The sequence below is a fragment of the Elephas maximus genome, chromosome 9 (genome assembly GCF_024166365.1).
Source record: "Elephas maximus indicus isolate mEleMax1 chromosome 9, mEleMax1 primary haplotype, whole genome shotgun sequence".
In the NCBI taxonomy this organism is placed as follows: domain Eukaryota; kingdom Metazoa; phylum Chordata; class Mammalia; order Proboscidea; family Elephantidae; genus Elephas; species Elephas maximus.
The window spans coordinates 94,604,824-94,676,912 of NC_064827.1; the positions used below are offsets into that span (position 1 = coordinate 94,604,824).

Below are 72,089 nucleotides of genomic sequence, written 5' to 3' on the forward strand. Positions count from 1 at the left end.
AGCGGCTCTCAGGGATCAGCACTGCACTTGGCCTGAGATGGCAAGGCAACTGATGACCAAGTGTTGGGGCACTTTGTTTTCCTGCACGTATCCTAGACCTTAATCAAATCCAGGTCGTGGAATCACTATGTTTGGGATTTTAGCTCGGAGCTCTCTACCACATCGAGCATGTAGAAACATTAGTCCTTTGTCCTTGTACAGACCCCATGCCCTGCGTAATCTGTTCCCCCAAATGGGCGACTTTCTCATCTGTCCTCAGGGCTCAGGTCTCCCTCTGTGCCAGTGTAACTCACTTACGGATATGGGAAGAGGAACAGGAGAAACAAGAGTCCAGTCAGTTCTCTGTATTTGGCCCAAGCATTCTCTTGCCTGATTGTTGTCTGTATTTTTCCTAAGTATTGGTGAAGATGAATTCCTTTTTAGGAAAAGAAGGAGGAATCCCACAGCACAGACAAAATTCAAAATGGAATTTCAAAACAAGATACTTCTCTGTCGTCCAAAGCGCAGTGCTGCCTCAGACAGCTGGGCACTGAGACTGCAGCTCTGGACTAGAATTGCTGAGGGTGGGGGAGGGACAAAAGGGAAGGTGGACACTCAGCCCCTCCCGGACCCTCAAGCCTAGCAGACACCTGTGCATACCCATCCTGGGCCTAGGGGATCCTCCACCTTTCTCTTGACCTTCCCAATCCATTCTTTTATCCTATCAACTTTTACCTTAGTACAATTTTCTATTTATTCCACACACAGCCAGATTATGTCGGGGTCCAGCTTTACCCATTGGTGATCTCGCCTTTCTCTCCACCAGTTCCACAACCTTGCAAGCATAACATTTCTTGGGAATCTTTGCTAATTTCCAGGAGATTATAGTCTCAAAACCAATTCTGTCCTCAATGGCAGCTTCTCCATATAACCTTTTTTGGCCTTACATTAATCTAGGCAGAACTCTAGTCCCACTTCAGGTTTGCCCAAAAGGATTCACTTTTCACAAAGAAACATCCATGACCAAGTTCCTTTCCAGTGGTGTCTTATAATAGGGGAGAACAGACATGGAACACAGTCACACAGGGGAAAGACACTGTGTGAAGATAAATCTACAAGCCAAGTAGCACCAAGACACCCTGGGGCTACCAGAAACTGGAAATGGCAAGGAAGGATCTCCCAAACCCTGAATCCAGAACTGTGAGAGAATAAATTTCTGTCCTTAAAGCCACGTACTTTGTGGTATTTTGTATGGCAGCCCTAGGAAACTAAGACAGGGCCCCACATTTGCACTTTGCAATGGGCCCCATAAGTTATGAAGCTATGTTTGGACATTTCTCAGGTAAATTTAGAGCCATCGAGGTTGAAAACTTTGAGGTCATGCACCTTATCCTCCAATAAGCACGGGTCTTTTTTTTTTTTTTTTTTAACACAGGTGACTTAGGTTGAGTTCCCAGAAGCAGTCCCTGAAAGGAGAAACAAAACCCAGGAGACCTTAAACCAAAAATATCCCCATAGTCTTCTTAAAACTAAACAATTGCTTAACTAGTAAAGAATATCTGCCTTGAGCATTATGCTCTTTTAAGAACCATCTGTACGGGATCAAACTGACCACAAAACTGCAAAGGATTCGAACCATAGGGGGCAGTGAGTTTACGTTATTAGTGGAGGAACGACCCAGAAAAGGAGCATGAGAATGGTTGTACAACTTGAATGTAATCAGGGTCACCGAATTGTACACGTAGAAACTTTAAAAAAAAAAAAAAAAAACCCTATGGAGCACAGTTCTACTCTGACACACACTGGGTTGCCATGAATAGGAATCAGCTGAAAGACAACTTGTTTTTTTGCCTGCCTTTGAGGCTCTGCCACATACAACTGATGGTGGCTGCCTTCCTGTTACAGCAATCCCTGAATTAACAGCCTCTGTTTTTTTCTGAAAAAAAAAAAAAAAAAAAAGGAAAGAAAATCCAGGGGGATCTGGAATGAAAGGAAGCCAGGAAAAGGGTGTAATTTCAAGTAAAGTCCTTGGGAGGAGAATTTAGGCTGAATTGCAAGGGGGCTGTAGAAACATGGAGAAATCTATCTGGGAGCTAACCAATCAAGGGGGAGGCTGCTGAAGCCCTTACATCTTTGCCTGTCAGTTAGTTGTTGAAAGCTGGGGGGTAGGGAGGACAGAAATGACAGGACACTTCTGACTCTCCAGGCCCCAGCAGGGCTGAGAGCAGCCTAGCAACAAAGAGACACAGGGGCTGGTTGATGGGGGTACAAGCACCTTAGGAGCCAGAAAGCACAAAACATTATGTTCTTAGAAAACATGTACCATTAAACAAAAAGGCCAGGTCTTCACCACCACTCCAATCCTATTTCCCAGATATGAATAACCAGTAATAATAAATGCAATATTTATTCTTCCAGGTTATTTTCCGTGCACTTACAACATTCAATCCAAAAATTAAGTGTCCCCTGTATTAATGAGAGATGTGACAGATAAATAAGACAGATACGGTTTCTGTTCCCATAATCTCACATTATGGTGGGCATAGTACTATCCGTTTGTTCTGTAACTTGTCTGTTTCATTTTACAATATATCATGGGTATCTTCCTACATGAATATATGAAAATTTGCCACCCCCCCACCCAGCTTCTCTATTATTAACATCTTACATTATCATGGTACATTCATACATTATCATTAACTCAAGTCCATATTTATTCACATTTCCTTAGTTTATACTTAATGTCGTTTTCTGTTTCAGGATCCCATACGTGATGCCGCATACCATGAAGCTGTCCTGTCTCTAGGCTCCTTTGTGCTCCCATAGCTTCTCAAATTTTTCTTTTAATATTTATTCCCTTGACTGTTTTGAGGAGTATTGGTCAAGTATATTGTAGGATGACTATTGGAATTTGATGTTTTCTTCATGATTTCAGCCAACAAACCAGTTGCCGTAGACTCAATTCTAACGCAGAGTAGAACTGTGCTCCACAGGGTTTTCAATGGCTGATTTGGGGGGGAAATAGATGACCAGGCCTTTCTTCAGAAGCACGTCTGGGTGAACTCGAACCTCCAACCTTCCACTAAGCAGGATTGTTGGTTAACACTTTGCACCAGCCAGGGCCTTTCTCATGATTAGACCAGATTATTAGCAATCGCAATAATGTCCTGAATTCACGGAACACTTTACAGTGTGGTAGCAATCATATAAGATAGGTAAAAACTACAGAAATTAAGAATTGTTTGTAGAAATTAACACTGACATAAATGACTTAGCGGACGACAGAGCACACAGTCCCTAAGCTGTTCGTGCGTCCTCCTTGTTTGTTGATTGTACTCCGAGGCACTCCGGGCACTGCAAACACAAAGACCTAGCCGCCCCACCTCCTTACGACACGCCCCCTGCTAGGGGCGGGGCCTGCGTGCTGACGCACGGCCAGCGCGCTGACGTTTTTCGGGCGCAGACCGTGGCCGGCACTTGCCCGCCGGCTAAACTGCAGCCCCGCTAGCTGCCGACAGCCATGAGGCGGGCGCTAACGGCTGGGACCGCGGCGCGGGAGGCGGCGCGGGAGCGCGGCGTCCAGGGGCCCGCCTAGCCGGGCCGAGTTCCGCGTCTTCTGCCCGAGCGGCCGCTCCAGGGCCCGGCGTGGGGCCGCGGCCGGCGGGGCTGTGGACACCCGAGTGGAGCAGGCGGCCAGCCGGGGGCTCCCAGGGGGGGTGCGGGCGTCGTCTCCGCGGCGGGCGAACCCCCGAGCCTACCCGTCTCGCCATGATCGAGTCGGTGAAGCTGCGCCGCGACAGCGCGGCCGACTTCTACTCGCACTACGAGTACCTGTGCGCGCTGCAGGACTCGGTGCCGCTCGCCGCCGTGCGCGCCTGCCTCCGCGAGGGCGTGCTGGACTTCGACGCCGACCGCCTCCGCGTCGTGGACTGGGCGCCCCTCCTGAGCACCCTGAAGGTTAACAAAAACCTGCCCTTGATCTCTATAAAGAGTTTCTTCCAACCGTGGCTTGGAGAAACAGGTTTGTAGATCCCGCCTGCCGTGCCCCCGTGTCCGTGCTGTGTTGTCTTCTAGACCAGTCTCGAACTGTCCAGGATGGAGCCCTGTGCGCTCAGTGCCGGAGCCTGGGTGCAGTAGACCTGTTAGGCGGTCTTGGACACTTATCAGCAAGTCACTCTAGGTCTCTAAGCCTCAGTTTTCTTTTCTGTAATTTGGAATTAGTAACAGGACTCAAGAATTCAGCAGCTGAGTTAATAGTTGTACAGCGCTTCGCAGAGTTTGGGACATCCTTACAGCGTTAGACAACTGTTACAGATTTTATTGAGTGGTTTTGCCTAATGGAGAATAAAGCAGTTAGGAAATGAATACATGCCCACCTTGTTGTTGATTTTTATTGATCCAGGCAAATTAAAAAAAAAGATTTTAATTAGTAGCATAAGTGAAAAGGCACAAGTGTTGGAGACAGGCTGGAGTTAGAATTCCAGGACTTAGCCTTCAGTGACTTGAGGTAAAGTTACTTAATCTTTTTGAACTACAATCCCCACACTTATAAAAAGGCATTAAAAACAATTCTTTCCATGGGTTCTTAGGGCTAAAGGGAGTTAGCATGTAAAATATCCTGGCACTAGAACAAGTTCAGCCTTCCGCAAGCACTGTGTTGGAGACAAGTGAACACGTGCACCACGGTCAGTGTTGTGGTAGAAGTGAGCTCAGGAAATTGAAAATTGAAGAGAGAATTCAGGGAAGGCTTCCTGGAGGAGGTGCCAACTGAACTAAATTTTGAAGGCTGTGTAGAAGCTAGCTGATGGCAGGAGAGAGCAGCTTGTGTGAAAGCCTTGGACATAATGAAATAACATGGCAAAAATGAGGAGCTAGACTGTAACTTAGGGTTTGAGAAAGAACAGGAAATGTTGAGACTCAACACCTGTTGGTGGCCAAACAGGGAGGGTCCTTGTTTGTCCTGTTAAGGTGTTAGAATTTTATCCTGAAGGCTGTGGGGAATCATGGAAGGGTTTTTAAGCTGGGAAGCAATGAAATTTACTTTAAATTTGGGAGCTCTCTCTGACGTCCATATGGAGGGCAGCCGATTGGAAGGAGAGTGAATTCTGTAGGGTGTCACAAACGGTTAATGTGCTCGGCTGCTAACCAAAAGGTTGGAGATTCAAGTCCACCCAGAGGCACCTAGGAAGAAAGGCCTGGTGATCTATTTATGAAAAATCAGCCTTTAAAAACTGTGTGGAGTGCAGTTCTACTTTGACACACATGGGGTCACCATGAGTTGGAACCGACTTGACAACTAGTAAGGGTATGGTAAGGGCTCAAATTAAGATGTGGGAATTGAGAGGTGGGACTGGATTTCAGAAATCAAAGAGACAAATGCATGGGGCCTGGTAACCAGTTAGAAGAGGGAGGTCAGCAAGAGATAAGGCAAGAGAATTCCCAGGTTCCTTACTTGGGTGACAGTTTCTATTATTTCCCTGAGAAGCGGAGCACAGCAGGAACAGGTTGTGGTGGGAGAGAATCTTAGCTCATTTTTAAATGTGTTACTAGCTGTGGAGCATCTAAACATGTCTGCTGGCAGGCCTGGAGAGAAGACTGGGCCCAAGATATAGATTGGGACTTTACGAAGGCTTGGTGGTTGAAGGCACAGGAGGGACTGAGGTTACCAGAAGATCCAGAAAATTGTGGGTCTGAAAGATTTTCTTTTTTAAATGGATAGTCTTCAGTATGTTCATAAGCCGAGAAGAAGGAGCCAGCTGAGAGCGAGGGTGTGAAGATCTGGGAGAGAGAATGATTGTTGATTAGTCAACAAAAACAACACCTGTCACCTTTTCTGGGCATGGCACTGCAAAGACAGTTCAGCACATCTGCTGAAAAGAAGTCAGGTTATTCTCTGCATCTCAGGTGTAGGAACTGTTCTCTACCTGAGAAGGGACTTTTCTTAACCTAAGTAATAACTCAGAAATCAAAAGAAATTACAGGTGAGAGGGACCTTGTCTATAACTTCGGCCAACTCTTATTTTCAGATGAGGCAGCAGATGCATAGAATTGAGTGACTTGCTCAGAATCAACGACAAAATTAACAGCAAAGTTAATTCTTGTTAGAGTGAAAGCTAATGTATTTGATCTTGCCTAATATTTTATCCCGAATGTAGGAAAAGTGCATTACAGAGACCATTTCAGATTTCCTTAACTGAGCCTTTATTTCCTGTATGTGTTTAGGATGTAAGTTTTATCCTCCTAAGTACTGCTTGTTCATCCGCCGTTACTTTTTGACTGGACTATTGCAGAAGCTCCTTGCTGGCTTTCCTGCCCCTTAGCTCACCATTCATTACCTACCTCAGCCCAAGTGATCTTTCTAAAATGAAAAGCCAAATATGTTTAAAACAGCTGGTCCTCACTGGGACCAGCGCATTAGTTGCACAGCTTGTGTCCTGCACAAAGTCACCCAGCAGAAGAGGATGCAGGTGGGAGCTGAAGTCAAACTTGCGTTCTCCATGGGCTCTGTTGGCGCTGAGGAAGGGGTGCTTTTTTAAATTGATCTGCCTGCAATAGGTGCCTTTTCCTAATTGTTCCCCTCAGAAGGTTGTCTTTATTTAATTGGTATGCCAAGTATGTTTTTCTACCTGCCGGAGGCACCTTATGTGACAGTAGCAGCTCTGGTCTTCACTGCCTGTGAGACAAAACGCATACTCCCTCTCAGTCTAGTTTAGGCCGACTTCTCTATTTTAATTTCTGACTCTGTCTTGCACGCCTAGGTTTTAGTCATACCTGCCTGCGGTTTTTACAGTGCCTGACAGGTCTCAGGCTTGGATGCCTTTCCACCTGCCGGTCCCTCTAAAGATAATGCATCTCCCACACCTACCCCAAGAGGTCACACTCATCTCTCTTGATTGAGCGTCAGCATTATCTTGAAGCCTTCACTTGGATGTAACCGCTTTGCTTTAATAAGAACCTCTGTGTATATATCTCATATGGCTGAAGTTTTGAATTTACTCGTTTCCCTTCTTAAGGGGGACTCTCAGGGCATGAGTTGTTTCTGTGCCTAACACAGAGCAGATGCTTTCTAATGTTGGTTAAATGTGTGGATGAAATCACTAATTTTACAAAAACCTTTTGCTTTAGTTTCTGACAGAAGTAAAGTTTATAGAAGTCGGATTCCTGCGGTAAGATCCAGAGACATATCCTTCCAGCTGTGTAAAGCCCTGAAAGGCTGTTTAAGTGTATCAGGTGCTCTCAGGAACCTGGAGCTGAATGGGCTGGTTCTGAGAGAGAGAGATTTGACTGTTTTAACAAAGGTAAGCTTTCGGGAATGTGCCCGGTAAACATTTCATAGTTGCTTTTTGGGGAAAAAAAACTTCAATGTTATTAATTTTTAACTTTTTTCCCCTTTAAAGGGATTGAATAAATCATCTTCTTTGGTGCACCTGTCTCTTGCAAATTGTCCAATTGGAGATGGAGGTTTAGAAAGTGAGTTTAAATCCTGTGTAACTGGTGTCCCATCAGACTGGCCTCATGATTCCCTAAATGGCATGTTAATTCCTGTCTGCACCTTCTTCTTGCTACCATTTCTGCCTGGACTGCCTCCATTGCCTGTCCAATCTTTGGTCAAGTGTCACTTGTACCCTGAATATATAGTATTTGGTATTCTCTGATTTTTGTACATGTTCATCTTGTTAGGATCTCCTCCAAAAAATGTTTGTGGAAGGGGGGCAATAGGAAGATACAAAGAGAAATGCAAATGTACATAGGTGCAAGTACGATTATAATGCGCCGAAATAGGAAATGTATGCAAAGTGCTATGGGAGCACGCAGAAGGCCAGCAAACTTGATGGGAGAGTCACAGAAGGACTCACAGAGAAGGCGACCTTGGATTGAGATCCTTGAGAGTTGGTGTGTTCACTGAGTAGGGTAATGGTCTGGAGGGGTAAGGAAGTCTGCATTTCAATTTGAGGAAACAGAGTTTGACATCCTCTGTCTTATATTGCTTGAGCATACTGCTTAGCACCTAATAAAATTCTTGGTTTATAGTTAAATTATTGATTGATCATAGAGATTTAGATGTGTCGTCGGAAATGAAAGTAGGAAGAGTCTTGCTGTTTAGGGTTTTTTTTCTTTCATATGCTTCAAAAGGTCATCTATATTACTGGGCTAAATGGTGGAGAATAACATTTGCAGCATTCAGAGTATTCAGTTTTAGCTTCTAACTAGAATTACACTCTTACTGTAAACTGGAGTAACACTTTGTTACTGGCATGTTTTAGAATGCACCAATCCGTTAGTTGGTGCATTTTAAGAATATGGCTATGAACTAAATAATGTGAATTAATCAAGACTGACCAAGTTGTGTAGGCTCTTCATCTTATTGTGTGTATTTCCTTTTAGTTATTTGTCAAGGTATAAAGAACTTTATCACTCTAAAGACTGTAAACTTCACGGGGTGTAATCTGACATGGCAAGGAGCAGATCACATGGCCAAGATCTTAAAGGTGATTTTATGTTTATGCTTTCCTGAGAACTTATGTGATTGAAGCACATTAATATTTTGATACAAGATGGTAGTTATTTTTTGTTTCTTCATGCATATGGTGATTGGCAGCTTTAGTTTTCAGAAAGAATGACCAGTTTGAAATTTGGGGTCCTACCATTTAGTAAAGCTGGTAAACTTAATCTTAGAAATAAGAGGTTTGATATATAACACGTGATGAGTAATACTTTCATGTATTTTTAGTTACTGAAAATGTTTTCTGTGGCACTGGGAAGAAATATTTGTTATTACAGCCCTCACTTGACTGAAATGATTCAAATCTTTATTGTTAACGGTTGTAATTTATAAAGTAAGAAAAATCACGTTAAAGTTTTGTAAATAACTTTTAAAACATTGTTAGAAAAAATGTAGATGGATAATTTTAAACGATGCCTGAACAACTTTATAGTGATTATAACTATTATCTTAAGCCCTAAAGTTAGTTATTAATTTGACATGACACCTTTTTAGTAGTTTGTAGTACAAATCAGGTTATGACCAAACCTGATTCACTAACTGTTTTTTGGTCAGTAAAGTTTTTTGAAACATAGCCACACCCATTTGTTTACGTAGTCTCTGTGGCTGCTTTTTGCACTACAGCGGCAGAGTTGAATATTTGCAACAGAAACTGTATGTCCTACTAAGCTGAAAGTATTTCCTATCTGAGCCTTTATAGAGCAAGTCCACTGACCCCTGATATAGATAGTAATCAAGAGCGTGGATTCTGGAGCCAGATAACCTAGGTTCAAATGCCAGTTCTCTCACTTAATAGCTCGTGACCCTGAGTAAATTACTTAACATCTCTGTGCCTAAGTTTCTCAGCTGCAAAATGTATATAATAAAATCTACTTTATTGGTCATTATGAGCATTAAATGAACTAATTTGCATAAAGTAGAGCCTGGTGCATAATAAGCACTTTGCTGTTATTTCTGCTTGATGCTTTTATTTATTTTGTGATTTAGGTTAAAGCTTACAGAGCAAATCAGTTTCTCATTCAAAAATATACGCGCAAATTGTTTCATGGCATTGGCTGCAGTCTCACATTATGTCAGCACTTTCCGCCTTTCCCTTTCCACTCCGAGTTCACCATGTCCATTTGTCCATCCAGTTTTCCTGCCCCTTCACGCCTTCTCATCTTTGTTCCAGGGCAGGTGTTGCCCATTTGATTTCATATACTTGATTGAACTAAGAAGCACATTCCTCATATGTTTTATTGTTTGTCTTATAAACCAAAACCAAACCCATTGCTGTCGAGTCAATTCCAACTCATAGCAACCCTATAGAAGGGAGTAGAACTATCCCATAGGGTTTCCAAGGAGAGTTGGCAGATTCAAACTGCCGACCTTTTGGTTAGCAGCCCAGCTCTGAACCACTTGTGCCACCAGGCCTCATCTTTGGCTGAAAGGTGAACTTTGGGAGTGGCTTCACTTCTGAGTTAGAAGGGTGTCCAGGGGCCGGAGTCCTGGGGATTCCTCCAGTCTCTTGATGCTTTTATTCTTAATGGAAAAATGACAGTAAGGATTTTCCTTTTAGAATATCATAGGAGCTTTGAGTCTTTTGTTATTCAAGAAAGTAATGGATTTTTTTTCTTTTAAAGTCAGCGTTCCCTATTACGAAAGTTTACCTTACAAATGCTAAGAATTGATTATAGTTTATCTTTAAGGCATATATATGTTTAAAAATCAAACCAGAAGTTTTCTATGGCTTATTAGACTGACTTTGCATATAACCAAACCCAGTGCCATCGAGTCGATTCTGACTCATAGTGACACAACAGGACAGAGTAGAACTGCCCCATTGAGTTCCCAAGGAGTGCCTGGTGGATTCGAACTGCTGACCCTTTGGTTAGCAGCTGTAGCACTTAACCGGTATGCCACCAGGGTTTCCAAACAGACCTCTAAAATTGCTATGCATACCCTAAGAAATTGCAAGATCCATTGGGTTAGGATAACAAAATATTAGAACTGTTTATATTTTTGTCTCATTTCTATTTTAGTATCTGTTGTTCTTATGTAACTTACAATGTACATAAAATATTTGTATAGAATTTCATATGTATAATTTATTAATAAGTGAGATACATGTTCAAAAAATACTTATTTTTAGGTTGCCTGGTTAGAAATACTTGGAGACCACTGGAGGACAGAATGATATAATTTAGAGGCTCAGCAATTATAGGATTTAGAGCCATTTTCTGACTTGGCAAACAAGGAAAATACAACTCGTAAAAGTTAATTGAGTTGTCAAAGTTTAAACAATCTATCAGTGACAGGTCATGCAGTGGTGGGTTACACAACTCATCAGTGGTAGACTAGAACCTGGGTGATCTGACTCCTAAGCTGGAATGTATTGTTTGTTCTCTTACGTTAAATTTCCTGGCATCTATAGTTAGAATGTGTGTGTAAATTTCTGGCATAATAAGCCATATTTAGTAGGCATAAAACCCTATTGCGCACAGCTCTACTCTGAAAAACATGGGGTCTCCATGAGTCAGAATTGACTCAACGGCAACTGGTTAGGTTGGTTTGTTTTTGTTTTGGGGTTTAGTAGGCATACCCTCTTGCCATATTCAAGCATCTTAATCTTAATCTATTGAACCTTTGAAGTATCAGACCATGAGAAGACACGAAGAAACCTGGGCTGAGAGTCTTCGCTATAGGAGACCTGACCTTGACTGTATGGCTGGCTTAAGGCGTGTCACTTTCAACTGCAACACACTTGTTGGTGACCTAGGCGCAAGTGCATTTGCAGAATCTCTTAGTGAGGATCTATGGCTTAGAGGTATGTTAAATGAACTTCTAAAAATGGGAAATGTTCAATTTTTTGTATTAAATATGCTTGGCTTTTGGCACATTAGTGTTGTCGTAAGATATAAAAAGCCTCTTTTTCCCCAATAGCTTTTATTTTGCTTTTGCACTTCTGTAAAAGTACGTGTGTTCCTTTATGATCTCATCCATAATCTTAATATCCAGAGATAATCACTGTTCATTTTGGCATTACTTTTGGTCTTTTTTTTTTTCTATAAATATGTTTGTATACCTAGAAATTACAAAAATGGAATCACGGTATACTTACTATTGAATAATCCTGCTTCCTTCACCCACTTAATGTAGTGCTGCGTTATGTTGTTGTGTAATCACTTATCTGATCGGTACCCTGCTGTTAGATACAGAGACAGTTTGTACTTTTCCCCTATTGTGAACAGCTGTGTTGTAGACATCTTGTATATATGTTTCTGTGCCCATCTAGATTACTTCCTAGAATAATTCAAAGTATTACTCAGTAAAACGTGTTTTGAACCCTTTTGATGCGTATCGCCAAATCGTCTTCCAGAAATGCTCGGCCATTTTATCGTTAACACTAGCAGTAGATGCAAGACCGTCATCCTCACAAACATTGGGTTGTGTCACTTTTTAAAACTTTAAAAATTTTCAAAGATGATTCATAATCATTGTGGCAAATTAGAAAATACGATAAGCATCCATGATTTCACCATCCAGAAATAACTGGCCTCAACATTTTGGTCTGCTGTGGTGTATTTCCTTCCAGTTTTCACAGGAGGGGAAGATGCTGGGTTTTTTGTTTGTTTGTTTTTTAGTAAAAGTGGGATGACTGTCTAAATTTTATAGCTCTTTTTACTTCGTATAACGTGGACATCTTAAGTCAACAAACTTAACATCTCATGTCATTTTCAGTGACTGTTCAGGGTTTCATTACATGGGTATACTTAGTACATTTAGCTAATTTATTCTCGTTGGATATGTAAGATGTTTCCAGTTTTTCACTGTAATAAACAGTGTTTTGATACACATCCTTGCCCACACCTCTGTTTCTTTAATGTCTTAGAAGGAGATTTGCTGGATTAAAAGGCTGTGTACATTTTAAAGGTTTTTGTTATGTGACCTTGGCCTAATCTGCTGTGGAAACATTCATATTTCATTGCTGTAATTTATATTCACTTGATTTACTGGTGAGATTTACTAGCTATTTTTATTAATTTGACTAGTGTTTATTCTATCCTGTGCCCATTCTTCTGTGGTACGAGTTTGTAAGGGTTGCATCATATTTCATCAGATCCATATATCCGATTTATTATTTCTGTGTGTCATTTCTAGGGTTTTAAAAGATTTCATTTGTTTTAATGTACTAGTGTATATATGGTATTTTTAAAAAGGTTTATGATATTTTCCTGTGTTACAATCTTTTTTATACCTATGCTTTTGTGATGATCCCTTTAATTTAAATAAGTAGGTTGGTCAACTCAGTACTGTAGGATTTATGACCATTAGTTCTTTTCTTTGCCTGACCTTTTACCAAGAGATAGTTCTTCACCGTCATTCTTTTATTATAGATTTTTGACATATATTCTCTATTTACACACCCTTTGGGTTTGAATTATTTGCATCCTCTTAGACTCCTTTTTCTGTCATTTTTATTCTAAAACTGACAGTTCTTACATTTCTTTTGTTTTCTTTTCTATTTTTCAATGCGACTGAGCGTTACCTGGAGCTTACGATCACGATCAAAAGAATGCAGTGCAGTTTCTGAACGCCACCCAGTTTTTGCCAGTGAGATTTACACTGCCACGAGCATCTTTGCTGATGGCGGACAGAGCGTCATTCAGCGATGTTCAAAAGACCAGTGGGTTATGTGCATTTACCCTTTGACACTGTAATTGTAAAATATGTTGGTTTACTGGTACTCTAACGAGAGGATGGTCATGGCACATCCAAGAAGGGTTTTTTATTGGATTTTCAGTTACGTGTATGCATATGTTTTTCTGTTTTTATTTTTTCAATACCAAAGATTAAAAACCTGCCTTGACTAGTGTTGTGCAGGAATCTCTCTTGCATGTATAAGAGTTGTCTGTATGTTACAGCTGTATGGAGCTGGCTAGTGACCTTTTGTCTTTCATCGTAAGCACTCGACCTGCAGCAGTGTGGCCTCACCAATGAAGGAGCAGAAGCTTTTCTAAAGGCCCTTGAAACCAACAGAACTTTGGTCATTCTGGATATAAGAAAAAATCCACTCGTTGGTATGTCACCACATTTTTTTCATTGATTAACAAATAAAACAAGAAGAATTTGATATGAATTGGCAGTTTTTAAAAACTCAGTGTGATTATTTTCCTAATTTTATACTTTTTTAATCTTGCTCCTCCTTTTATGTTTTTAACAGCTGATTTACTGATTAAAATGGGTTATACTTGCAAATTGCTATTGGCTGCTAGTCTGAGTAGAGGTGAACCTAAATAATAAGCCTGTTCCCACCAAGAGCATTATTTCCTTTTTGTGAAACCTGAGTCCTTGGAAAGGGCATTTCATTCATATGTTAATTTGACAACATTTGTTTTTTTTTTTTTAACCTTCTCTGGGCTAGACACTGGTTTAGGCAGTAAGAGCATAGACAAAGTCTTGCCCTCATGGACCTTACATTCTAGTGGAGGAGTTCAGGTATAAACAAGTAAACAAAAAGTAATGTAATTTTAGATAGTAGAAGGTCCGAGAATACCATAAGGTAAGGAGACAGAAGGGAAACGAGTAGAACTGTTTAAGATAGGTTTTTCAGGGACTGCTTCACTGAAGAAGTGACATTTGAGCAGAAATGTGAGTGAAGGAAAGAAGTGGTGCATGGAAGGATCTGGAGGAACTTTCCAGGACCAGGAAGCAGTGAGCACACAGACAGTGAGGTGGCAGGGTGGGCAGGAGTATTTAAGGAAAAGCAAGGAGGCCGACTTGGCTAGAGCGCTGAGTGAGGGAGTGATGAGATCAGAGAGCTAGCCAGGGGCCTCCTCTGATAAGGCCTTAACAGCTGAGAGAGCTCAAAGCGACAGGAGCGTTTTGAGCTAGAAAATGGCATGATCCCAGTAGTGTTTCAGAATGATCACCCTGGTATAATAAACTATAGGTGGAGGCAAGAAGGAAAATAAACCAGTTAGGAGACTACCATGTGAGGTGGTCCAGGTGAGAGAAGGTTGTGGCTTAGACTAGGGTGGGAGGTTGAAGATAGTGAAAAGTAGTTTAATTCAGGTTATGTTTTAAGGATGTAGCTGACAGGACTTGCACATTGATTAGGTGTGTGGTATAAAGAAAAGAATAATTTTCTAAAAACTCCTAGAGTGAGCTTCTTGGCTCAAGTAGACACATGAAACTATGTGGGCAGCTTCTGTCTGGAGGGGAGATGAGAAGGCGGAGGGAGACAGGAGCTGGTTGAATGGACACGGGAAATACAGGGTGGAGAGAAAGAGTGTGCTGTCTCAGTAGGGGAGGAGCAGCTAGGGGTACATAGCGAGGTGTATATAAGTATTTGTGTAAGAGACTGACTTGATTCGTAAACTTACACTTAAAGCACAATAAATAAAAAAATAAAGTCCAAATAATAATGTGTGCAACTGGGTAGTACCATTACTGAGGGGGAACGCTGGGGGAGGCACAACTTTGAGGGGGTATCAAGACTTAAGTTTGGCTGTATTAAGTTTAAGATGCCCATTAAGTATCTGAGTGCCTGGATAATGCCCAAGCTCTTGGCTGTCTAGCCAGCTGTACCTGAAGCTACTTTAGATCCAAAGTGTACAGATTTGGTCTTTGCTGCCACCAAAATGGTAGCAATATGCATGGTGGCATGCTTTTATCTTATGTTTTTGAGGAAGAAGTTAGGATACTCAAGGGGGAAGTGGGTATGTAATTGCAGTAATCCAAATTTGATGTTTAATTTTATAGGACAAGCAATAATTAGTTGACTTTTTTTTTAACGGAATAGTCACTGGAACACAATTACTGTAATTTCCATTTTCATTTTACTTTAGATCATTCAGTGATGAAAGCAGTTATCAAAAAAGTTATCCAGAATGGAACGAGTGCTAAGTCAGAGGTATAACATGTTTTAATCTCCTAGGAAAAATTTCTCTTTAATTGCTTGTTTTTCTTCTCTGTTTAATAAAATAAAATTGTTAAGGCACTTGTCTGCCATCTTAAATTTTCAGTCAAATCAATTTGCTTTTCTGGTTTTGAAAATATTGTATGATTCTTTAATTTGGGGTCCCAGAAATGCAGATCGCAAACCTTTTAACCACTTAAAGTATCCAAGTAAGGTCACGTCCTCATAAATTGCCTGTTAGTGAAATGGAATATTTATCATCTCTCTTCCAGTACCAGTGGATAACATCTCCATCGGTAAAGGAACCATCTAAAACTGCTAGACAGAAAAAGAGAACTATAATTCTGGGAAGTGGACGAAAAGGAAAAGCTACTATTCGAATTGGTAACCCTTTCTATCTTGGCTTTTTAATGTTATTAGAACTTGTACCCCTCATGTGTTCCAGTTCGCTAAAATTAGAAATCTCTTCTCATTGTGCGATATTGAAGGTAACAGCCAGTGTTGACTGCATGCATATTATGAGCACTATAATTGTTCTAACACAAATTATGGGAATTTATGGAATGAGAAACAGTAAATGAATTGTTATGAAAAGAACGCTAATATTTTCTTTTTAATTATTAACCAACTTTTTTGTTTTTGATCACAAAAAGTTTACTTTGAGTAAGTTTCCCGGTTGATGATTACTTCTAACATTTTGCATTTAAAACTTGGTGTGTGCTTTAATGACAATTCATTTTAGCAGCTGTGCTTTTGAGTGATTTTTTTTTAAATGAAGAATTATCCTTCCATGCTATAGGAAACAAAACTTCTTCTCAGTTCCATTTTTTCTCTTGCTCATTTTTCTTCTTTGCAGATTCGTACCTACAGTTACTGAGTCAGGTACTGCTCTGCTGCTTTCAAAGATGATAAAAATTTAAAATATATATAATCCTTATAAAAGAATGCTGTAAACAAGTTTATTAACCCTAGATGGAACATTTTAGAAAAATGTTCTCTAGCTGTTTGCTATAGTATATATTTGATCTTCCAAATAATAATCCAGAATTTTTAAACCAAGCCTATAATTTTGTGGTCAGGTGTAATGGGAAAAAAAAAAAAAAATCTTGTATTTCAAACCCTTTACCAACCAGCAGCATAAATTTCACAATCACCTGAATATATAAATTTTGTATCCCTAATTCTGCTGATACTTTTTTGTATTGTTTCTGAAGAGATCTTAAATTTTATTTTCTAAAACGCATTATCTTTAGTCTCACAAATCAGCTTTTTTACATGATAAGAATGAATGGCATAGTGGACTAAGTTAAGCCAAATGTCATATGAAACTGACCCTTTCTTGTGAGTAACTTTAAAGTTTTAAACAGTAGAATTATAAGGAATAATATAAACCAAACTAAACCCATTGCCGTCGAGTCAATTCCAACTCATAGCGACCCTATAGGACAGGATAGAACTGCCCCATAGGGTTTCCAAGACTGTACTCTTTCTCCCGAGGAGTGGCTAAATGGGTTCCAACTGCTGACCTTTTGGTTGTCAGCCAGGCACTTAACCTGCGCCACCAGCGCTCCTAAGGAGTAATATAGAGGAAACAAAATATATTTGTATATGTTGTAATCTGCTAATTTCCCACAAAAAAGTTTGCAGGAAGTGTAGTTATATAACAAGATCACTGAACAATTAACAACAAGTAATCTTTCGTTTGGAAGCTACCTGAAATTTTAAAAAATATGTTCTTCGAAAATTTTTATTTAGGTTGAAAAAAGGTATTAACAATAACAATGGAATAAAAATAGAATATAACTTTATTTCCTTTTTTTTGTTGTACAAGGAAAGGAGCAGTCAGGGCTGCTGCCTCCAGGACTGTTCGCTGGGGGAGGTGGGCTTTTGCAGAGAGAAGACAAGGAAATGTAAATTCATTGTGAATATTCAGGGTTGACCTTCTGTCCAGCGGCTTAGGGTTTGGGAGTGATTATGCATTTTCTCTAGACAAGGGCTCTGTTCTCCGGTGGGATGTTTATATGTATTTTGCACTTAATGAGCTAATAGGTCACTCGAAGTGTTGAGATAGCATAGAAAGCCTGCTAACACCGGTTGGGGCCCACTATGGCTGTTCTGTGGTTATCTTGTCAAGGGCAGTTTCAGAAGAATATGTAGCCTATTTTGCCCAGTGTAGGAGGATAAGCCAAAGCAGGTATCTCTTAAAAGTGCTGAGCTCTGAGGCTGCCTGTCTCAGATTGACACAGTGGCTACAATAGTAGGCTCAAGCATCATAATGATTGTGAGGATGACACAGGACCCAGTGGTGTTTTGTTCTGTTGTACATGGGGTTGCTGTGAGTTGGAACTGACTCAATGGTACCTAACAACATCGCCTCACCTAGTACCCAGCAAGGTTCAGTCTTGTACCTTTGGCAGTTTTTACAGAGAAAAATCAGTCTTAAATTGAAGTTTTGGTCTAATCTAGATGGCTCTGTTTGGCAGGAGTCAGGGGCTATATCTGTGTTTGTCTGACCTTGAGACTCTTAAATGCCAAAGATTTAATAAACTCCAGAATATATCTGCATGATACGTGATGAGAAGTATGTATAGTCTTGCTTTCTTTAAGTTGTGTATTTACCAGTACATATTCTGCACATCTCGTGTACTCAGCTTATAATTTAGTTAAAATGATAGCTTGTCACTTTAGAAACCTTATGTTCTCAAACTGTATACATTTTTATAAAATGATCCTGTTTTTGATAACCTTGGCATCATTGTCAAGTACACGTTTGTACTGTTGTAAGAGTGTGCACACGTGATAATTGCTCTTTAGACCTTCTGTGCATCTTCTTTTTTTTTTTTAATGCTTCCTCAAATATAGGATTGGCTACAAAAAAACCTGTAAACAATGGAAGAAAACACACCCTTGGTAAAGAACATTATGCCCCTGAACCTCTACCACCTGGTGTGTCAGGTTTCCTGCCCTGGCGTACTGCAGAACGAGCAAAGAGGAACAGGTAGAGGGTTTTTATTTGGATTTCTTTATTTTGGGACCTCCATTTTGTGGGAGGTCTCTGTGTGACTTTTTCTGTAGGAGAAAAAGGATGACTCAGTCATAGCTTCTCTCTAATGAACCCCTTAAGGAAGATAAACAACAACAAAAAAAACCATCATAATTGGGAGTTTCAAGTAGTTTCCTAAATGTCCCAGCAGTTGTAATCCTGTGGGAGTCTAAAGCAGACTGAAATTATCCCCACTTGGGCAGATGAGAAAAGCTTTCCTTAAAGGCATGTGTACTTGAGCCAAGCCCTATAGAATAGAAGTAGAAATTTGGATAGGTAGGAACAAGAAAAAAAGACATTTTAGGCATAAGGAATAGTACAAAATAGATGAGAAGTATGTGTTAGACTTAATCTAACTTGGTCAGCTGGCCTCCAAGTTTCAACAAACCAAACCAGTTACTAGATTTAATTATTTTTAACTGATTGTTTACCCAAGAGATAACTCTTCACAGTACTTTTTGTCAGAGTAAAACTTTTTTAAGATTGTTCAGAGTAAAAGTTTTTTAAGATTGTTGATGTATAATTTTAGAATTGTTAAGTGAATCACATTCTGTAGACTTTGAAATGACTTACTTGATAGTATTTAAGAAAATGGAGATGAACAGGTACTTTAAGAAAACAAAGAGAATGCATTTTACATAGGAATTGAAATAAGTACTGTGTAAAATATCTGTTCAGCTGCTCACATTGATAAGCGTAATCGTCATTGGGCAACTAACTACTGTACTGTTTTGTAAATGGTAATATCAGTTATAGTGCTGAGACTCAAATCTTAGAGAAGTTGGACTGGAAACCGCAACCATCTTGAACATAGGAACTGGAGGTGCCTCTCAGCAGTTCACGGAATCCTCACAAAACCAATCTGCCAAATTCCATTCCGTTTTCTCCGTAGCAGAGTAGTCCAGGCCCTTATATTGAGCTTATTTATTTTTATACACAGGTCTATATGGATGTTGTACAAAATACTAACAAGTTTGTTCACTGGTTTTTAAGTACTTAACAGGAAGCAGCAAACTAAAAACAACAAAGCCGTTGACTACGAAGGCAGCATCAGGAAAACTAAAAGGAGAGTCATTAAATCTTAAAGAATAGGGGCGTTTCTAGGGGCTTTTATTGAAAGAACAACCCACTTTAATACTTGGAAGCCCATGAAGCTTCTTGTGTACACTCTTGTGTAAAAATCGATGTTCTTAATTGTGACTAAGTGGATAAGAGAGTAGTAATACCTTCTATTTCAGAAGGTAAAATTCCTACTCAGAATAAGAATTTTGATACTTTTAAAGGTATAAAATTATAGGTATCTGGAAATTCTTTTTTGTGGCAGCTCATGAGTACTGGTCTTACAGGAATTCACTGTATTTACATCAAAGTTTAACTTAATTTATTGATATCTCTTTAGGGGTTTTCCATTAATCAAAACTCGTGATGTCTATAACCATTTGCAGGTACGTTATTACCATATTTGTAACAGTGGTGTATCGGGGTAGAGTAGGTAGAAGGTCATTTTCTTTCTTCTTTTTAAAGTGAACAGAGCTTTTTGAGAAACATTTTTCTCCCTGAAGTAGATCACCCAAAAATTTTCCAGGTTGCTCTCCCAGTGCCAGTGTCCATGTAGATAGGACACACACTGGGGCCTTGTGACATGTCAAGCTGTCCTACTCGAGAATGTCCTCATTCTTGCAGGAAATGTAGTTTTGGGACCATCTATATAAATTCCAGATTCTGACCCCAAAACAAAGCGACAAATCCCAAAGCATGCTTTCTCAGGGCCTTCTCCCTCCCTGACCAGGGAGGCGTGAATTAAATGCGAAAGACACATTCCCTGGCATATTGCTTCATGGTCTTGGAACAAGTTAACCCTGTTTATTACAGTATCAGCTTCTGCTTCCCAGTTGTCTTGGAGAACCGTGGAGGATATTTGTCTGTAAAAGATACCACCACTGATAGGAGCACCTTGTGTGTCAGTACCGCTCCCTGCATCCCCCAGATTGGGGAGCAGGCACACCTAATTCTACCGTTTAGGATTTTCATATACTGCAGTTTGCTGCTTGTGGTAGAAATTACATCTCAGTAACCAGTCATCTGTATAATTATGTAATCCTAGCACTCTTCTTTTTGATTTGTAGAATTTTTATGGGGTTATGACCACGTTATTTGTGAATGTTTAGAAACATCATATTGAATAACACTCCAGTGGGGGTTATACTTGATAGTAGAATTGTATTGTTATTACACTAATTTTGGCTTAAGAAGATGAGAAGTTTTTAATTGGTTGGTTTTAGCTTTATGTGTTTACGATATTTATTAATACAGAAAATTCTCTTGTTATTCACAGCTTAGATAGTTTGACTTGTCTCATTATTCTTATAATTTTTCTTTGTCAGTCCCTGATGATGGAATTTCTTCCTAAAAATTACGTTTTCTTCCAGACTCTGTCTCTGATGGTAGAAAATAAATGTCTGTATTATAAAGTCGATGTGAGAAAAAAATGTTTACTTTGGCTACTCACTTGCTTTATGTCAAAGAAATTTAGGAAAATAATTTGGGTAATTCCAAATTTTTAATCACAGCCCTGCAAGAAAGAATTCTGAACAAAAGCACAACAAGAATGAGATACTGTCCTTTTACTTTGTTTTTGTTTTAGGCTAAGGAGTAGTGAAAGACATTTATAGATAATGACTTGATACGTCAGAAAAATCACTTTTGATTAGATGCCCTTTACTATTTGGTATTTGTTTACATTATTATTTACACAAACTTGGCCTCTTTCTTTAAGCAATCGGATTTTCCTGTGACTGTGACGGTAGAAAGTGCTTCATCCTCAGAAATCGAAGAGGTTGACGATTCTTCAGGAAGTGTTCACGAAGTGCCTGAGAAAACTAGTGTGAAACAAGAAGCGCTACAGGTACAAAGTTATCATCTTAAAGACACAGAGAGGATGGTTTTAAACTGTAGTTGGTATCTGGCAGGAAGTTTGGTTATGAAACACTGGACGACTTGCATGAGGATCCTGTTTTCCCACCTTTCAACCTCCTACCCCATGAATGGTTCCTTAGCTTAGACCAAGGTGAAAGAAGGGCATTTGGACTCTAAGAAATAAAAATCAGAACTCAGAATGGGTAAATAAAATGTGGTATGTCTATATAATGGAGTATTATTCAGCCATAAAGAAAAATAAAATTCTGATGCATACTCTGACATGGATGAAACTTGAAATATTATGCAGAGTGAAATAAGTCAGACACAAAAAGATAAATATTATATGAAATATCCAGAAGAGGCAAATGGATAGAAACCAAAGTTTATTAATGGCTACCAGGGGTATGTAGGAAGGAAAAATAAGGTATATTACCTAAGGGGTATCGAGTTTCTGTTTGGAGTGATAGAAAGGTTTTGGAAGTGGGTAGTGGTGGTGGTTACACAACGTGAAGAATGTAATTAATGTAACTAAATTGTTAGTGTTGTTGAAATAAGAAATGCATAGTTATATATATTTCACTACAATTAAAAAAAATTTTGTTAGTAATTATTTTCCTTTTCTTAGAAATTAGATATTAGATATAGGGAGAACCCGAAAGACCATAAGATAAATTCAGATGTATTGAGCACTGAATCTATGTAATCAGGTGGTTGAGGTCTCTGGTAGTACAGCTAGGGAATGTATGGTTCTAGCTGAACTCCCTTTTTGTAAGAGGAAGATATGACCTCGCTTTCGTAAAAACAAAGTTGAAAAAAATAATCTTAACTTTTACAAATGGTATTCTTTTACAAAATAAAAACTTTCAAGAAGCTAGATTATGTTTGTTAATAAACTGTAAAATACTTGACATTTGATGTCATTCTACTGTGTTTTTATGAACAAAAAAGAAAAATGGATTTTTGTAACAAAAATTTTTGCATCTCCAAAGTACTGACAGTTTTAGTCCTACTTTAGAGCTCATAATTTGTAGTAAATAAGGGAAATGGTGTGGGGAGGGGGCGTCTTGTCTTTTTTTGTGTTAAAAGGTCACATCTAATTTTAAGAAATCACCTAATATGATTTGTTTTAGTATGAAACTTGAACAGATTTAGAAATACTTATCCCATTATTATAACCGATTGCTGTCAAGTCAGTCTCGACTTACAGCAACCCTACAGGATGGAGTAGAACTGCCCCGCGGGGTTTCCAGGGCTGTAATCTTTACGGAAGCAGACTGCCACATCTGTCTCCCGAGGAGTGACTGGTGGGTCCCGACTTACAGCAACCCTACAGGATGGAGTAGAACTGCCTCGCAGGGTTTCCAAGGCTGCAGTCTTTACGGAAGCAGACTGCCACATCTGTCTCCCGAGGAGTGACTGGTGGGTCCCGACTTACAGCAACCCTACAGGATGGAGTCAGACTGCCCCACGGGGTTTCCAAGGCTGTAATCTTTACGGAAGCAGACTGCCACATCTCTCTCCCGAGGAGTGACTGGTGACTTACAGCAACCCTACGGGATGGAGTCAGACTGCCCCGCGGGGTTTCCAAGGCTGCAGTCTTTACGGAAGCAGACTGCCACATCTGTCTCCTGAGGAGTGACTGGTGGGTTCCGACTTACAGCAAACCTACAGGATGGAGTCAGACTGCCCCACGGGGTTTCCAAGGCTGTAATCTTTACGGAAGCAGACTGCCACTTCTCTCTCCCGAGGAGTGACTGGTGGGTTCCGACCACCAGCATTGCATTTAGCAGACAAGTACTTAACCGCTTGGGCCACCTTCCCACTGTTACAGGACTGTGGAAATTACAGTGTGAATTTTTAAGAAGAAAGTTAAATTTTCATTTTTTTAATTAAAATTAACAAAATAAAATTTATATAGAGAAATTTTAAGAGAAGTACTTATAAAATTACGGGGTGCTGTGAGGACTTAGTAGACCTGGTAGCCCCCCCCCATCTTATAAATGAAGTGTTCCTATAGTTGGTCCTTTTACGTGGTTTATTAACCGAATAAGTTGCACGATAAAGATGAGACCCCAGATGTGTCTGTTCCACATTTATTGTCGTTTTATACATGCTGTAGTCATTTCCTTCACCAAGAGGCTAGTGAAAAACGGTTATAGCCATCGGGGAAGATCAAGACCGTTGGGGAGGGTTAGAGACTAACTAGGGAATTTTCGATTTGAAACACGTTGAGCATCCTTTCCACCTTTCTCTGTTTTGAAAATCCACTAAAATGATGATTATCAGAATTTTTTTAAATATGTAAACACACAATACAGAAAATCTAAGAGATTTCAACATAATTTTGAAAGACAGAAAATGAGTGTGAAACCAAACTAGTAGAAAAGAGAAAAACCGTCACCTCGAGTAGGTATGTGGCAGCCTGCAGCGGATCAGTTATGGACGTAGGTGTCCATGTAGGAGAGAGGGAGAGGGTTAGAAATGTGACTCAAGTAAAATTCACTGGAGGTTTGTATATTGAATGGTTGGCCCCCAACCCCACCCTCTCCTGAAATGGGATGGTTTGATTCAGAGAAATTTATTTTTTTTAATTAAACTATCTGGGAGAACTGAACAAGCTAATATGGATTTTTGCACCTTAGAAAGGGCACTTGAGGATATCCCATTGTAACTGGCTATCCACTCTGCATGCATAAGAAAAGCTAGTCATTTGGCATGATTGACCCACACAGACTAGAGCTTTCAGTGAGCGTTCTACTATCTCATTCTTAAATAGAAAATAACAACCATGGTTCACCTAATAGTTAAGTAAAGTTTACAGCATGTTAGGAAAAATAAAGATAAAAAAAATCCTGGTAGAACCATAGATAATTTAGGAACATAAAATACTTAACGAAAAATCCCTAATTAGTATCCTCAGAGAGATTTAAAAAGACAGCACCCATAATGTAAGAATAGGGTATAACTCAAAAAGGAACGATTAGAAAGCAAGAAAATTCTCTTGAAAATTAAAATGATTGCTGAAGTAAATTCAGGTGGAGTTAAGGAAACTTCTCAGTATATAGAGCAGAAATCCAGAAATGGAAAGTATGACTGAAATGAGGAGGTCCCACATGTCACTATTAGAGATTCTGTAGAGGAGAGAAAAAAAATAGAAGGAAATCATTTAAAAAAAATAATTAGGCAAGAAAATTTCCCATAGCTGGCAGTAAGCATGAAGCCTCAAATGGAAAAGGGCTATCCATGTATTGGACGTCCCTGGGTGGTGCAGAAAGTTACGTGCTCAGCTGGTAACTGAGAGGTTGGCAGTTTGAGTTTCCCCAGAGGCTCCTCAGAAGAAAAGCCTGGTGATGTTCCAAAGATCGTGACCACTGGAATCCGTGGGAGCACAGCTCTGCTCTGGCATGTACGGGGTCTCGGTGAGTCAGATGCAACTCAGTGGCAGCTGGTGGTTTGGTTTACCCGCACGTTGAGCAAGATGAATGAGGATGGATGCACAGAACTAGGCGTCCTTCATTGTGAAATTTCAAATTAGCAAGAAAAATTATAAAAATTCAGAAAAAACCTGGTCATCTATAAAAGAATAAAAACTAAATCTCACCAGATTTTTCATCTGCCATCCTGGTAGTTGTGAGTCAGAATCAACTTGACGGCAGTGGTTTTTTTTTTTTTTTTTTTGGTTATCCTGGATCCTGGAAGACATTAGAAAATACCTTTAAAGTTTTGAACTTTCAATCTAGGGTTTCATATCCAGCCAAACTTCTAGTCATAAGTGGGGGCTGAACCCCATATTTTGTACGTAAACAAATGTGAAAAATGTATTTCCTGTTTTGGAAAGCAGTCTGGAAACGGATATCTCAGAGCCTTTAAAACGTTCATTTACTTTGATCTAAAATCCTTTTTTATTGATTTATTCTAAGAAAAATTACATATTTTAAATATGGGGGAACTTTCCTACATAAGAATGGTTTTTAAATCTTACAATATTGAAAACTTGGAAATAATCTCAATGTTTAACTGTAAAAGAACAATAAAGTAAACCAATAAACCCACTCAGTGGACTATTTTGTAGTCCACTGAAAAATCAAGGTGATGTGTCCACTGATGATATGAGAAATGACTGACTCAATGTCACATGGAAGAAAGTTGAACAGGGAATTGGGTGTACAGTATCATGACAGCAGTGTGCCAGAACAGCTAGCCAGTCCAGAGGAGGGAGGTGAAAGCAGACAACAAGGAGGAAAATTACTCCACAAGCATATCTTTCATTGTATTCAGGGAGTGGGATATGAAGCAAATTTACTTCTTAATTTTTGGCTTCCATATTTCTTTAAGAAGCATGAATTACTTTGTAATGAGAGCGGGAATACTTTTTCCTTAAAATTTAACATGTGTTCTGTCTAATTCCCGCCACTAGAGGGAGAAGCTATTTCATGTAATTGCACTTTGATGTGCTATTTAGGAACAGTCATGAATGGAGTATTTTAGTTTCCTTTGTCCAGTTGTGGCTATGGTTTGTTTGATCAGAATATCTATGAAATAAGTTTCAGATGTTAAAACTGTGATATGAATAGGTAAGAACAGGAATTTTGAGTCCCCCCCACCACCCGAAACTTGGTTTGCTTTAGCTGGTTGTTGTTAGTTGCCATCAAGCCGATTCCAACTCATTGGGATGCCTTGTGTATAGAGAAGAACTGCTCCATAGGATTTTCAAGGCTGTGATGTTTCAGACGCAGATGGCACCTCTGGATGGGTTCCAGCCGCCAAACTCTCAGCTAGTATTTGAGCACTTAACCATTTATGCCACCCAGGGAACAGAAAAGGATATGAAACTATTAGCGTAGTCATTATTCTCTTCAAACATAAGTTTGTGATCAGAATATAAAAATATAAATAAATCGAGGGAATTTTTTAAAACAATGAAAAACTTACAAAAGAAAGTAAAAGCCACCTCTGTGCATGCACACACACCTGGAAACTTTTGATCTGCCCCTTTGTCTTAGAAAGTTATCAGAAATATTTGGGCATGTCATTAAATCCTCTTCTACATTAGAGAATCCGATTAAGCCTACGCACCATCTCCCGAGAACAATGCACCACTGTATACATTTTGAATAGAGAACTCCTGAAGCCTCGTCACTGACTCTGATTCAGACCCCTTGTTTTAGTGGCTGCATACAGCATTCCTTGAGATGGAGGTGCTGTATTATTCCTTTATCTGAACTGATTTCTCCACATGACTCTTGGTAACTTTTCTGTGAGAATATTAAATGTTTCAAAAACTTGGACTTTCTACATTATCCACAGTTGGCTTATGTGTTACTCTTTAAAATAGCACTGTCCAATAGAACTTGCTGCTGTGGTAAAATGTTCTATAGAGCTCTGTCCAGCATGGTAGCCATTGACCACGTATGGCATGGGCACTTAAAATGTGGTGGCTGCGTCTGAGGAACTGAGTTTCAAGTTTTATGCAGTTATCTTAATTTCAATAGCCACATGTAGCTAGTGGCCACCATATTTGACAGTACAGCAGTTTGAAGAACTGTGTTAACAACTTGCATTAAACATTTATTTTGGAAGTTGGTGAAGGATTTCTTGAACCATGACTATCTTACTTAAAAATAAGTAGAAGGAATGCTTAGGACTATCTACTTATGTATTAAATTATGCAGGAACTGGTTTGTACTTGTGTTTGAAGTTGATCCTGAGGTGTTTTTGTCCTTATTGGTTAAAAACAAAAGATCTTACAAATTTCTTGAGCATATTACTTAATATCCCCAATAAAACAGTCATACCCATTTTACAGGGGCTTTATGGAAACCCTGGTGGTGCAGTGGTTAAGAGCTACAGCTGCTAACCGAAAGATTGTTAGTTCGAATCCACCAGGCGCTCCTTGGAAACCCCGTGGGACAGTTCTACTCTGTCCTTTAGGGTCGCTGTGAGTCAGAATCAACTCAACAGCAGTGAGTTTGGGTTTTTATGAGAATTACACGCTATACTGTCTGTAACCCACTTAGCACAGTCCCAACTTACATAACTCCTTAAATGGTAGCAGTTACTTTTATTATCAGCTGTTATGTGAAAATGAATTACAACTCAAGCTTAATAAATAGGAGTTGCATAGGAAGAACCTCAACCGAAATATGACCAGAAAGAGCTATGTTTTTGTGATTCTCAGGAGTCATTAAGAATGTTTCTTTTAATACATAAAAATGATAGTTTATGCCAGAACAGCATGTTGCTAATGTCAAGAATAAAGAATCAGACACTATTTGGGACAGTAGTGGTGATGTACTTTGTTTTGTGGCCATAGACTGGACACCTGATGAAGTTGGTTGCAAATAGCCAAGTGGATCAGTTCAAGAATGCCAACGCTACCGGAAAAGCTAACTCAAAGCCTGTTCTATATTGATGTTGTATCAGAAAGGTCTTTCTTATCTTAAACCAGGGGTAGTATGTCATAGGTGGATAAATGAGTACAGTTTTTTGCTTTTTAATAAAAGAATCCATTACTTATGGGGGTCCATTGCTTTGGTTGATTATAGCAAGAAGGTCCATTCCAGTATTTTTAAACATTTGTCGATGGTACTAACCTTCTTATAGGAAAAACAGGACTTGAAAGCAGTACAGAATATAGGATGAAAAGAGCTCAGTTTTTAAGTACTGACTGTGAATGAGAATGTGTTGGAGAGAAAATCTTGGGTAGGCTTTGCTAAGTGGAGGGGTTAGGAAGGTGAAACAGAATTAACGAAGTCATGGAGGAACCTTGATTAGACTAGAGCAGAGTTCTTATGTTGGGAAGTAAACGGGCATAGGTTCAGCCAGGTGACTTTAAGTTGAAACTCTTTGTTTAAACGATTATTCAGAAGCCTTTAAAACATTTAAATATGTCTTCTTGCTTAGTAAGTATAGGTGTTATGTTCATTTATTGCTACATAATAAACCACCTCAAAACAGTGACTTAAAAGAATAACAGTCATTTATTTTGCTTATGAAGCTAGAGATTGAGCAGTGTATTAATTTTCTATTACCACAAACTTATGGCTTAAAACATCACCCATTATTAGCTCACAGTTCTGTAGGTCCTTCTTCAAGGGAAGGTGCTGTACTCAGAGTATCATAAAGCTGAGATCCGTGAGTCAGCCAGGTTGCATAATTATCGGGAGGCTCTGGGGAAGAATTCATTTCTGAGCGCATTCGGGTTGTTGACACAACTCAGTTCCTTTCAGTTGTAGGACTGAGGTCCCTGTTTCCTTGTTAGCTATCAGCTGGGGGCTGTCTCAGCACCTACAGGCCTCCCTCCTGGCATTCCTTGCTACATAGCCTACAACGTCATACTCCACGCCGTTAAAGACGCAACAGACTTTCCCTAGTGTCAAATCCTTCCTGTATTTCAAATCTTATGTAGCCACAAAAAAAGGAGAATAGAATTTTCCTTTCTTGGCCTTAATTTTCTATTTCTGACTTATTAACTACTATGTTTATATACCTTTTATAGTGAGCTGCTTGAAATCTATTTCGGAAATAATGAAATTTAAATAAATCTGTACTGGGCTAATTTGATATATTTTCGTAATAAATTTTACTGCCGTGGTGTGGTATTACAAGTAGTACACAATAATCTTGATATCTGAGTTCACTTCTGCTCCTGAATAGTCAGTGAACTCTATAGCTGGAAATTGTTTCAGGAATCATATTGTAAATTAATTACATGTACTCTATTTCTTCATATTAGGAGAAACTGGAGGAGTGCCTAAAGCAGCTAAAAGAGGAAAGAGTAATAAGGCTTAAGGCTGATAAACGAGTAAATGAGGTAAACAAAAGTTTTTTTCTTATACTTTGTTTTGTTTTGATTTAAGCCGTACATGTATACACACGTTTTGTAAGCTTGAAAGTGAGAAAGTATACCCAAAAAACCAGACCCAGTGCTGTCAAGTCAATTCAGACTCATAGCAACCCTATAGGACAGAGTAGAACTGCCCCGTAGAGTTTCCAAGGAGCGCCTGGTGGATTCGAACTGCCGACCCTTTGGTTAGCAGCCGTAGCACTTAACCACTACGCCACCAGGGTTTCTGTGAGAAAGTATAAACCCAAACCCAGTGAAAAAGTATAGGGTATTGCAAATTGGTTACATCATACTAACCTTTGTATTTACTTATACTTAGTGGTTGTATGATATATATTCTGAAAAGGATGTTTTTACAAACAAAAAAACCTTAGAAGTTTTTTTCATATGCTTCCAGCTTATATTTTGTTCATGATGCTTTAATTCAAGAAAGCACTTATTTATGGGTAGACAAAGTTTGGGAAAAAAAATACTGCAAACCACAAAAAAAAAAAAAAAAAGGCATTTACCATATTTTTACACAAATAAAGTGCCTTGTATGTTTTTTTCCACCTGCTCCCTCCCCCCTCGAAGTATTTTTGTAAGCGCCACTATGCCAGTGGAAGGAGGAAACGGTTGCCAAACAAAAGTAGAAGGCGCACATTATTTGTGTAAAAATATGGTATTAGGTTTACATTGTACATACAGTGATGTAAAAGACGTGATGATGAAGCTCTCTGCTGACAGTGAACTAGGAAAAGGAATGAGTAAGTGTAAGATGGTGGAAAACTGCTAAGAATGCAATAAGAGATTACAAGTTATACTCCGAGGATTAAGTGGGACATAGCCTGGAAGTTTCATGTAAATATACTTTATTATTGCAATGTGAGTTTTGAGAGGAACTTCTGGAAGGTCCTGGATTGGACTGGCAGACAGGTGCTCATTTAATAAATATCGAGCGCTTGCTTGCATAAGACGAAAGGTATATCATAAACAAAATGGCCCCTCTGAGAAGGAGTAAATTTGGGCTTCTAAGTGGCATTAAATAAAAAGACGATGGGAGATGGGGGAGTAAATGTTTTCAAGAAGTCACGGGGTTGCCATGAGACCAGAACAACTGGATGGTGCCCAGCTACTATTACTGAACATTTTGACCAAAGATTTCATAGAAGAATCCTGATAAAAAGGGGAAAATCCAGAATGGAATTTCAAATTCTCGTGGACTCCAGACTTTCTGGAGCCATGGAGGCTGGATGAACCCGTGAAACAGTTGCCCTAAGGCAATCTTTAAACCTTTAACAAAAATATCCCCTGAAGTCTTCTTAAAAACCAAGTAATAGTTTAGATTAACTAGTGAAACATGTCTGCCTTGAGCATTGTACCCTTCCAAGATCTATGTGGGATCAAATTGACAACAACTTGAAAGATTAAATAGGAAACTTAGGGGGCAGTGAGTTTACGTCAGTGAGGGAAGAACAGCTTAGAAAAGGAGGGTAGGAATGGTTGCACAACTAAAAAACGTAATCAGTGTCACTGAGCTGTGCCTGTAGAAACTGTTGAACCAGTGTATATTTTGCTGTGTATGTTCTCAACGACAACAAAAAATAAATAAAATTAAAAGAAGCTAAGGGGAATATTAATAATCACATAGTTAACAAATTAGGTAGAATTTTGGACTTTTTAAAAGCTTACATATTAAATATTGTGCTCACCAAAGCTAATCCTTGACATTCAGTAGAATTGTAATACGCTTTGCTCAAATGAAGCTGTGTATTTTATTTTCCAATTTAAGAGAACCTTAAGCAGTTAATTTTCTAATGCAGAATGAGGATCCTATGTGATTTTAACCACTTAAAAATGTGATCTTTTTGAAAGATCATTAATAAAACTCTATAGTCACGGTTTATCTGTGTAGTCTCTAAGTGTCATATAGGAAACTTTGTCAAGTGTTTCTGGGTTGTTTTTTTTTTTTTAAATTTTTGTGCTTTAGGTGAAAGTTCACAAACCAAGTCAGTCTCTCATACAAAAATTTATGTACACTTTGTTATACACTCCTAGTTGCTTTCCCCCTAATGAGACAGCACACTCCTTCTCTCCACCCTCTATTTTCGTGTCCATTCATCCAGCTTCTGACCCCCTCTGCCTTCCTCATCTCCCCTCTAGACAGGAGTTATGCACGTATTCTCATGTGTCTATTTGATCCAAGAAGCTCACTCCTCACCGCTATCATTTTGTATCTTATCTATAGTCCAGTCTAATCCCTGTCTGAAGAGTTGGCTTTGAGAATGGTTCTTGTCTTGGGCTAACAAAAGGCCTGGGGACCATGACCTCTGGGGCCATTCTAGTCTCAAACCATTAAGTCTGGTCTTTTTATGAGAATTTGAGGTCTGCATCTCACTGCTCTCCTGTTCCCTCAGGGGTTCTCTGTTGTGTTCCCTGTCAGGAAAGTTATCGGTTGTAGCCAGGCACCATCTAGTTCTTCTGGTCTCAGGCTGATATAGTCTCTGGTTTATGTGGCCTGTTCTCTCTCTTGGGCTCATAATTACCTTGTGTCTTTGGTGTTCTTCATTCTCCTTTGCTCCAGGTAGGTTGAGACCAATTGATGCATCTTATATGGACACTTGATAGTGTTTAAGACCCCAGAGGCCACTCTCCAAAGTGGGATGCAGAATGTTTTCTTAATAGATTTTATTATGCCAGTTGACCTAGATGTCCCCTGAAACCGTGGTCCCTAAACCGCCACCCCTGCTACGCTGGCCTTTGAAGCGTTCAGTTTATTCAGGAAACTTCTTTGCTTTTGGTTCAGTCCAGTTGTGCTGACCTCTCCTGTGTTGTGTGTTGTCTTTCCCTTCACCTAAAATAGTTCTTGGAAAACCTGGTAGTGTAGTGGTTAAGTGTACAGCTGCTAACCAAAAGGTGGGCAGTTTGAATCCACCAGGTGCTCCTTGGAATCTCTATGCGGCAGTTCTACTCTGTCCTGTAGGGTTACTGTAAGTTGGAATCGACTCGACAGCAACAGGTTTGGTTATTTGGTTTAAAATAGTTCTTGTCTACTGACTAGTTAGTGAATACTCTCTCCCTCCCTCCCTCCCCACTCTCGTAACCATCAAAGAATATTTTCTTCTCTGTTTAAACTGTTTCTTGGGGTCTTATAATAGTGGTCTCACACAATATTCGTCCTTTTGCAACTGACCAATTTCACTCAGCATAATGCCTTCCAGATTCCTCCATGTTATGAAATGTTTGACGGATTCATCGTTGTCTTTATTGATGTGTAGTATTCCATTGTGTGAATATACCATAATTTATTTATCCATTCATCTGTTGATGGGCGCCTTGGTTGCTTCCATCTTTTTGCTATTGTAAACAGTGCTGCAGTGAACATGGGTGTGTATATATCTGTTCATGTAAAGGCTCTTATTTCTCTAGGGTATATTCCAAGGAGTGGGATTGCTGAATCATATGGTAGTTCTATTTCTACCTTTTTAAGGAAGTGCCAAATTGATTTCCGAAGTGGTTGTACCATTTTACTTTCCTACCAGCAGTGTATAAGTGTTCCAGCCTCTCCAACATTTATTATTTTGTGTTTTTTGGATTAATGCCAGCCTTGTTGGAGTGAGATGGATTTGCATTTCTCTAATGGCTAATGGTGAGCATTTCCTCATGTATCTGTTAGCTACCTCAGTGTTACCTTTTGTGAGCTGCCTGTTCATATCTTTTGCCCATTTTTTAATTGGGTTGTTTGTCTTTTTGTTGTTTAGTTTTTGCAGTATCATATAGATTTTAGAGGTGAGACGCTGCTCAGAAATGTCATAGCTAAAAACTTTTTCCCAGTCTGTAGGGAGTCTTTTTATCTTTCGATGAAGTCTTTGGATGAGCATGGTGTTTGATTTTTAGGAGCTCCCAGTTATCTAGTTTCTCTTCTGGTGTTTGTATATTATTAGTAATGTTTTGTATACTGTTTATGCCAGTGTTGTCCCTATTTTTTCTTCCATGGTCTTTATCGTTTTATATTTAGGTCTTTGATCCATTTTGAGTTCATTTTTATGCATGGTGTGAGGTATGGGTCTTGTTATCATTTTTTTGCAGATGGATATCTAGTTATGCCAGCACCATTTGTTAAAAAGACTGTCTTTTCCCCATTTAACTGTCAAATATCAGCTGCTTATATGTGGATGGGTTTATGTCTGGATTCTCAATTCTGTTCCGTTGGTCTAGATATCTGTTGTACCAGTACCAGGCTATTTTGACAACTATGGCAGTATAATAGGTTCTAACATCAGGTAGTGTGAGGCCTTCCACTTTGTTCTTTTTCAGTAATGCTTTACTTATCTGGGGCCTCTTTCCCTTCCATATGAAGTTGGTGATTTGTTTCTCCATCTCATCAAAAAATGTCGTTGGAATTTGGATCAGAATTGCATTGTATCTATAGATCGCTTTTGGTAGAATAGACACTTTTACAACGTTAAGTCTTCCTATCCACGTGCAAGGTATGTTTTTCCGCTTATGTAGGTCTCTTGATTTCTTGCAGTAGTATCTTGTAGTTTTCTTTGTATGGGTCTTTTATGTCTCTGGTAAGATTTATTCCTAAGTATTTTATCTTCTTGGGGGCTACTGTAAATGTTATTGATATGGTGATTTCTGCTTCGATGTTCTTTTTGTTGGTGTAGAGGAATCCAACTGATTTTTGTATGTTTATCTTGTACCCTGATAACTCTGCTGAACTCTTCTATTACTTTCAGTAGTTTTCTTGAGGATTCTTTAGGGTTTTCTGTGTATAAAATCATGTCATCTGCAAATAGAGATACTTTTACTTCTTCCTTGCCAATCTGGATGCCCCTTATTTCTTTATCTAACCTAATTACTCTGGCTAGGACTTCCAGCACAATGTTGAATAAGAGTGGGGATAAAGGGCATCCTTGTCTGGTTCCCGATCTCAAGGGGAATGGTTTCAGACTCTCTCTGTTTAGGATGATGTTGGCTGTTGGCTTTATATAAATGCCCTTTATTATGTTGAGGAATTTTCCTTCTACTCCTATTTTTGCTGAGAGTTTTTATCATGAATGGGCGTTGAACTTGGTCAGATGCTTTTTCTGCATCAATTGATAAGATCATGTGGTTCTTGTCCTTTGTTTTGTTTATATGATGGATTACATTCATTGTTTTTCTAATGTTGAACCATCCCTGCATACCTGGTATGAATCCCACTTGGTCACGGTGAACTATTTTTTTGATGTGTTGTTGAATTCTGTCGGCTAGAATTTTGTGGAGGATTTTTGTATCTAAGTTCATGGGGGATATAGGTCTGAAATTTTCTTTGTTTGTGGTGTCTTTACCTGGTTTTGGTATCAGAGCTGTATGCTGGCTTCATAGAATGAGTTTGGGAATATTCCGTCCTTTTCTATGCTCTAAAATACCTTTCATAGTAGTGATATTAACTCTTCTCTGAAAGTTTGGTAGAACTTCCCAGTGAAGCTGTCCAGGCCAGGGCTTTTTTTTTTTGGGTGTTTTTTAATTACCTTTTCAATCTCTTTTGTTATGGGTTTTTTTTAGTTACTTCTGTTTTGTTACTTTAGGTAGGTAGTGTGTTTCTAGAAATTCATCCATTTCTTCTAGGTTTTCAAATATGTTAGAGTATAATTTTTCATAGTAATCTGATGCGATTCTTTAAGTTTCAGTTGGGTCTGTTTTAATATTGCCCATCTCATTTCTTATTTGGGTTATTTTCACCCTCTCCTGTTTTTCTTTTGTCAGTTTGGCCAATGGTTTATCAATTTTGTTAATTTTTTCAAAGAACCACCTTTTGGTCTTGTTAACTCTTTCAATTGTTTTTCTGTTTTGTATTTCATTTAATTCTGCTCTAATTTTTATTATTTGCTTTTTTCTGGTACCCGAGGGTTTCTTTTGTTGCTTTATTTGTTCAAGTTGTAGGGATAGTTCTTTGATTTGGGCCCTTCTTTTGTATGTGTGCATTTATTGATATAAATTGACCTCTGAGCACTGCTTTAGCTGTGTCCGAAAGGTTCTAATAGGAAGTGTTCTCATTCTCACTGGATTCTATGAATTTCATTATTCCATTCCTTAATGTCTTCTATAACCCATTCTTTTTTGAGCAGGGTATTGTTCAGTTTCCAAGTATTTGATTTCTTTTCCCTGCTTTTTCTGTTATTATTGTCTACTTTTATGGCCTTATGGTCAGAGAAGATGTTTTGTAATATTTCGATGTTTTGGATTCTGCTAAGGCTTGTTTTATGACCTAATACGTGGTTTATTATAGAGAATGTTCCATGTGCATTAGGAAAGGAAGTATACTTGGCTGCTCTTAGGTAGAGTGTTCTGTATATGTCTATGAGGTCAGGTTGGTTGATTGTGGCATTTAGGTCTTGTGTGTCTTTATTAAGCTTCCTGGATGTTCTGTCCTTTACCAAAAATGGTGTGTTGAAGTCTTCTATTATAATTGTGGAGCTATCTCATTTTTCAGTGCCGTTAGAGTTTGTTTTACGTATCTTGCAGCCCTGCCACTGGGTACATAAATATTTAATATAGTTATATCCTCCTAGTATATTGTCCCTTTAGTCATTATGTAGTGTCCTTCCTTATTCTTTGTGGTGGATTTAACTTTAAAGTCTGTTTTGTCAGAAATTAATATTGCCACTGCTGCTGTTTTTTTGATTGTTGTTTGCTTGATACATTTTTTCCATCCTTTGAGTTTTAGTTTGTGTCTCTGAGCCTAAGGTGTGTCTCTTATAGGCAGCATGTAGATGGATTGTGTTTTTTTAATCCATTCTGCCACTCTCTGTTTCTTTATTGGTACATTTAGTCCGTTTACATTCAGCATAATTATGGATAGGTACGAGTTTAGTGCTGTCATTTTGATGTCTTTTTTTGTGTGTTGTTGACAGTTTCTTTTTCCCACTTAATTTTTTGTGCAGAGTAGTTTATTAATTGTCTTTTCCTCTTATTCATTGTTGTTGATTTTGTTTCTGCTGAGTTTCTGTTTTTTTCTTGTATTTTATTTTGATGAGTAAGATTGTTAGTCCCCTTTGTGTTACCTTAATATTTACCCCTATTTTTCGAAGTTTAAAGCTAACTTTTATTTCTTTATATCACCTTGTCTTCCTCTCCATGTAAAGATCTATGACTACATTTCTTAATAAGTCCCTCTTTATTGTTTTAATGTTGTCTTCTTTTACATAATGACATTGCTGTTCCCTGGTTTGAACGTTTCTTTATCTTGATTTATTTTTGTGATTTCCCTATCTGGGTTGATGTCCAGTTGCTCTGTCCTGTGTTCTAGTCTTGAGTTAATATCTGATATTACTGATTTGCTAACCAAAGAACTCCCTTTAGTATTTCTTGTGGTTTTGGTTTGGCTTTTACGAATTCCTTATACTTCTGTTTATCTAGAAGTGTCCTAATTTCACCTTCATATTTGAGAGACAGTTTTGCTGGATATACGATTTTTGGCTGGCAGTTCTTTTCCTTCAGTGCTTTATATAAGTCATCCCATTGCCTTCTTGCCTGCATGGTTTCTGCCAAGTAGTCCAAGCTGATTCTTATTGACTCTCTTTCGTAGGTGACTTTTTGTTTATCCTTAGCCACTCTTAAAATTCTCTCTTTATCTTTGGTTTTGGCAAATTTGATTATAATATGTCTTGGTGATTTTGTTTTGAGATCTACCTTATGTGGAGTTCGATGAGCATCTTGGATAGATATCTTCTCATCTTTCATGATAACAGGGAAGTTTTCTGCCAAAAAACTTCAACAATTCTGTCTGTATTTTCTGTTATCCCTCCCTGTTCTGGAACTCCAGTCACTCGTAGGTTATTTCTCTTGATAGAATCCCATATGATTCTTAGGATTTCTTAACTTTTTAAAATTCTTTTGTCTGGTTTTTCCTTGAATATATTAGTGCCAAGTGTTTTATCCTCAGTGTTACTAATTCTGCCTTCCACTTCTTCAGTTCTGCTCCTCTGACTTTGTATTCAGTTGTCTAATTCTGTAATTTTGTTAATCTTCTTTGAATATCTGATTGCTGTCTCTGTGTGGATTCTTGAAGCTTATTAAATTTTTCATTATGTTCTTGAATAATGTTTTTAATTTCTTCAGTTGCTTTATCTGTGTGTTCCTTGGCTTGTTCTGCGGCTTGACTGATCTCCTTCCTGATGTCTTGAAGAGTTCTGTATATGAATCTTTTGAATTGTGCATCTTTTGCATTCCAGGAAGGCACCTTCATCCAGAAGATCCCTTGATTCTTTGTTCTAAGAGCTTGTTGAAGCGATCATGGTCTGCTGCTTTATGTGATTTGATATTGACTGTTGTCTCTGAGCCAGCTATAAGTTATTGTATTAGTTTATTTTACATTTGCTTACTGTATCCTAGCTTCTTACTTTGTCTTGTTTTGATATGCACAAATAGGTCACTTGAGTGAGCTAGCTTGATTAATTTTGCCCTCGAAGCTCTAATGTCCTGTCAACAGATGGCTAGAGCTTTTATCAGGTGTATGAGCTTAGGAGTCCAGTCACTTCTCTCGTTTGGATTCAGCTCGGGTGTCCAGGTAGTTGATCATCAAGTGTGTGGTACAGGCTCTGTCCTGCAGTCTTAGAGGGGCAGTGGTGATTGGTGTAGCTACAGGTATCTGATTGCAGCAGAGGGTCACACTCTGAAGAAGGCAGGGGGGTGATAGTGGTCCCCTGAGTGTCTGTGAGTGAAGCGTGTCCCTGTTCCCTAGAGTGCACAGGTGGGTGGGTTCTGCAGATGGGCCTTGGGCACCCGATGCTTTTGGTGGTAAGGACTGGGAAGTACCACTTATCCTTAGACCCCTGTTTGTGGGTGCCTAGGTGATATGGGTGGAAGCACCAGTCCTTAGGCCCCTGTCGTGGGTAGGTGAGGACCCTGTTTAATAGGCAAAGCAGTACCAAACATAGAATACCCACCTCTCCACTGTACAGTTGAAACAGTTGCAGTCTGTCAACAAGGGCTTATTCTCCTGAAATAGGCCCACACAGGTCCATGTAGGCTGAAAAGGTACTCAAAGCCCACAGATCTTTTATGCCTGGATAGGAGTTGCTTCTCTCCTGAGCTCCCCAGCTTAGTGGAGCTGGCAGATTATCTTTTCCTCCAGTTGTGAATTATTCCTTTTCCAAGTATGGGAGAATGGCTCAGGGCACTCCACAGGGCCAATTTCAGGCCCAGGGAAATCAACAGCCACTGAAGTCGGCTTGGGGTCTGGGGGTGCGGTAGAATATAAGCAAGTCCTTAGCTTTTGCCGAGAGCGCTGTTCTTCTCTGGTTCCAGAGGTATAAGTAGGCTGTGTGGCTGGCTGTCTACCCCTGAGGAAAAGGCATCTGGAATGCTACCGCCAGCCCCACCGCTGTCACTCCAAGGAATGGTGCCTAAGGGTTCCCAGCAATTCAGGTCTGGCAGCTCCTCTACACTTCTGAACTGTCTCTTCCTCCCCCTGCCTCTCAGTCCGTTTTCTATCTTTGCCTTTGTTGTTCAGGGCCCCTAGCTTGTCTTAAATATAATTGTTTTGCTTGTTTCTTTGAGTCTTTGTCGTAAGAGGGATCACTGGATGCTTCTGACTACTCCGCCATCTTGTCCCCGCTTCCTCAGTCTCTGGGTTTTGATTGTTATATGTTATGGTCTGTGTCTTTAGATTAATTACAAACTAGTTACCTCTTTAAATGTTTTAGTTTTGTAACTTAAAAACCATTTTCTTTTGATGGCAATGAAAGAAGAGTATGACCTACATTTCCAATCTTCTTTTATAGCTGGAATGTGAAAATGCGAAGTTAAGAAATATAAATTTCTCCTTGTCTGAAGCTCTTCATGCACAGTCATTGACAAGCATGATCCTGGATGATGAAGGCGTTTTGGGCAGCATTGAGAACTCTTTTCAGAAGTTCCATGCTTTCTTGGATCTCCTTAAAGATGCTGGGTTGGTTCATTTCTCTCCACGCATTCTTCCCTCCATGACTTTAATGGTATTTTGCAGGGAACTTGAGCAGTTTTCATCCCTTCCATAAGCCATATTTAGTATGTAATTGTAGGTAATATACTCACTTTTTAAATGGGAAATTAAGTTGAAAAGAAATGCAAAGTGGCAGACCTGCCTTGGCAGAGTAGAGAGCCCATCATAAAAGAGTCTCCTGTAGATAGAGTAATTGGTAGGTACAATTCTTGGTAAAGACTAAATTGAAGGTAATTTCAGTTGAAAATATTCAGGAATGTATAGGTATTTCCCTACCTTTTATTCATTTTGCTTGTTAATTAAGTTTGAATTAGTTTTGTACTACACATAAAAATTGTTAATCTGAAAGGCAGATAGCTATAGATCATAGTTCTCACCTGGGAGCAATTTTGCTGAAACAGGATGATGAAAGAGTTGGAGATGGATAATTGATGTAGTGGTGTTTTGTAGATGAATAGGTTGGTATTGGAAAGGAAGGAATAGACACCACGTTTTTGGAGGCTGGAGGAAAGGTGATAACAGTATGTGCTGCTGGAAGTACAGGGACTGGACTAGGCACCTGGTGGAAGTTGAAGCTGCTAGTGAGATAGTCTTTAAGATAGATAGGTAATAGGTAAGGAGGTCGAATAGTATTTAATTCATTGTCAGGAGGAAGAGGGAGTGTTTAAAGGGTCAGATGACCTGATGAGGTCCCAGTGCATGAATATGGAAAGGTGTGAGAAATTGAGAAAGATAAGGGGTTGTAGTCTGGAGTAGGATATTGGCTTTTAAGATTTTAGAAGTATTTCAGATCTAGGGAAATGAAAGCTGTTCTTATGTGGTTATAATAAGCCTTGCTTTTTCCTCCTTTTCTCCTCTTGTCTAGGCTTGGGCAGCTTGCCACAATGGCTGGTATAGATCAGTCAGATTTTCATATACTAGGTCGTCCCCAGATGAATTCTACTATTAGTAATGTACCTAAAGAAGAAAAGAAGGCACTTGAAGAAGAAAAACCAGAATCAAAGCAGAATGCCCTGGGGCAAATGCAGAATATCCAAGTAAGCAGACAGAACTTACTGATTTATAGAAGAGTGACTAGCAGGAAGGGAGATAACCAAGTCAAAAAGAAAATAACTAATGATCTGTTTTTAATAGTTCAGATGCTTGGGGTCTAGAAGCCTCTTTGGGGTCCTTCCCAAGTCTGAGATTAGTAATTCTGTGCCCATTTCGTGATACTGTATTGTTATAAATAAGAAAACTGGAAGTTCTTTTGAAATTTTACGATCTAAAGCAAACCATCCTCAGTGAAGAAAAAAAACGGAAGATGAGAAAAACTATTCCAAATTTTAAATTTTGTAAACATCTATTCTATTCATATTTCATCTAGGTTTCTATTTGTATGCAGTCAGCTTACAATGAAGGAACAGTAATGAAGGTACAAGTACTGATAATAGATAATTTTTAAAAATAAGTAATCCCGCATAATTCGTAGGCAATCACCCAGTTATGGGAATGGGAGGGGAAAGCCTGTTCAGCACAGGAGTCCCCTCTGCTTTTCCTCCAGCCTCACTTGGAGCCCCCATGTCCCATCTCACCCATCTCAGGCCCATCAGGGATCTGACAACTGGAGAACACAGTCTTCGTCACAAAATGGATACTGATCACATGTGCCTGGAGGATAGAAAAGAAATTAATTTTCTTAGGGAAAAGGATTTTTTTTTTCCCCCATAAGGGAGATGGTTAATAATTACCCAAAACACAAAAGTCTGAAAATGTGGTGGATCTAGCCTTGGATATAGCTAAGTCAGGTTGGAAATTACTGGTCAAGATACAGGGAAAAATGACTCTAAAATCTTCTGAATAATCAATTGATTTAATAAAATCAGAGGGTAACACTGAAGTTTTGGACTGTGCTTTACTTTTTAATGGTTGACTTTGTTCATCTGTGAATTTTTGTTTTTTTCCTTCCAGTTTCAGAAAATTACGGGTGACGCTAGAATTCCTTTGCCTGTCAACTCCTTCCAAGTCCCAGTTTCTACTCAGGAGGCCTTAATAACTTCCGAAGACACCTTGGCGGTCCTGGGTACCGAGGAGCGACAGGAGCCTTTTGAAGAATTCCTTGCTAGAGCGTGTTCTCCTCCAGCAGCTGCAACTTCTGAAACTGGAAGTCAAAGAAAAGAAGAGGAGTTGTCCAGAAGTAGCAGATCCTCTTTAGAGAAAATGACCAAAACAGGTGAATGTACCAAAAAACACTCTGCTAAGAGACAACATGGAAAGGATCTGCATTTCCACTCCAACTCTGCTGTAAACCAGAAAAGCAAAGGAATCGGGGGCAGTAGTTCTTTGATTAATGAGCCAATTAAAAGTGAGTCTTTGAAAAAACACCTTTCTGCCAAGAAAGAAGGTGGAATAGTGACTGTTTCATCCAAGACAAATAAAAGTAAACCCAATCCATTAGAACATTCTGAAAGTGATACTCTTGGGTCTGATTTTGAATTTCAGGAAAGTATCCATACTCTGTCACGTCTGACATAGGTCTAAGTCTTTTGAAATTATGTTTTTGCCTTCAAATTTTAATAAATTTTCTTACGTTTTCACTATGGCATATGATGTTTGAAAATATAGGGGTGGAAGCCATTAGAGAAGGATTTATCTGCACTTCTTATTATAATGAAACTTTCAGTGTGTATTTCCTTTCGACACACTGTACCATTCATTATTTATTGAGGGCGTGACATGATCCTGTGGAACCCTGGTGGTGCTGTGGTTAGGAGCTACAGCTGCTAACCAAAAGGTTGGCAATTCAGATCCTCTGGCTGCTCCTTGGAAACCCTATGGGGCAGTCCTACTCTATCTTATAGGGTCACTGTGAGTCAGTATCAACTCGACAGCATCAGGTTTGGTTTTTGGTTTTAGAATATGGTTCTTTGGGCTATGACTTAAAACAGTGAACAAAACAAAGCCTCTACCTCATGGAACTAACACTATAGAAATAGAGATCTGTGGAAGGTGAAAAAAACAAACAGGGCAAGGGGAATAGAAAGGGATGTGAGTGAATAAATGAAATAGTTTTATCATCTAGTTAAATATTAAAATACATTAAATCATATGGCCAGAGTCATTGATTGTTATTAATAATAACTGGAGTAGCAAACATTCACTAAAGCACTAAGCCATGCTTTATATTATGGATTACAGCAACTCTATAAGGTAGGAAACTATTACTGTGCCCATTTTATAGATGAGGAATCTAAGGAAACAGATTATGTGAATTTCCCAAAGTTACACAGCTATAAGTGGTAGAAGTGAGATTTGAGCCAGAACCTGTGCTCTTACCACTTTGTTAATCCAATTTCCTTGGTAACAGAGGTAGTGCTTAAGGAGGATGCCAAGAGAAAAGGCAGTGAGCTCTAGAAGTGCAAAAGAGTAGGGCTGTCAGGAAGCATAGCTGTTCCCTCCCCACAACCTGGGTAGAATTTTTAAAAGGCACAGAATGTAAGACTATGAACGCACATCTCTGAACTAAATTATGCCTCTTGGTAAAACATGCATGGATAAGTCCCTGAGCACAGCCAGACTGTGACTTCAGAGGTGAGATCAAAGAAAAGCAGGAGTGTCAGATTTCTTCTAGAAGGTCCTGCCTGATTGTTATCAAAGGAACACTACTACAGTACTATTTAATTCATTAATCAGGGCCTGAGTGTTTTGGGAATAAAACAATGAACAAGATGTAGTCTCGGCCCTTTAACAACAGAGCAAGAAGGGAAGACACACAAGCAGTTGCTTTAACTCTACTTGTTGCATTCTGTGATGGGAATGTTGTTGTTAGGTGCCGTCAAGTTGGTTCCGATTCATAGTGACCTGTGTACAACAGAACGAAACACTGCCCCATCCTGTGCCATTGTCACAGTCGTTGTTATGCATGAGCCTAGTGTTGCACATACTGTGTCCATCCGTCTCATGGAGGGTCTTCCTCTTTTCTGCTGACCCTCTACTTTACCAAGCATGATGTCCTTCTCCAGGGATAGATTCCTCCAGATAACATGTCCCAAATATGTGAGACATAGTCTTCCCACTCTAGCTTCTAAGGAGCATTCTGGTTGTACTTCTTCCAAGACAGATTTGTTCGTCCTTTTGGCAGTCCATGGTATATTCAATCTTCTTTGCCAACACTATAATTCTAAGGCATCAGTTCTTCTTTGGTCTTTCTTATTCAGTACCCAGCTTTCACATTCACATGAGGCAATTGAAAACACCATGGCTTGGGTCAGGCGCACCTTAATCTTCAAGGTGACATCTTTGCTCTTTAACACTTTAGGGTCGCTGTGAGTTGGAATCGACTTGAAGGCAATGGGTTTGGTTGTTTTTTGGTTTTGCAGCAGATTTGCCCAATGCAATACGTCATTTGATTTCTTGCTTCCATGGGTGTTGATTGTGGATCCAAGTAAAATGAAATCCTGGACAACTTCAGTCTTTTCTCCATTTATCATGATGTTGCTTATTGGTCCATTTGTGAGGATTTTTATTTTCTTTTTATTAAACATAAAAATCTATATGAATGTAATCCATACTGAAAGCTGTATAGTCTTTGATCTTCATTAGTAAATGCTTCAGTTCCACTTCACTTTCAACAAGCAAAGCTGTGTCATCTGCTTGTGGCAGGTTGTTAATGAGTCTTCCTCCAATCCTGATGCTACGTTCTTCTTCACATAGTCCAGCCTTTCGGATTATTTGCTCAGCATACAGATTAAATAAGTATGGTGAAAGGATACAACCCTGACGTATACCTTTCCTGACTTTAAACCAATCAGTATCCCCTTGTTCTTTCTGAACAACTGCCTCTTGATCTATGTAAAGGTTCCTCATGAGCACAATTAAGTGTTCTGGAATTCCCATTCTTTGCAATATTATCCATAATTTGTTATGATCCACACATGATTTACTTAGTCAATAAAACACAGGTAGACATCTTTCTGGTATTCTCTGCTTTCAGCCAGGATCCATCTGACATCAGCAGTGATATCCCTGGTTTCACATCCTCTTCTGAAAAATTTCACTGGCATGTGGTATATGATACTATTAGATAATTTCTGCATTCTGTTGGATCACCTTTCTTTGGAATGGGTACAAATATGGATCTCTTGCAATTGGTTGGCCAGATAGCTGTCTTCCAAATTCCTGGAGAAATACTGACCGTTTTCTCCCCTTCTAGAAGAGGTCATTAAAAAGAAAAAAGACCAAAATGGATATGAGAAGAGACTCTGAAAGTTGCTTTTGAAAGTAGAGTAGCTAAGGTGAAAGGAGAAAATGAAGAGCTGAATAGGAGATTTCAAAGGGTGGCTCAAGAAGACAAAGTCAAGTATTATAACGAAATGTGCCAAGACCTGGAGATAGAAAACCAAAAGAGAAGAACACGTTCAGCATTCCTCAAGCTAAAAGAACTGAAGAAAAAATTCAAGCCTTGAGTTGCAATATTGAAGGATTCTTGGGGGGTTTCTGGGTATGGGGAAGATACTAACTGATGGAGGAGGCATCAAAAGAAGGTGGAAGGAATACACAGAGTCACTGTACCAAAAAGAATTGGTCAACGTTCACCCATTTCAGGAGGTGGCATATGATCAGGAATTGATGGTACTGAAAGAGGAGATCAAAGCTACACTGAAAAAGGCATTGTCAAAAAACAAGGCTCCAAGAATTGACAGAATAGCAATTGAGATGTTTCAGCAAGTGGATGCAGCATTGGAAGTGGTCACTCGTCTATGCCAAGAAATTTGGAAGACAGCTACGTGGCCTACCGACTGGAAGAGATCCATATTTGTACCCATTCCAAAGAAAAGTGATCCAACAGAATGCAGAAATTATCTAACCGTATCATTAATATCACATGCAAGTGTAAAATTGCTGAAGATCGTGCAAAAGCAGTTGCAGGAATACGTCAACAGGGAACGGCCAGGAATTCAAGCTGGATTCAGAAGAGGATGTAGAGCGAGCGATACTGCTGATGTCAGATGGATCCTGGCTGAAAGCGGAGAATACCAGAGAGATGTTCACCTGTGTTTTATTGACTATGCAAAGGTATTCCGCTGTGTGGGTCATAAGAAATTATGGATAACATTGCAAAAACTGAATCCAGAACACTTAATTGTGCTCGTGTGGAACCTGTATTTAGACCAAGAGGCAGTCATTGAAATAGAACAAGGGAATACTGCATGGTTTGAGGAAAGGCACGCATCAGGGTTGTCCTTTCACCATACTTGTTCAATCCGTACGCTGAGCAGGTCATCAAAGAAGCTGGACTATATGAAGAACGGGGGAGCATCCGGAGTAGAGGAAGACTAACGACCTGCGTTCTGCAGACGACACAACCCTGCTTGCTGAAAGTGAAGAGGATACTTGAAGCATTTACTGATGAAGATCAAAGATCACCGCATTCGGTGTGGATTACACCTTAACATAAAACAAAAATCCTCACAACTGGATTAATAAGCAATATGATAAATGGAGAAAATACTGACGTCGTAAAGGATTTCGTCTTACTCGGATGCCCGGTCAGCATCCGTGGAAACAGCTGTCAAGAAATCAAAACGACCTCTTGCATTGGGCAAATCTGCAGAAGACCTTTGTAAAGAGTAAAAAAGTAAAGACGTCACTTGGAGGACTAAGGTGTGCCTGACCAAAGCCATGGTGTTTTCCGTTCCCTCGTATGCATTTGAAAGCTGGAAAATGAATAAGGAAGACCAAAGAAGAATTGATGTCTTAGGATTATGGTGTTAGCAAAGAGTATTGAATATACATACCATGGACTGCCAGAAACCTGTCCTGGAAGAAGTACAGCCAGAATGCTCATTAGAAGCGAGGATGGCAAGACTTTGTCTCACATACTTTGGACTTGCTATCAAGAGGGACCAGCCCCTGGAGAAGGGCATCATGCTTGGTAAAGCAGAGGGTCAGCAGAAAAAGAGGAAGACCCTCAACGGGATGGATTGACACAGTGGCAGCAACGGTAGGCTCCAACATAGCAACGATTGTGAGAATGGCGCCGCAACAGGCAGTGTTTTGTTCTGTTGTAATATAGTCACTATGAGTTGGAACCAACTCAGTGACACCTAACAAAAGCATATGAATAGAATGGTAAAGTTATACTGAAGAACATAAAAGAAGATCCAAAGAAAAGGAGAGGCATGCCACATTCCTGTATGAGAGGACTCAGCATTATGAATATGCCAGTTCTGTCAATTTGTAAATACAAAGCAATTTCACAGAGTCTCAGGAGGATTTTTTAAATGGTTATAGCAACCTGAAGGAAACAGTGGTGATTCAGGGGTAGAATTCTTGCCTTTCATGAAGGAGCTCCAGGTCAATTCTCAGCCAGTGCACCTCTTGTGCAGCCACCACTCGTCTGTCGGTGGAGGCTTGTTTGTTGCTACCATGCTGCACAGGCTGGCTTCAGTGGAGCTTCCAGACTAAGACTAGGAAGAAAGACCTGGCAACCCACGTTCAAAAACCAGCCAGTGAAAACCCTATCACAACAGTCCAGTCCCATTGTACATGGGGTTGCCATGAGTCTAGGGGCGACTCGACAGCAATTAACAGCAATAGCGTGAATGTAAAGTTCATTTGACAGCGATAATGCACAAAACAAAATAAAATCCAGATGAATTAAACGTGTAAATATAAAAGAGAACTAAAAGAAAATATTGGGGAAAAAAATCTTATAAATGTGGAGTGAGAAAGAAAAACAAAACCCATAGTCATGAAGAAAAAATAAAACATTTGACTGCATTTCAAAAATGTAAAACTTGTGTATACAAAATTAGACATCATAAATAGAAGGCGAAAGAATGGGAAGATTTGTGTAATATAATGAAAGGTTTAAGATTCTTAATATAAAGAGCACCACAAACCAAGGAAGATGTGGACAAAGGATGTAAGAATATTTTTGTTGAAATACGAACGGATGATAAGCATGTAAAGAGGTCCAACTTCATAAGCTACTAGGGAAATTAAAATGAGATACTATTGCTTAACGGTAGATATTAAAGGATGGTGATAGCTAATGCTGTAAATAATGTGAGGAAACGAATGTTCTCAAGTCATTACTGAAGGAAGTGTAAATTGATAAAGCTTTTGAGATGGACAATTTAAGATGTGTCTAGCCTTTGCTCTAACAACTCTAATTCTAAACATTCCGCCGTGTGTGTCGGAGTAGAACAATCCTCCGTAGGGTTTTCAAAGGCTGATTTCCCAGAAGTAGATTGCCAGGCCTTTCTTCCAGGATGCCCGTAGGTGGACTTGAACCTCCAACCTTTCAGTTATCAGCCGAACGCGTTAACAGTTCGCACCACCCAGGGAGTCCAAAGGAAGGAACACTTTTGGAAATAGAAAAAATGAGAAACAACATCATCGTACATAAATGGGAAAATTGTTGAATTGGTACAGACCAATTCCTACCTTGTGATGCTCTGTGAGGAAACCCTGGTGGCATAGCGGTTGTTACAGCTGCTAGCCAAAAGGTCAGCAGTTCGAATCCACCAGGTGCTCCTTGGAAACTATGGGGCAGTTCTACTCTGTCCTATAGGGTCACTATGAGTCGGAATCGACTCGATGGCAACAGGTTTGGGTTTTGGTTTTTAATGCTATGTAGCAGATAAGAACTTTAGAATGGACACGAAAATATTTCTAAGACATACTGATATGAAAGACAAAGCAAGTCACACTGTAATACTTATGACCCTGTTTACATTTATATAGTTAAAAACCAGTTTACGTGTATGTAATGTATACATGTGTCTGCGTGCACACCTAGAACATAGTCTGTGATAATACACATCAAACGGTTGACAGCGGTTACTTCCACAGGAGGCAGTAGGATTGGGGGAGGAGAAAGGAAAGAGGGCTTTTCACATTTTGTTCCTTTCACTTTTATGGGGTTTTTAAAAAATATTTTTTAAAAGCATTTTTCATGATGACAAGTAATTTTCTAAAATTCCTCTTTATCATAGAAAACTTGGGAAGTGCAAGTATACAGTCTGTTGTGCCTTACGCTCTTGTCAATTTCCTACCCCACCAGTAATTCTGTCCTTTTTTCCTTGTTTATGGGAATGAAAATTATCTTCACTACGCAACCCCTTCTCAGAGCTTTGTTCCCCTCAGGTGTTGGTGTAACCTCCATAGTGAATTCAAACTTTTTAACCACCAAAAAAACAAACCCGTTGCAGTCGAGTCGATTCTGACTCAGTGACCCTATAGGCAGAGTAGAACTCCCCTGTATAGGTTTCCGAGGGAGCAGCTGGTGGATTCAAAATGCCGATCTTTTGGTTAGCAGCCAAGTTCTTAACCACTGTATTACCAGGGCTCCTTTTTTAACCACAGCCCTCAGTAAAAATTATGCTTTATACAAGGTAAAATGTAATAATCCTGGTATACACGTAGTTGTGTGAACACATACTGAATGGAAAGTTCACAAAATAGTTGTGTCCTTCTAGTGACTCCTTTGGTGTATTCTGTTTCATTCCTTTAAAGAAAATTCTGTTTGCAACCTGCTCAGTAGGTTTCACAGTCTACTAATGGATCATGTTCTAGGATTTGAAAACCCTGGCTAGAGTGTTTCAAATATTTGCACTGTCTATCCCTGTCAAAACTGCTGTGGGTGGTAGAAAGCAAGTCTTTATTTGCTTTGTTACTTTATAGTTCAAAGTCGTTCTACATTTGTGTGCCTCCTTCAGAGTGTATTCTGTTCTGTGAAACAGATTCTGACTCATGTGATGGAGTAGAACTGCTCCATAGTATCCAAGGCTGTAACCTTTACTGGAGCAGATCACCAGGTCTTTAACATCCAAATGCTTAACCATTTTGCCACCAGGGCTCTTTCATCCAAAGCCTAGCTTCCTTAATAGCTTTAACTCCCAAAGATTTTAAGGTAATTTATGTTGGAGACCCCCCCTTCCCTTTTAACAAACCCTACTGTTACACGGAAAGCACAAATTTTGAAATTTGGTCAGAGTTAAGAAACAAGACAACTGCCTCTACTTACCCTTGGAGCTTAAGTTGATCATTCGAGATAGTTGGCTGTCCACAATGGCACACAATGTACTACAGGGGTTCTCTTAGTCCAGTGTGCAAATTGTAAACCAGTGTGAATTTTTTAAAAAATTACCAGGTAGTTTAGAAATAGATAAGGACCTCCTATAAATTAAGCAATCGTTAACTCTGTTCCTGAGAGACCAGGGAGATTAGTTGGATCGTTTAATACTTTGGAAGGATAGTCCTCAAAGTCCTTGAAATGTGGAGGTTTGTTTTTGCTTGTTTGTGTTTTTTTGTGCTCTCGGTGAAAGTTTACAGCGCAAATTAGTTTCTCATTCAAAACTTTATACACAAATTGTTTTGTGACATTGGTTGTAATTCCCACATTGTCCCCACTCTCCCCCATTCCCTTCCCACCCCAGATTCCCAGTGTCCATTTGTCCAGTTTTCCTGTCCTTTCCTGCCTTCTTGTCTTTGCTTTGGGGCAGGTGTTACCCATTTCGTCTTGTATACTTGATTGAACTAAGAAGCAGGTTCCTCATGTGTGTTATTGTTTGTTTTATAGGACTGTCTAATCTTTGGCTGAAAGGTGGACTTCGGGAGTGGTTTTAGTTCTGAGTTAGCAGGATGTCCGGGGGCCATAGTTTCAGGAGTTTCTCTAGTCTCTGTCAGAGTAGTAAGCCTGGTCTTTTTTTTTGTGAATCTGAATTTTGTTCTACATTCTCCCGATCTGTTCAGGACCCTCTATTGTGATCCCTGTCAGAGCGGTCGGTGGTGGTAGCCGGGCACCATCTAGTTCTTGGCTGATGGAGGAGGTAGTTCATGTGGACTAATATTTTCCTCGTGTCTTTGGTTTTCTTCACCCTCCTTTGCTCCAAATGTGCAAGTAGATGTATCTTAGATGGCTGCTCACAAGCTTTTAAAGCCCCAGGCACTGCTCACCAAAATAGGACGTAGAAGATTTTCTTTATAAACCATGTTATGCCAGTTGACCTAGATGTCCCCTGAGACATGGTCCCCAGCTCTCAGCCTCAGTAATTCAGTCCTTCAAGGTGTTTGGACATGTCTAGGAAGCTTCTATAACTTCACTTTGGTCAAGTTTTGCTGATTTCTGCCATATTGTGTGCTGTCTTTCCTTTCATCAAAGTTAACACTTGTGTACTATCTACGTAGTGATTTTGCCTCCTCACCCCTCCCCTCCCCCAGAGCCCCAAAGGTTGTTTTTTGTGTGTGTGTGCATAAACCTTTCCTTGGGTTTTTATAATAGTGTTCTCATACATATTTGTCCTTTCGTGACTGACTTATTTCACTCAGCATAATGCCTTCCAGATTCATGGATGTTGTGAGATGCTTTGTAGATGAATATTGTTCTTTATCATTGAGTGGTGGTCCATTGTGTGTAGGTACCATAGTTTGTTTATGCGTTCATCTGGTGATGGGCATCTCGGTTTTTTCTATATTTTTGCTATTGTGAACAATGCTGCAGTGAACACAGGTGTGCATATGTCTATTCCTGTGATGGCTCTTATTTCTCTAGGATGTGTTCCTACTAGTGGGATTGCTGGATCGTATGGTATTTCTATTTCTAGCTTTTTAAGGAGGTGCCATATCGTTTTCCATCGTAGTTGTACCGTTTTACATTTCCACCAGCAGTGCATAAGAGTTCAGTCTCCCCTCGAACTCTCCAACATTTGTTGTTTTCTGTTTTTTGGATTAATGCCAGTAATGTTGGGGTGAGGTGGTATCTCATCGTAGTTTTGATTTTCATTTCTCTAATGGCTGATGATCATGAGCATTTCCTCATGTGCCTGTTAGCTGCTTGAGTGTCTTCTTTGGTGAAGTGTCTGTTCATGCCCTTTGCCCATTTTTTGATTGGGTTATTTGTGTTTTTGTTGTTGAGGTGTTGAAGTATTCTGTAGATTTTAGAGATTAGACTCTTGTCAGATATGTCGTTACCCCAAAACTTCTTTCCAGTTTGTAGGTTCTCTTTTTACTCTATTGGTGAAATCTTTTGATCATCATAAGTGTTTAATTTTCAGGAGTTCCCAGTTACCTAGTTAGGAGGAAGTTTTTATCTCATTAAGACAAAAAACCTCCACAAAATCTTAAAACTAGAGAAGCCCAGTTCAGTATCTTAAATATAAAATTTGAGTATAGTTTGAAAATACTAAAAACAATTTGCTAGGTAAAAAAAAAAACAGTTGCCATTGAGTCAGCTCCAACTCACGGTGACGCCACGTGTGGTGTGTCAGAATAGAATGTGCTCCATAGGGTTTTCAGTGGCTGATTGTGTTGGAAGTAGATCACCAGGCCTTTCTTCCAGGGTACTTCCAAGTGGACTCAAACCTCCAACCTTTTGGTTAGCAGCCAAGTATATCAACCATTTGTACCACCAGGGACTGCAGTTTGCTAACCAGTCAGCTCTAGTTTCTTTACACCAAAGCTCAACTTTACCTGAATCTTACCTAGGAAATGAGTGCCTTATTATATACCAGTTGGAAGGTACTTTCATATATTATTACAAATCGGGCAAACCTGTAAGGGGTGGAAAGTGTTATCTTTATTTTAAAGAGGTAGAAATGAGGCCCAAGAGGTGCTAATTAACTTGTTCTGGGGCTTCAAGTAGTACAAGGTAGATGTTGCTTTCATTTACTTTAAACTCATTTTCTTCCCACATTGTGTAGCGTTTTGCCTTCCTGAATGAATGAATATTTATCCCACAAATATTTATTGTCACTGAAGACAGCAAAAGAACAGAGCTAAGGAACAGAGAGACTGCAGCAGTAGCTCAGGCCCTGGTCCGAGCTGCTGCTTATAGTCTAGTGAACTACTCACTGTTTTTGTCCAGAGGATGCGTGGCTAGGAGAGCAGCAGACATGCAGCTATTAGACATTTCTTGGTCTTCAATTCTTTGTGAACACTTAGGCTTATATCACTTACTATAATTGCCCTCTTCCTCCACTTAATATAGTAACTGTAAGTCTAAATGAGCCAAGGCCTCTGTTTTAGTCATCAAGTACTGCTATAACGAAAATACCACAAGTGGATGGCTTTAACAAAGAAAAACTTATTTCCTCACGGTAAAATAGGCTAAAAGTCCAAATTCAGGGCATAGCTCCAGGAGAAAGGCATTCTCTCTCTGTCGGCCTTCTCATCAATGTTCCCCCAGACTACGAGCTTCTCTGCACAGGAACCCCAAGTCCCAAGGATGTGCTCTGCTTCCGGTGCTTCTTTCTTGGTGGTATGAGGTCTCTCTAGCTGTCTGCTTGCTTCCCTTTCTTTTCTGCCTCTTGATAGATAAAAGGCACTGGGCTTTCCTTCAAGCGATAAGAAGTGAGATGGAGAAGTAGTCAGGTGGAAAAGAATCTTTTTATTTCAGAGAAGAATCATGAGTTTGATAGATAAAAGATAGAAACAGGCCATACCCCAGGGAAACTCCTTTACATTGGATTAGGGAGGTGACCTGAGTAAGGGTGGTGTTACAGTCCCACCCCAATTCTCTTAACATAAAATTAAAATCACAAAATGGAGGACAGCCACACAATACTGGGAATCATGGCCTAACCAGGCTGGTACACACATTTTGGGTGGGGGACATAATTCCATCCATGACAGCTGCAAAAAAAAAAAATTTTTTTTTGAACAGTTTTCCAATTTTGTTTTTAAAAATTAAATATTAGAAAATTTTATATTACCTTTTTGCTGAAATCACTCATCTTGAACAGAGTGATATATCCTTAGTCTTTATTGCCTAGATTTTGAATACAATTAACAAGACAGTTGAGTATTGTCTCTCATTGGCAGAAGATTTACTCAAAATCTTTGCTTGGATTGAACATTTTAGACCTTTCACACTAGGTCAAAATAGAGCTTCAGGCCTAAGACCCTCAATTGCCCCTGATTTTGCCAGCTTTTTCAAGTGATTGCTTTTACGAAGATGACCAGAATCAAACTTTCCATTAGCCCAAGCTAAATCTCCACAATTTACAGAGATTATAGGGTTGCTATGAGTCGGAATCGACTTGAAGGCAGTGGGTGGGTTATAGTCATTTAGGCTATCTCCATGCTTGGTCAACTTGAAACTCATGATTCTTCTCTGAAGTAAAAAGATTCTTTTCAACCTGACTACTTCTCCATCTCACTCCTTATCCCTTGATGGAAAGCCCAGTGCCTTTGATCTTGCTGGTCCTTGGCCCTCTAAGTCTGTAGCAGTTTATGTTGCTGCTTCAGCCCTCTAGGCTGGTCCTCACCATTGAAGGCCGTGCAGGTGACTTTAGCACTGACAGGAGAGACTCCAGGGGAAATCAGAAGCAACTTTTATTTATTCAGCGACTGCGGAGTCCCATGAGGAAGAGGCAAGGTGCTTGCTAGAGCTGGGAAAGTTTTACCTCAAAGCAGGCAGAGATGCCTCTTGGAGATGGGTTAACTTTGAATGGCTTTCAGGAGAAGCAGTTTCTGAAGAGAGCTACCCTAGCAGCAACACGGGCCTCAGTAGCCTTGGACTTCTGCTAGATTTGGGGAGGGGCCGTGCAGCAGGGCTGATTTCACAAGGGTGGTTTCTCCCTGTAAGTTTAAGTTCACAGGTCACGGACTCCAGACAACTGGCCAAAGGACTGACATCCTAAAGGGCCTGAAACCGAGATTTTTCTGCAGCCGAGGAAGGACCCAGACTTTACCAAGCTCTGGTTAACGAGAATCTTCTGACTGACCCTGAACAGAAAAAAATTGAGGAGGAAATTATTTTGGACTTTAATTTCTTTAGATTTCAACCTTCAGGAGAAAGGACTTTGTTTTTTAGACTTTAATTCCTCCTTGAGAGTTTAATAATGTGACACATTTCATATAGTTCAAATTGGGGCATTTTAATATTGCTGGCATTGTATTATTCAGAGTAGTTTTATGCTTTCATTTGGGTTTATTGCATAATCTCCAGTGAGCTCTACTGAATGTCCTACCTGGGAAAATGTAAGATGAAAAACAGATCAGGAAGTGAATTTTCACATGGTGTGGCCTCGAAAAATTTAATCTGAGCCCAATGTGTGAAGAAGATCACATCCTGGAGATCTAGGTGGGGTGGTGACATTTTTTTCTTCCTTCGTGGTTCAGCTCAAGTCCATAAAAGAGCAGTGTCTGCTTGTACAGAAAAAAGTAGTGCCAACATTGTATTAGCAAGTATATGTATTTTTTACAACAATTTAAAAAAAAAGTTGTTAGTTGCTGTTGAGTCAGTTCTAACCCATAGCAACCCTGTGAACAGCGGAACGAAAGACTGCCTGGTGCTATGCCGTCCTCACACACTCACGCACACAAAGTGGTCTGTGCTTTCTCAGAGGTTTGGAGCACTAAGCTTTCATTCTTATTTTCAGACTCCCTTCTTTCCCCTGGGAGAATGGAGTGACTTGTTCTACTTGGTGAGATTGGTGAAAGGGTCATTATACAGGCTTGGCCTCCTCCCTCTGGTTCTTTTTTGGATCCTGCAGCCTGCCTCTGGTCTTTTTTCTATGGCAAGTTTTCCAAGACCTGCTCTGTCTTTGTTGTCAGGTGGGACAGAGGAGGCCTGCCATTGCCTGCTAAGTAAATTCCATTTAGGGGGTGGGAGGAGGAACAGGAAGACCTTCCTGGACTTGGGTTCCAGACATAGACTCCAGTCTACCCTAATAAGTACTGAGGCTGCTATTTTGATCCCTATGAGATCCTGTTGGGCTTCTGTGAATAGGTTTCAATTGGGTTCAGAACGTTGGAGCAGAGAAAAGAAAGATTAATTTCGTACCCTAAAAACTCAACACAGAATTTTCCTTTCATGATATGTCAAGAAACAAGGCAAGTAACTCTAGAGTCACACCTCCATGGTTTCTGTCATAGGAGAGAGAAAATCCTAAGGAAGCCCCAGCGTTACTGGCATGAATCAAAACAGAAAATAAATGTTGGAGAGGCCGAGGGGAGACTGGAACACTTATGCGCTGCTGGTGGGAATGGAAAGTGGTACAACCATTTTGGAAAACAATGTGGCGCTTCCTTAGGAAGCTAGAAATAGAAATACCATATGACTCAGCAATCGCACTCCCAGGAATATATCATAGAGAAATAAGAGCCATCACATGAATAGACATATGCACACCCATGTTCATTGCAGCATTCTTCACAATAGCAAAAAGTCGGAAACAACCTAGATGCCCGTCAACAAATGAATGGATAAACCAACTATGGTACATACAATGTAGTACTTCGCAGTGATAAAGAGCAATGATGAAGCATCTCGTAACATGATTGAATCTGGAGGGCATTATGCTGAGTGAAATAAGTCAGTCACAAAAGGACAAATATTGTAGGAGGCCACTACTATAAAAACTCATGAAAAGGTTTACACACAAAAAGAAACAATCTTTGATGGTTATGAGGGAAGGCAAGGGTGGGGATGGAAAATCACTAAATAGACAACACGTAAGTGGCAACTTTGGTGGAGGGTAAGGCAGTACACAATACTGGGGAAGCCAGCACAATTTGTCCAAGGCAAGGTCATGTAAGCTCCATAGATACATCCAAACTCCCTGAGGGACTGAATTACTGAGTTGAGGGCTGTGGGGACCATGGTCTCAGGAAACATCTAGCTCAACTGGCATAACATAGTTTATCAAGAAAATGTTCTACATCCTACTTTGGTGAGTAATGTCTGGGATGTTAAAACTTGTGAGCAGCTGTCTAAGATACTCTACTGGTCTCACCCCATCGGGAGCAAGGGAGAATGAAGAAAACTAAAGACACAAGGGAAAGATTAGTCCAAAGGACTAATGGACCACAACTACCACAGCCTCCACCAGACTGAGTCAGCTTCCACCAGACTGAGTCCAGTACAGCTAGATGGTGCCCGGCTACCACCACCAACTGCTCTGACAGGGATCACAGTAGAGGGTCCCGGACAGAGCTGGAGAAAATTGTAGAGCAAAATTCTCACAAAAAAGACCAGACTCACTGGCCTGACAGAGACTGGAGGAACCCTGAGAGTATGGCCGCCCCCCCGCCGACACCCTTTTAGCTCAGTAATGAAGTCATTCCTGAGGTTCACCCTTCAGCTAAAGATTAGACAGGACTACAAAATGAAATGAGACTAAAGGGACACAGCAGCCCAGGGGCAAGGACTAGAAGGCAGGAGGGGACAGGAAAGCTGGTAACAGGGAAACTAAGGTTGAGAAGGGAGAATATTGACATGTTGTCGGGTTGTTAACCAATGTCATAAAAAAAAAAAGTGTGCTAGCTTTAATGAGAAGATAGTTTGTTCTGTAAACATTCATCTAAAGTACAATAAAAAAATTAATATAGAGAACTTGATAAATCTAAGCATCAGCCTGAAAGCAGGGGTACACAATTTCTCAAAGGAAAATAAACGAATCTCTGCATGGTTTAAAAAGTCTTCCTTGGTGGTTGTTTTTTTTTTTTGTATTTTAGATGAATGTTTACAGAACAAACTAGCTTCTCATTAAACAATTAGTACACAGATTGCTTTGTGACATTGGTTACCAACCCCATGACATGTCAACAGTCTCCCTTCCTGACCTTGGGTTCCTTATTACCAAGTTTCCTGTCCCCTCCTGCCTTCTGGTCCTTGACCCTGAGCTGCTGTGCCCCTTTAGTCTCATTTTGTTTTATGGGCCTAATATTTGGCTGAAGGGTAAACCTCAGGAGTGGCTTCATTACTGAGCTAAAGAGTGCCAGGGGCCATACTTTCAGGGTTTCTCCAGTTTCTGTCAGCCCAGCAAGTCTGCTCTTTTTTTGTGAGTCAGAATTTTGTTCTACATTTTTCTCCGACTCTGTCCAGGGCCCTCTACTGTGATCCCTGTCAGAGCAGTTGGTGGTGGTAGCCGGGCACCATCTAGCTGTACTGGACTCAGTCTGGTGGAAGCTGACTCAGTCTGGTGGAGGCTGTGGTAGTTGTGGTCCATTAGTCCTTTGGACTAATCTTTCCCTTGTGTCTTTAGTTTTCTTCATTCTCCCTTGCTCCCGATGGGGTGAGACCAGTAGAGTATCTTAGACAGCTGCTCACAAGTTTTAACATCCCAGACATTACTCACCAAAGTAGGATGTAGAACATTTTCTTGATAAACTATGTTATGCCAGTTGAGCTAGATGTTTCCTGAGACCATGGTCCCCACAGCCCTCAACTCAGTAATTCAGTCCCTCAGGGAGTTTGGATGTATCTATGGAGCTTACATGACCTTGCCTTGGACAAATTGTGCTGGCTTCCCCAGTATTGTGTACTGCCTTACCCTCCACCAAAGTTGCCACTTACGTGTTGTCTATTTAGTGATTTTCCATCCCCACCCTTGCCTTCCCTCATAACCATCAAAGATTGTTTCTTTTTGTGTGTAAACCTTTTCATGAGTTTTTATAGTAGTGGCCTCCTACAATATTTGTCCTTTTGTGACTGACTTATTTCACTCAGCATAATGCCCTCCAGATTCAATCATGTTACGAGATGCCTCATCATTGCTCTTTATCACTGAGAAGTACTCCATTGTGTGTATGTACCATAGTTGGTTTATCCATTCATTTGTTGACGGGCATCTAGGTTGTTTCCGACTTTTTGCTATTGTGAAGAATGCTGCAATGAACATGGGTGTGCACATGTCTATTCATGTGATGGCTCTTATTTCTCTATGATATATTCCTAGGAGTGGGATTGCTGAGTCATATGGTATTTCTATTTCTAGCTTCCTAAGGAAATAATAATAACAAAAAAAAAAAAAACGGAAGCACCATATTATTTTCTAGAACAGTTGTACCACTTCGCATTCCCATCAGCAGTGCATAAGTGTTCCAGTCTCCCCTCAGCCTCTCCAACATTTGTTATTTCCTGTTTTTTTGATTCATGCCAGTAATGCTGGGGTGAGATGGTATCTCATTGTGGTTTTTATTTACATTTCTCTAATGGCTAGTGATCCCCCAGCATTTCCTGAGGAAGACTTTTGATGAACACCCGTTGAGTCAGGGAATCACTCCTGAAGCAGTCCATTGCGGTCAAGGTGTGGGGTCAGCTCAGAACTTAAGAGCCTCCACTCAGGTAAAGGGAGGAACCGTGAATGTCCGCTACTGCTGGCCTTTATCTAATTTGAAGACTAGTGAGATGTTGGAAAGTTCTAGAATCCTGTGGCTGAAAAATATCTCTGGTAAAGAAATTAGTAAATGGAACTGAAGAGCTATTGATATTTTTGCAGAGGTAACAATTCTGTCGTTTTCTTACCAGTCAAAAGGAGCTGGTGATGCTGTGTATGTTCTCATCGACAACAACAAAATAAAATAAATTATTCACAAAAAAGGAAGAAGTGAAACTTAATTTTTTTTTTTTAGTTGTCTAAGCTCAGAAGAATACAACTAATAAATCTCAGAGATTCAATCTGAGATGACAACAGGGAGTATAGGAAAGGCAGATTTTATGTTCTCACATAATAAATATTTCCCAATAATGTATGCCACCTTCTGAGTTCAGCCATTTCAGGTCATGTGCAATTTGCAGCAATAAGGATTTAGTGATTTTACCATAAAAACACCTTTCTTTTGTAAGATCACCTAGCACTTTGGTTCAAGGTAAAATGTTAATCATTGATTTTCTGTTGAAACTTGGATTTCTGCTGGACTAGTATCTCATTCTAAATAGGCTACCTGTGTGGGTGATGGACTGGAATGTCTGGGAGACCATGTACATCAGCAAAACATCTCAGAATTCCGATTGCTGAGGAAAGTTGGCATCAGTCACTGGGCAGAGCTGTGTGAAGGAGAGGGGGAAGGTGAGGCGGATATGTAACATTTGCCTTCCCAGCCCTCTGCCCTTCTTCTGCCAAGAGCATCCTTTTCATGTTGAATTATTCCCACCTCATTTCAATGCCATGGCTTAGTGGGTGCTGCCAATCCTATTGCTCTACATCCCTGGGCACAAGAGTGGGCATGTGGCCCAAAGACTCTGGAGTCTTACCAGATGACTTTCAGATTGGAAACAAGGGAAAAGAGCTCCTTCTTCTCTAATGGCAAAGGTGGGACAGTCAGTGGCCATGGTTATAGGATTGGGGAGGAAGCCAGTTTGAGAGAATGAGGGGATATGAAAAGAGGCGCAAAGGTAGGGGAGAAAGTCATACACAAATACTTCACAGCATTTGAGTGATTTGTTCCAGTTGTTCCTAAAGCATATAGCCTTACCCTTGTCCACCCCCCCTCACATCAAGTTTGGTTAGATGAACAGATTAGTTCTCCTTCTGCCTAAGTTGATTGGAAATAGATTTTTGCCACTCGCAATGAAAAGAGTCCAGGGATGCAACCCAGGGCATTGAGCATAGGCCACCCAGCATTCCTAGGGTAAAGGAGATGTCCCTCTGAAGATGCACTAATGATAGGATCAGCCTGCCTCCCTCTCTTCATGAGCAAACAAGAAGTAGCTGGGAAAAGGTCTCTTGAACACTGGACTAAGAGCAAAGGAGAGATATCTGGTTTCTACTCCCACCATGAATGCACTGTGTAATCTTGGAATAGTTACTTAACATTTCTAGTCCTCTGTAAAGAGAGGGGTTGCTTCCACGAACAACTGTCTCCTCTGCTATGAGATCAGAGCTGGATGGTGCCAGGCCACCGTTACTGAACATTTTGATCAAAGATTCTATAAAAGAATCCTGATCAAAAGGGGGGAAATGCAGACAGAATTTCAAATGCTCAATAGAATCCGGACTTTCTGGAGCCACTGAGACTGGATGAGCCCCTGAACCCACAGTATTTTTATGCAGATAATGCACACCTTCTGCTTTTATTTTCCAGCCGCACCCGCCTCCCTCAGGGCACCCTCACAAGCACCACCATGCCACTTCTCTTCTATACTTTGCTGTAAAAAAAAAAAATTAGCATAGCATGCTTAAGAAAATACCTGGTGGGAGGGTGCGTGGCCAGCAAAAAAAATTCAGAAGGTGTGCATTGTTTACATAAAATATAGTATTGCTCTGAAAGTCTTTAAACTTTAAATCTTAAACTAAAACTACCCCCTGAAGTCTTCTTTGAACCAAAGAAAAGCTTATTTTAATTAGTAAAGTATGTCTGCTTTGAGCATTGTGCTTTTTTAAAGAATTATCTATGTGAGATCAAATTGACAACGGCAACGTGAAAGGTTGGTTGGGAAGTTAGAGGGCAATGAGTTTAAGATAATGGTGGTGGAATAATCTGGAAAAGGGTAGTGAGAATGGCAGCACAACTTGAAGAATGTAACCTATATCACTGAATTGACATACAAAAACTGTTAAAATGGTTTGGCTATGCCAAAAAGAAACCATTTTTATTTTTTAAAATTAAAAAAAATTTTTTTTAAAAAAAAGAGTGATTAGACGACAACATCTGAAGTGCTCATTCAGCTCTTGTATTCTTTCAAATACTTAAATGTAGATTTGATTTATACTACTGAGTCTTCTCTTTGTTTTATTCCAAACCCTGCCTTGAATTCTTTGCTCAAGTCTTGCTCACTTCTCTAGCAACGTTTAACTTTGGTCCTTCCTTAGTTAGATAAAAAAAAAAAAAAAATAGAGGAATTAAAAAAAAAAAAGAAAAAGCCTGTTGCCATGGAGTCAAATCTGACTCACAGGAACTAAGGCAGGGAAAAACAGTGTATCCTATCTCTCCCCAGTTAAATTGAGCCCTCAAATATTTAATAAAGAAAAGACATTTATTTAGCGGCAATAGAGGGCATAAGGAGTCCCTAGGTGGTGCTAACAGTTAACACATTCAATTGCTAACTAAAAGGTTGGCTGTTCAAGCCCATGAGAGGTGCCTCAGGAGAAAGGCCTGAAGATCTACTTCTGAAAAACCAACCCTGAAAACCCTGTGGAGCACAGTTTTACCCTGACACAGACAGGGTTGCTGACGCGACAGCAACTGGTTGTAGGGCATAAAGATGACAAAAGAAGGAAAAATCTCAAACTGTCCGTGGCATACCCTAGCCCCAAGGTTGGATGCTGCATTTTACCACAGGATAGAAGTGATATGTCGCCAGGAGTTAAGTTCTGCTGTTTGAAGCGTGGTTTGAGTTGTTATTATGGAAGATCTTTGGAAAAATTCCCTTTATAGATCTGAGTAACACCAACAAAACTCTGTAAAATCTTTTTAGCAGACTGTGACTAGTGTTCTTAAACAAAATAAACCAGGGTTTCTGTGTTCCTTTCAAGGTCTATGTTGTGAAGAAGGAGAATAATGTGTCTCTTGAAAGCACTGTCTTAACATTTTTTTTTTCCTAAGAATTATGCTGTGACCAAAGGTTTTTTGTTCCAAGTCTCTCTGAAAAATATTTGCTCGTTCCTTTGAAATGTTTGTGTATCCAAAGTTAAAGAAGACTGTGATTGGTTGCCACCAAAAAACCCCTTGCTGTGGTGTCGATTCTGACTCCTAGTGACCCTACGGGATAGAGTAGAACTGCCCATAGGATTTCCAAGGAGTGGCTGGTGGATTTGAACTACAGACATTTTGGTTAGCAGCTGAGCTCTTAACCACCCCAAACCAAACCAAACCTGTTGCCATTGAGTCAATTCCGACTCATAGCAACCCTATAGGACAGAGTAGAACTGCCCCATAGGATTTCCAAGGAGTGCCTGATGGATTCAAACTGCCGACCTTTCAGTTAGCAGCCATGGCTCTTCACCATTACTCCACCAGGATTTCCTCTTAACCACCGGGAGCCTTTAGTTTTTGAGTTGGGAGAAATAAAACGGGGCAGAGGAGGTCTCTGAACAATTGTGCTTGCAGAGTCTCTGCTGACATTTTCAGGAAAACCCTTGGTGGGCTGCACCCAAAGCTCTGGAGCCTGGGACTGTTTGGACTGTTGAAAAGTTTCACTCTCAAACAGACGACGAGTATTTGTATTGACATTACATTTAACAGGCAATAAAGAAGAAAAAAGCCTTTTCTTTGGTTTCTGTCTCTTGGTAGGCTGTGATTTCTGTTTCCTTGTAATAAAAGGAATCAAAGGGTAGAAGTGCCCAGAGAGGACTTGCTGTTGTTGTTGGCTGACACCCAGTCAGCTCCAGTTCATGGCAGCCTTAGGCATAACAGAAGGCAACGTTGACCGGCCCTGTGCCATCCTCGTGACAGTTGGTATGTCTGAGTCCATTGTTGTGGCTGTTGTGTCAATCCATCTTATTGAGGGTTTCCCTTGTTTTTGCTGACCCTTCTACCCTACCAAACAGGATATCCTTTTCTAGCGATTGGTCTTTCCTGATGACATGTCCAAGGTAAGAGAACCGAAGTCTTACCATCTTTGTTTCTAAGGAACATCCTGGTAGTGTTTCTTCTAAGACTGATTTGTTCATTCTTTTGGCAGGAGAGGCATCCCCAGTTTGGACTGACCCTAAAAGAGTGGGGTCTCCTGGCATCCTCTGATCAAGCAAGTTATTGTACCTGGTCAGTTCTGCCTCTTACCAGGGCTCGCCTGTCCCCAACTTCTGCTACTGTCTATCAAAAAGGATCTTCTTATCCACAGCTGTTTCTTCAGAAGTGGGGACTTCTCGCCAGTTTATTTCTTCCTAGGGCCTCTGCAGAGGGGTGGACTGAACAATTATTGGCTCAATCACTGTATTCTTCATAGTGATACCAAAAGGAAAAAAAAAGGTGTGTGTGCGTCAGTTTTTCTATTTTCTTTGCATTCTAAAATATGCTTAATATCCGTGATATGAGAAAAAATCACGGTACAAAGCATTACACATAGTATGCTATCTTTTGTCTCATAGGAGGAGAGGATAAGTATATATTTGTATTTCTTCATATTTGCTAAAGAAAGTCTGGGAAGATACAAAAGAAACTGATAAAAGTGGGTACTAGTGAAGGTGGGGGCCTAGATGGATGGTGAACAAAAAATTTTTATTGTACATCTTTTGTACATTTGATCTTTGAATCATGTGAATACATCGCCAATTCAAAAAAACATACTCAGTTCCTAAGCTAACATTGTCCTTGAGGCTTGGGCATTCTCTGTTGTTACTCTAAATTTCTGTAATAGTGCACATTTTAGAATGATCATCTCATGAACAATCTGCGATATGCAGATGACACAACCTTGCTTGCTGAAAGTGAAGAGGACTTGAAGCACTTACTGATGAAGATCGGTATGGATTGCACCTCAACATAAAACAAAAACCCTCACAACTGGACCAATAAGCAACATCATGATAAATGGAGAAAATATTGAAGTTGTCAAGGATCTCATTTTACTTGGACCCACAGTCAACACTCATGGAAGCAGCAGTCAAGAAATTAAACGACCTATTGCAATGGGCAAATCTGCTTGCTGCAAAGTACTTTTTCAAAATCTTAAAAAGCAAAGATGGCACTTTGGGAACTAAGGCATACCTGACCCAAGGCACATACTTCTCAATCGCCTCATATGCATGTGAAAACTGGACAGTGAATAAGGAAGACTGAAGAATTGATGCCTTTGAATTATGGTGTTGGCAAAGAATATTGAATATACCATGGACTGCCAGAAGAATGAATAAATCTGTCTTGGAAGAAGTACAGCCAGAATGCTCCTTAGAAGTAAGGATGGTGAGACTTCATCTCACGTATTTTTTTTTTTTTTTTAATCAGGAGGGACCAGTCATGCTTGGTAAAGTAGAGGGTCAGCGAGAAGGAAGAAGACCCTCAGTGAGATGGATTGACACAGTGGCTACAACAGTGGGCTTAAGCATAACAATGATTGTAAAGATGGCGCAGGACTGGACAGTGTTTCCTTCTGTAGTACATTGGGTCGCTAGGAGTTGGAACCCACTAGAGGGCACCTAACACCAACAACAAAGTGATCTTGTGTTACATTTGTAATCAGGACAACTTAAAAAAGGAGAAAATTATTACGGAACAGCAAGTGCTATTCACATTTTTCTATATAAGGAGATCCAGGAGCCCTGGTGGCGCAGTGCTTATGAGCTGGGCTGCTAACCAAAAGGTTGGCAGTTTGAATTCCCAGCCATTCCTTGGAAACCCTATGGGGCAATTCTGCTCTGTCCTATAGGGTTGCTATGAGTCAGAATCGACCTGACAGCAATTTGCATTGCATTACAGGAAGGCAAAGGCAGAGTATCAGCTTTATCTCCAGGGACCAAAGCAACGTGTAAGCAAGCCAAGTTCAAAAAGAAGCGGAAGTGAGAGACTCTTCCGGCCATTGGGTCTTCTATATAAACATGTCTCAAAATTTACGTTGCGAACCAGTCAGAAAGTGTCCCCTCTGAGCCATATCCTAGGATGGTTAAAAATTTCCCTACGACAATTGCAAAAGACAGGACAATGCAACAAATAACTTGATAATAGATGAAAATTAGCTTGGGATGAAAGATGCCATGTACCTAACAGACAAAAATGGAAAACCTTAACCAAGGCTGCTTAACATAATAATAACCAGGTGCCGTTGAGTGCATTCCAACTACGGCGACCCCATGTGTGTTAGGGTAGAACTGTGCTCCATAGGGTTTTCAGTGGCTGATTTTTCAGGAGGAGATCACCAGGCCTTTCTTCTGAGGCACCTCTGGGTGGACTTGAACCTCCAGCCTTTTGGTTAGCAGCCAAGTGTATTAACCATTGCACCACCCAGGGACTCCTCAGCTTAAGAGTCCATGGATCAAATTGAGGCTGGCAGAATAGGTGGACCTAACAAGTAAAAAGTCCCAGGAACACTACGTGAAGCCCTTGCCTCTTATCTGGAGAGGATGCGGCATTTTACTGAGGGAGCGGCAGCATTCCATGGCACAGGACAAGGCAAGACATGTAACCTGCTTGTGCAACTGTCTCTGTGCTCGTGTGGCTTTATTAGATCTCACTCTGATTGCTCAGGTTCTGCCTGTATTTCACTGAGCTTGCTCTCTCATAGGAGAATTTAAACTACTTTACTGACACCTTTAAATTTATTTTTAAAATAGAGGCACTGTGTATAAGAATTATTGTGGTTTGGTGCCCTCTCCTTGGTTCAATTACCAGATTCTTAGTGACCCTAGACAAATCCTTGAATTTGTCTGGGTTTCAGCTTTTCCTTTTATGAAATGGGGAAATACATTAGCTGCTTGATATAGAAGGGACACCAGTGGAGGCACCGATAGGAGAACTGCCCGGGCCTGCAGCATCACCTTCTTGGGCCAATGACCTCATCAGGAAGTGAAGGAGCTGCACTCAATTTCTGAGGTCTGTGACTTGAATTTGATGATTCAATAACCAACCAGTTGCCACTGAGTCAATTCCAACTTGTGTCGACCTCATGTGCATCAGAGCAGAACCGTGCTCCATAGGGTTTTCAATCGCTGATTTTTGGGAAGTAGATTGCCAAGCCTTTCTTCTGAGGTGCCTCTGGGTGGACTTGAACCTCCAACCTTTCAGTTAGCAATCAAGAGTGTAAACTGTACCTCCCGAGAATGCCAATTCGTAACAAACACCCCAAAATATATGCAGGATACATTTAAAAATATTTTATACTTTGAAGCATGGAGATAATCTCATGCCGTTTGAAAGAGTGGGTGCTTTCAGTTTTATTCTGCAGGAGCACACTTGGCTGTTTTCTTCCATCACTGTCCTTAGAGTTTAGGATGGACCAGATTCTTTTCACCCTTGAGTTCCATATGGGCAGTACACCTGGTTATACAGTTCATTCATCATCTTATTCATCTAAGGAAGTTCATTTTCATTTAGAGAGTTGAATGCTGTGAAGCCAGCCTGGAGACACTGAGTCATTCTGTTTTCCCTAAGGGTTCCATTTTGGTGGTGCAAGTTACAGGGATCCTAGTAGATAGTCAATATAAAGATTTTTTTTTTTTTTAATTCTTTCATCTCATTCTCCAGTTCTGCCAACCTCCACCCAAATCCTTGAAGCAGTAATCTGAGAACACTTTGTGCTGATTTACATGGTAACGTAATTTTCCCCCTCACTGAGCCTGTAGGATGCTGGGAGAGGCTGGCTCTCAGGGTGTGTGGATAGATGATTCTAGATGACATTCCAAGATTCCTTCCAGCTTTGCGAGTTTGACAAACAAATATACACCACCCTTTTCCCATGCTCTTCTAATTCCCCACCCCACAGTGAGCCTCGGTAGTTGTGCAGAGTCAGAGAAGGGTGACTGAATCAAATGCAAGGTGAATAGAATGGAATTACTTGGTAGTCCTTCGTCAGCGAAAACACTGACCTGGAATTCTAATTGCACAGGGACGTGCTAGCACTAGCTGCAGTGATGAAACGGTCAGCCTCGACAGAATTGAATTGTGGGAGGATGGGCCTCAGCAGTTACAGCAGGTTGCAAAGTGGTGTCTCCAGGAACTTCAGGGTTTCTTGTTGATCTTATGCCCCTCCTCATGCCACTCTTTTAAAATAGGGGGATGGGAAAACTTGGAAATGGATGGTGGTGGTGGTTGTGCAACATGATCAATGCGATTGGTGTCACTGAGCAGAACATGGAAGGAAAGTTGTATGGCAGATGTCTTGTTTTATATACATGTATATATACCACAATTAAAAAAAACGATGATTATTAAAGTTTGTTCACTATTGAAAATTCTGAAGAAATAATAAACACCCATAATCCTTTCAGCAACAAATATTGTTAGCATTTTCATTTATTTCCTTCTTCCTGCCCTGGACATTCACTCAAAAAATATCTCTGGGTTCCTCAAAGCAGAATTACCATTAAAAACAAAAAACAAAAAAGCCAGTTGTTAGTCATTTCTGACTCATGGTGACCCATGTGTCAGAGTAGTGTTACTGGAATAAGGTTCTTGCCTCTCACTGGTCGAGAAAGAGCAGGTAAAGCGTGTAGTTTTCCACATGAGCAAAGCTTTATTGAAGAGGCTTGCAAGCGGAGACGAGGAGGGCCTAGGGCAATGCTTACCCTCATCTCACAGAACAAAAGACAGGCCTGAGTTTTTAAAAGTTCTTGGGCAGGAAAAGATTCATGTTTATTCACAGACACAGGCAGAGATATATTAACTAAGGTATGCGCACAGCAGCTTTCCAAGATGGCTCTTGTCCTGGAGGCCTCTGGGATTCGTAGCAGGACTTATTTTGGGGTGTCACGCCTACGCAGTCCCCCACTGTCTGGGTTCCATTCCCCAGCTGGGGCTGTAGCCCCTCACTGCCCCCTGGTGGAAGGTCACACAGCAGCCACAGGTAGATATTCTACGCATGTCCCTGGGCCTGGTTTTCTCCAGCTGCTTCTGAAATGCAACTTTAAAGAAGTTTGCTGGCTATTTTTAAGATACCCTGCCCCACTGTTCAGGGGAATGGCTTTGTTTCTGCGCCCTGGCCCATTTCCTGTTACTTTGTTTGCAGATTTGTGGCCCCTCTGTTCCTTGTCTTACTAAGTCTCTAGGTTCCACACTCAACCCCTTATTACCTCCCTGATTAAAAAAAAAAAAAAAAAAGTATAGTCTATTTCTCTTTTACTTGTTTCTCCTCTAACCACACCAGTCTCTTCGCTGTTTTTCAAATGGGCACCCTCCGATCTCAGGGCCTTTGCTCTCTGTCTTAGTAGAACAGGGCTCCATAGGATTTTCAATGGTTGATTTTTTGGGAAGTAGATGGCCAGGGTTTTCTTTTGAAGCACTTCTGGGTGGGCTTGAACATCCAAACTTTTGGTTAGCAGCCAAGTGCACTAACAGTTTTCTCCACCCAAGGACTCTAGAATTACCTTATGAACCTGCAATTCTGCTCCTAAATGTATACCTAAAGAAGTGAGAACAGATACTCAAACAAGTCCATGTTCACACATGTTCATAGCAGCACTCTTCACAATGGCCAAAAGGTAGCCTGCCCAAATGTCCATCAACAGTTGAAGAATAAGCAAATTTTGATATATCCACACCTTGGAATACTATTCAGTCAGAAAAATGCATGAAGTACTGACATATGCTACAACATGGATAAACCTCAAAACATTATGCTGAGTGAAAGAAGCCAGACACACAAAAAGCCACATAGTATATGATTACATTTACATAAAATATCCAGAATAGAGACAGAATGCAGATTGGCCAGTGCCAGGGATTAGGGAGAGAGGAGTGGGGAGAAACTGCTTGATGGGGATAAGGTTTTACTTTCGAGTGATGGAAATGTTTTGGAATTAGAGGTAGTGGTTGCACAGCATTGTGATGTGCTAAATGCCACTAACCTGTTCACTTTAAAATGGTTACTATTATATGAATTTCACCTCAATAAATTCTGCAAAAATATGCATCTATTTAGCAAGCACCTGCTATGCTCAGTGCTGGGATGCAGCAATGATCAAGGCAGAAATAGTCTTGGTTTGCAAAGAACTTACATTGTAGAGAGGGGTGGACAATGAATAATAAAAAAAAAATAATAATAATAAGTACACTGCTATTTCAGAAATGAAACAGGAAATGTGATCGAGTAACTGGAGGGGTGACTGCGGAGTACTTTTGATAAGGTGGTCAGGTGAGGCGTGGGGATGTGGTGTCTGAATGGAGGCCCGAGCAATGAGCAGAGGCAGCCTGGAGAAGGCTGGAGGTAGAGAATGCCAGAAACGGGGAGAGCTTCAGAGTGTCCCCCAACTAAAGTGAACAGTTTGGAGGTTGAGTGGAGCCTGGTAAAGACTAAGCCAAGAGGTGGTCATAGAGTATTAAATAGGGCAGACTTCACTGGATGATATTTGTAAAACATAAAATGATTCTATATAAACGTACCAAATACCAGAAGCTCCAAGAACAGGGACTAGGCCTGCTTTCTTCATGGCACATGGTGGCACATGGTGGCATGGGGGCAATATTTGTTGAAGGAATGAATGGAGGGATGAATTTGAATGCATTTTTCAGTGTTCTGGTTTGGAATTATAGATTGTTGTCTAAGTTTAAGTAGAAATTCTGACTCTGAGAAGGTGCGCTGTTTTTGTTTCTTTTAGTGGTGGAACAATTGTTATTTTTGGTTGTGTGTGAACGGAGATGGTTAATTGTTTCCATGATGGATGCCTCTTTTATTCCTATTTGATGTTTCACACTAACCATGTTCCTATGACATTAAGAAGACTTCACCCTCTTCTTTAAACCAAAAGCCAAAACCCATTGCTGTCATCCCGAGGAGTGGCTGGTGGGTTTAAGACAGGGAACAAAGGCCCTGAGATCGGAGGGTGCCTGTTTGAGAAATAGCAAAGAGACTGGTATGGTTGGAGGAGAAGCAAGTAAAAGAGAAATAGGCTATACTATCAGGGAAATAATAGGGGGTTGAGTGTGGAACCTAGAGACTTAGTAAAACAGAGAACAGAGGGGCCCCCAAATCTGCAAACCAAGTAACAAGAAATGGGCCAGGGTGCAGAAACAAAGCCATTCCCCAGAACAATGGGGCAGGATATCTAAAAATAGCCAGCAAACTTTAAAGTTGCCTTTCAGGAGCAGCTGGAGAAAACCAGGCCCAGGGACATGCGCAGAACATCCACTTGTGACCGCTGTGTGACCTTCCGCCAGGGGCAGTGAGGGGCTACAGCCCCAGCCAGGGAATCGAACCCAGGGAGCGAGAGACTGCACAGGCGCAACACCCCATAATAAGTCCTGCTACGTACAAATCCCAGAGGCCTCCAGGACAGGAGCCATCTTGGAGAGCTGCTGCATGTGCGCTGTAGTTAACATATCCCCGCCTGTGTCTATGAATAAACATGAATCTCCCTCCCCCGCAAGAACTTCTAAAAACTCAGGCCTGTCTTTTGTTCTGTGAGATGAGGGTAAGCATTGCTTTAGGCCCTCCTTGTCTCTGCTTGCAAGCCTCTTCAATAAAGCTTTGCTCATGTAGAAAACTATGGTGCCTTACCTGCTCATTCTTGACCAGTGAGAGGCAAGAACCTTATTCCGGTAACAGGTTCAAACTGCAGACCTTTCAGTTAGCAGCCGATCGCTTAAAACCAAACAATAATTTAGCCTAATTAGTCAAGAATGTCTGCTGAGCACTGCACTCTTTTAAAGAATTGTCTATATGGGATTAAACTGACAACAGCAACTCAAAAGGTTAGATAGGAAGCTTAAGGGGCAGTGAGTCGATCTTAACGAGGAAGGAACAATTTGGAAAAGGAGGATGAGAATGGTTTCATAACTTGTAGAATGTAATCAATGTCACTGAATCGTTTATGTAGAAATTATTGAATTGGTGTATTTTCTGCAACAGCAACAAAAAAAGATTTTAAAAAAGGATGTTGTAGGGGAAAAAAGAAAACTTCACGGCGTCATTTTTAACGGTGGGATAGCAGTTTATCATATGCATGCGTAGCCCCCAGCTGCTGTTGAGCCTACTCCAACTCACGGTGATCCCATGTGTGTCAGAGTAAAATTGTGCTCAACAGGGTTTTCAACGGCTGAGTTTTTGGAAGTAGATCAGCAGTTCTTTCTTCGGAGACGCTTCTGTGTAGACTCAGAACTCCCTGTTAGCAGTCAGGCACATATGCATAAACCAGGACATGTTTATCAATATTCCCCTGTGCTCCCAGCTCACTCTCTCCAGCTGAAGTCTGGAGACTAATAGGCTCTTGTCAAGCAGACTGGAAAATTGAAGTCAGCCAGACACAGGGATGGAAAATCATAGGTTTATTCACAGTCTGCGAACTAGGAGGTAGGTAGAGTCTCCTGACTTAAGGCCGCCAGCTCGGTTCAGCCGGGGCAGATTTGCTCCTTTTAAAGGAAGTGACATACATATGCATGAACAAAGGGGGAGGGTCTTCAATCTTGTGATGTGTGCGCAGCCTGCAAAACTTTTGTGAATGAGTTTTCACACACGGCTCTAAAAATATGGCACGCAGCCCTAAAAAAAAATGGTGCTGGCTCCCTATTGCCACCCCCAGGAACGTCCTGTATGGGGTAAATTCCGAGTTAGTGGGCCTGCTTACAGGGTAAATTCCGAGTTAGTGGGCCTGCTTGTAGGCCTACTGCTAGGAGAACAGAGGAAACCTGGGGAATCAACCAATCATGATGAAGTGCTGTAAATTTTGTATCAAAAATATAGCAAGAGTAGACTTTTCTGAAAAACAACTATTATGGGATACCCTTAATAACCTTTTCATGGCTGCCTGCTTCACAGCCAGACTCCTTGCCTTTCTGTTCCTCACTTCTGTTTTTATGATGACAGAAATGGCTCCCCTCACTCATGGCAGCTTCTGTATCAAATATAAGCCAGAAAACTAAAATGAAATAATAATCACTGTTTATTTCTGAGGCAATGTGTATGGTCCTTCAGCGTTGGGTCTTGTTTGGGGCATGAGAAAAAGGAAAAGAAGCAAGAACTTCAAGTCTTGAACTGGCTTACACCCTGGCTTTGCTTCATCTACTTCTTTTGCCTTAGTATTTTCTCTGGTACTATATAAAACCACCAAACCGACTGCCATTTAGTTGATTCCGACTGATAGTGACCCTACAGGACAGAACAGAACTGCCTGTACGGTTTGTAAGGGGCAGCTGGTAGATTAGAACTGCTAACCTTTCGGTAAGTAGCTGAACTCTTAACCACTCTGCCATCAGGGCTCCCCTGGCCTTATCCAAAAACCAAACCAAACCTGTCACTATTGATTCTAGCCCATAGCAACCCTATGAGGGGCAGAGTAGAACTACCCCATAGGGTTTTCAAGGAGCGGCTGGTGGATTCGAACTGCCAACTGCTGTGGTTAACAGATGTATTACTTAACCACTACACCACCAGGGCTTCTCTGACATTAAAAAAAAAAACCAAACCTTTTGTCATCAAGTCAATTCCGACTTAAAACAATCCTAAGGACAGAGCAGAACTGCCCCAAAGAGTTTCTAAGGAGCATCTAGTGGATATGAACTGCCAACCTTTTGGTTAGCAGCTGAACTCTTAACCACTGTGCCACCAGGGTTTCCTCTGGTCTTATGCAAGCAGTGGTGGCACAGTGTTTAAGCAGCTGTCTGCTAAGATCTGTGGTTTCAACCCACCAGCAGGAGAAAGATGTAGCAGTC

General features: G+C 40.3%; 1 protein-coding gene across 2 annotated transcripts; it reads left to right on the plus strand.

Annotated features, from left to right (window-relative positions):
• The first annotated feature begins 3,423 nt into the window (after window positions 1-3,423).
• On the plus strand, window positions 3,424-41,739 carry CEP78 (centrosomal protein 78). 2 transcript variants are annotated; one of them, XM_049897018.1, is made up of 16 exons: window positions 3,424-4,000; window positions 7,105-7,277; window positions 7,377-7,449; window positions 8,365-8,468; window positions 11,114-11,288; window positions 13,429-13,542; window positions 15,313-15,377; window positions 15,656-15,767; window positions 18,246-18,381; window positions 19,826-19,871; window positions 21,203-21,331; window positions 29,081-29,158; window positions 38,944-39,110; window positions 40,009-40,180; window positions 40,510-40,557; window positions 41,094-41,739. In XM_049897018.1, the coding sequence occupies exons 1-16, from the start codon at window positions 3,748-3,750 to the stop codon at window positions 41,655-41,657; spliced, it is 2,409 nt and encodes an 802-aa protein (XP_049752975.1). In that variant the 5' UTR covers window positions 3,424-3,747; the 3' UTR covers window positions 41,658-41,739. The 2 variants fall into 2 exon arrangements, with proteins under 2 accessions (XP_049752975.1, XP_049752976.1); XM_049897019.1 differs by lacking the exon at window positions 40,510-40,557 and having other exon boundaries at window positions 41,094-41,738.
• The last annotated feature ends 30,350 nt before the right edge of the window (window positions 41,740-72,089 follow it).

What these genes read in the sequence shown, in the direction of transcription:
- CEP78 (XM_049897018.1), top strand. Translation starts at nt 3,748, where the DNA reads ATGATCGAGTCGGTGAAGCTGCGCCGCGACAGCGCGGCCGACTTCTAC. An exon ending in CTGATAAACGAGTAAATGAG is followed by an intron (nt 29,159 to 38,943) that starts GTAAACAAAAGT and finishes CTTCTTTTATAG; the next exon opens with CTGGAATGTGAAAATGCGAA. An exon ending in GGCAAATGCAGAATATCCAA is followed by an intron (nt 40,181 to 40,509) that starts GTAAGCAGACAG and finishes TATTTCATCTAG; the next exon opens with GTTTCTATTTGTATGCAGTC.